Consider the following 72,089-nt stretch of genomic DNA (forward strand, 5'->3'; position numbering starts at 1 on the left):
CTCAACTCTGTGATGTGTACAGTTGACTAAAGTGCTGAGTGCTGATAGAATAAAAGACTATGTTTTGTATAATAATGTAATTGTGTTTATCTCATATAAGGTGGTGCTCCAGAGTGGCCTTGGTTGCGGTGGCTAAAACAAACTAATAAACATATGAATAAATCTATCTCAGACTCTGCACACTTCTAACACAAAGGCGATATTGAGTACTTTTTGTTTTTGTATCACAAAATAAGCAAAAACTTTAAGTTGAATTTTTCACTGAAGAATCCCAGTTCTGTTTTTCAATGAATTTCTTTGGTATGCCTGTTCATTAAGATACGTTAAAGCAACTATAATTTGTTCATTGTGAAGACTAACTGCAATACTACGCTATGCTTTGATAAGTTTGTGGGCTATTACAGGCAGGAAATATTTTTCCATTTCAATGTCTTAGTTTACTAAAACATACACTGTCATTGAATCTAAAGGTTATAGAATGTCACTTACTTCACTAATCTCACTCTTTGTATTTCATATTTTTTTTCTTCTGGCAACATGGTTTTTCCAGTGAATATCGGTTTTCTTTGTGTGTGTATAGTGTGAGGTAGGGAATTCAGCTTTCATAGCAACACTTCTGTATATATTCCAGTAGCTAGTTATTTACCAGATATGGATTTCCTTTTCTTGATTATAATCTTCTCATTTCAGAATCTATTTTTCATCAGCATGCCTTTGTGGGGTTTAAATTTTTATTTAAAGTTTTGCTTTTAAAAAGATATTGTCTATCAAGTTACACACATGCACGTGTGTGTGTGTGTGTGTGTGTGTGTGTGTGTTATATCATGGAAGCTTATTGATAAGTTTTGTTGAAGGAAGATTCAATGATGAATATAATAAAGACTAAAGAGAATGGTTTATACAAGAAAATAAAACCTTGTTCTTACATTTCAGGTACCAGCAGATTGAATGTCTTTGTTGAAAGTTGAATTTTTACTGGAAAAATCTATTTTCTTTTTATTATTTGAAGAATTGACTCAATATACTAAGAACTGAATTTAGACTATTCTTCAGTGTTTATTTTTGTCATTATTGAATCTTACTACTAAAAAAACTCACCAAGAAACTTAAATGAAAACAAGAATTTCAAATCTTAAGTGTCAGCTAAAACTTGATTTCTAATATTTTCCTTCTAGTAACTCATATCTATTCAGTTAAAAAGAATAATGTAGAAAAATATATTTTAAAAATTTAGATTTAAGCCTTTAAACCCTGCAAATATGAGAAATAGATGTTGAAATGATCAGCATGAAAGCAAAATTCATATTTTAATAACTCTATTACCAATGCAGAATAACTGGTGGTTACCTATGGAAAATGTCCCAGACTGTAATTAAAGGGATTAATCAAGTACACTACATGTTCTTCATCATTTAATAAAATATACATACAATTACACACATGTGTACAATTTATACATGGTTAGCTAAATGTATAATGTACATATCTACTCAGTATACAGCTAAGTGACTTGTTTGTGTTTTAACCAAACACAGAGATAGTGAAAGTAGCATAGTAGCTAATTGCCTTTGATGTGCTTGTCAAGAGGATGGACAAACAGAGAGAGTGAAGGAAACACTGCCAATTATATAAATAGATGCTACAGATGGCAGCAGACAAAAATTAAAGCTACTCATAGCAAAAAGAGTTATGTATCAGTGCAAGATTAAGATATACAGAGAAAGGGAAACAGAAACTTCTTAATTCTACACACTCAGTCACAAATACTTCTGTTATACTTAATATCATCTTCTACAAAGAAATATATGGATAACTTTCATGTCTTAAACTTTTATGAAAAAATGAAACCTTTTTATAAATTCTAAGAACTAAAATTCAGATTTTTTTTTTGTTTCCTTTCATTTTTTTAAAAAAGCCCAGTGGAAATATTTTATTAATGAAACAAAAGAAAGCATTTTAAATTTGTTTTTCAGAAAAGGATAATTTTTTTAAAAGACCTACCAATTTATCATTGAATTTCAGTCCATACCAGTGAAATCTAGTTATATACTGTTCTCTTTCTTGAATTTATGTCTATATTTGCGTAAAACATAGATAGGCACCTCAAGAGTATTGTACTGCAATAATGTTAGCAGTTTTGTTGCCTGTTAAGAAAATGATATACTTAATAGAGATTTGCAAAGAAAAGTTCAAAGTTCATTGAATTTTATTAGTCTTCTGAAAGAAAGCAATAGGAATTATATATTAATTGCGTCCTATTTGGAAATAGACACATGCCTCTTTAACTGAAAACCCCTATGCAAAGCTATGTTTTTATTTGAGTTTTGGCCTAAATTTGCAATATTATTTATATATATATATATATATATATATATATATATAAAGAAATATACTGCAAGGAAATAATATGTGAGAATTCAAGTGTAAATGGGTGAATGTAAAGTCTATTTTGATCTTTTTTTTTTTAAATTAACAAATGAAAGTTCATAATTGACTTATTTCTTTTGATATTTTTTGTTCATATAATTAATTAAAAGAAATATTTTTCAGAGAAATTGTCTTTAAAAATATTTTCAAAATAGAATTTTTTAAAATTTTTTTTTTTTTAAATTCTTACTCAAAGGAATTAATCTCCTTGGGAATCTTTTTTGCTATTAAGCAAAATGTATAATATTGCTTTTGTAAGCATATGATAAAAGTTAATATTATTCCATCATAAAAACCTGACATTAACATTGAAAACTTTTCCTTTTTTTTTCTTTTTTTTTTTTTTTTTGTTACATTTGAAATAATTACCAGATAAATGGAATTTTTATCATTTTTATTCTTAGCAATTTCCAATATACTATATACCTTTCTGATAAAATAAAGCCAATGGATGAAAAGTCTAGACAAATTTTTTTTATTATTTTAGCTGTTGTATTTATTTATTTTTATTTATTCATTTCTCTGTTTTGAACTATTTAATAAGATTCTTGAACTTTCAAATGGTATTCTAGAAAGTTTGTGTCTGAAAACTTCTTGTATTTTCTAAGTGTATGTTAATTAGAATTTCAATCTAAAACAAGGAGGAGATAATTATATCCTTTTTATTATCTAAATTTGAAGAAAACTCTAATTTTAAATTGAGTTTATATGGCCCTACCCACAGTGGTCTTAACCTACAGGCAGATTCTCTCTCTCTCTCTCATTTTTTTTCACCTCTTATGATACTGAAATCTAGCAAGATATCAACTCCTTCCATATCTGTTACGTTAATTCCAAAACCATGAAAAGACAGCTTTCCACATTTCTCTTGGTAACAAAGCTTTCCTTTTCTTAATTTCTCTTTGTTTCTGGCAGTGTTTTATCTTGGTGCCAAGTAGTGACAAACACATGAAAATACAATTTTACAATACATATTCTTAAATACTGAGGATGATCTGTAATGGAAGTAAATTATGGTCAGTTATAAAGGTGTCTTGTTTGTTTCATACTATTATGTGATGTAAATGTGTTTTTTTTTTGTTTTTTTTTTTGTTTAAACTCTGGAGTGGCGGAACCATATTGCTCAATAGTCTTAAATTGAAGTTATGCTATATCAGTATCTTTTAAGGGGCAGATATAACCAGTTTGAATCCAATCTTTATGACATTAGTTACTTTGGACCCCATGGCATCTAAATTGTGAAAGAAATTAAAATACAAATAGAGGAATGTTTAATGTGTACCCTTCCCATTCTATTACATAATCAAAAGTAATATTTATCCCAGTATTAATGAAGTTTTATTTCTGCATCATCATGTTACCCTGTTGGGTCTTGAAGTATCACTGAAGAACTGGTTATCATACAGTAATTCTAAAGGTGACGTCGGAGTGTTTTCTCATTGCCTTTTCCAAACTCACAGCAAGCTTTCAATTTTACAGTTATTAATGGACTAAACCATTTGGAAATTAAATGCCCTGGTCACAGACTGTGAAGCTGATGACAGGATACAAACTGCTAACCTCTTGATATATATATATATATATATATATATATATATATATATATATATATATATATATATATATATATATATTTTGCTACCTTATCCACAATAGTTGTTAATAATCTTCATTTAATGTCCACTTTTCCATGCTTGAATGAGTTGAACAGAATTTATTGAGGTGGATTTTCTGCAACCAGATGCTCTTCCTGTCACCAACTCTCACATATTTCCAATGTTTCCAAGTAAGGACATTACCTGCATTGTTAAGGCAAGGAGACAGCAGCAGCATGTGCAAACACACACACAAATATATATGATGAGCTTCTTTCAGTTTCCATCTACAGATTCCACTCACAAGGCTTTGTTTAGCTCAGAGCTATAGTAAGAGACTTGCCCAAGGTGTCACGCAGTGGAATTGAACCCGAGATGTTGGGAAATAAATTTCTTAACACACAGGCATACTTGCACCTATATTTTATGGAAATTGTGTTATGTGACTTTGTATGAAAACATTTTTATTATATTTTTGTGATTTGGTTTTTTTTTCTTCTATCTAACCCATAGTTCACCCAGCATGTAACATGTTAAACAGTTCTGGGTTATATATGAAAAAACTCCACCTTTCCATGCTTGCATAGATCAGATGAAATTCATTGAAGCAAATTTTGTATGGCCAGATGTTCTTTCTGTTTCCAAGCAAGTTAATATTTTCCAAGTCGAATACTTTTATGGAAAATTGCAAACACACTGACTATAATGTTTGTTTACAATTAGTACATGATGTCAAGATGCACATGCATGACATTATACAAGCAGTGTCCTTTATTTCCAATCTTCTGTGAAAACATGTCTAACCATGGGGAATTATTACCTTGCTTGGAAGAGGAAAGCTTTGAACTGTAGAAAATCTGCTTTGGCAAATTCTGTTTGACCCCTGCAAGCAGAGAAAAGTGGGCATGAAAAGAAGAATGTCTATCATGATGGTGATACATACACACATCTTTCAATTTCTATCTATCAAATTCACTCAGAAAGCTTTGGTTGGCCTGAGAAGGCACTTATCCAAGACTGGTAGAATTTAGTTAAAAGAAAAATCATAGAATTCTCTTTATTGTGTATCAGTATTGCCATCATTTTAATGTTCACTTTTTTGTGCTTGCATGGATCGGATGAAATTTGTTGAGGCAGATTTTCTATGGCTGGATGCCCTTCCTGTCACCAATCTGCACGTGTTTCCAAATGAGATAATATTTCCCATGACTGGACATGTTTTCATGAAAGATTGGAAATGAATGATGGCACTTGTATGACTGCAACATTTACAATTATCACACAATGCAAAAATAAGCATAATGCACACAAACAAGCATATATGGCAAATGTTTTAGCTTCCATCTACCAAATCCACTCACAAGACTCAGAGCTTTAGTAAAAGATTCTTGTCCAAGGTACCACACAGTGGAACTGAAGCCAAAGCCATGCGATTGGGAAGTGAACTTCTTGACTACACACACAGATATACCTGTGCCTATTGTCTTATTAGTATAGATTATAGCAGATTATCTGCATGTGTGCAACACTACCTGATGTTATGGGTTTAAAATGATTTGGGACTGAAAATCAGGTGTATTATATATGGACCTTTATAGTATCTTGCTAAAAAAAAATTTTGATGTTTATTCGGTTTAAATTTACTAAAGAAAAAATCTAAAATTCTTAGTTTCTGACATAGCAAATATGGACAATGGAAAAAAACAAGCAAGAAAACAGGAGAGAAAAATAGTGAAAACGTTTTTAGCAGTTTTATATATATATATTGTGTATTATTGAATCGGAAGAATGAAGTTGTGGATGCATGTAATTATTATTGCTTAGTATTGTGGAATTCCAGATTAATCTAATAGCTTCTGCTTAATTTGATTAAATTTAATAACCTGCTAATTTATTAATTAAATAGCTGCTAGGCTCATGTTATCTCCACTTGGGCATTTCCAGCACATTTCTCTCTCCTCCTCTCATTACCCATCTGGCTCCACAGTAATCACTGCAACCAGTCTCTCTTTTTTAGAACATCAGCCCTCTGGTGTTTTGTCCCTGTTCATGTCTTTTCTGTAGGTGTTGATTTGGAAAGGTTAATTAGAAACATTCACTGGCATCAGTCTCACTGATCTAAGGGAAGGGGCTTGCAAAGGCCTTTGTCACTGGCCTTTTCCCCCTAACCCAGCAAATATATAAAAAAAACAAAAAAAAACCCCCCTGATCTAGTATTTCTGTGATGTAAAGTATTTCATCCTGTCATATTTGTGTATATTTGCCACATTATCCATAATAAAAAAAATAATAAATTATTGCATGTATATTTTAGTAAGAAGTTTTTACAGATGTATTGTATGGGATCTGTTTCAGGATCTATTTTAGTATACAACAGAAGGACTTACAGAATTTATCTAAGTTACTGCCACTTATTTAATAAATTCCCCAAAGAGATGAAGAATTGAGGATACAAGTCAGCATAAGTCCCTTGAAACTATGTCAGATGGAGGTGTTATACAATAAGCTAACTTTGAGGAACAAAGGCAGATGGAAGAAACATGGCTAGAGGTTGGAGTGGGTTGGTGAATAAGTGCTTGCCATTGGTGCAGTCTGACAGGACTCTCTCATGGCTGGCAACATAACTATGAGGTTCTCATGTTGAATATAGTCCCCATACATGCAACAAAGCTATGGAAGGCGGTGTAATGTGGTTGCTCAGTTTGCTAGAAATAGTAGCCAAATTTCACATAACCTCTTTTCCTAAAAATGGACATGTCGGATAATGTGTACCTGAGTTTCTTGCACATAGGGAAAAGATAAGATAGTCACGACTGGAATTCCTTTAATAATAGGTGTATAATCTACAACATAGCTATGAGGTTCTTATGTTATATACAAAAATTTTGTTGCAGGTAACCATAAAAACATTTGTTGAAGTTCTCGATGATTAAACACTGATGAATTACATACACAAACAGATCTCCAGTTGTTCTGAGTCTACAGAAATATAGATGGTTGCTGAGAAACAGAGGAAAAAAACTAAGTGGTAAAGAAAATAGAGGTTGTTACTGATTGTCTCTATTAGTTTTCAGATACCTTTTACCATTTTAACTTTTATTGGAATGTGGCCATGATTGAGCACTACATTGATGAGTTTAGTAGACCAACACTCCTAGTACTTTTAAATCTAGGATTTATTCTATTGGTCTCTTTTGCCAAACTGTTCTGTTATAAGGACATAAACAAACCAACACTGGTTGTCATATAGTGTGTGGGAGATAAACAGAAACATACGTGCACACACTTATATCCACACATAAATGATGGGCTTCCAAGGCAGCGAGCTGGCAGAATTGTTAGCATGCTGGACGAAATGCTTAGTGGTATTTCACCTGTTGCTACATTCTGAGTTCAAATTCTGCTGAGGTCGACTTTGCTTTTCATCCTTTCAGGATCGATAAATTAAGTACCAGTGAAACACTAGGGTTGATGTAATCGATTATCCTCCTCCCCCAAATTTCAACCTTTGTGCTTATAGTAGAAAGGATACATAATGGGCTTCCACATAGTTTGTCTAATTCAGTCACAAGAATTGGTTGACCTGGGACACTTGCACAAGGAGCCATGCAGTAGGACTGAACCTGAAACCATATGGCTGCAAAGTAAGCTTCTTAACCACACACCTCCAATAAATTGTAGAAATCAGGCCAACAGGTAAGTTAAGTAGATGGCAAGGTTAGGAAGATTATCTTTGGGAATAGGACTCAATGTTATGTTTTCACAGAAAGTAGGGTGATTCCTTCTGAGAGGAGATTGAAGAGTTTAACTCTTTAACATTTAAACAGGTTATATCAGACTTGCATATTCTACTTGTCTTATGTTCAAACTGGCCAGATACAGGCTCTCACACCTACCTTACTATGTCATTTTAAAATTAAACAATCACATCTTCGAAATTTCAAAGCTACAAGATAATACAGGATTAAACTTTAAAAATATGAATAAGTAAGCATTATATTTGACAAAGAAATCTGAATGCTAAAGGGTTAATGCAGATAGGATCTAGCTTGGGATAATACTGAGGGAAGGATCAATGCTGGGACCTATCACCTTCATGTACTGAAGTTACCAAAGAAGCTTGTCTTAAATATGTGTTTGTGGTGGCAATACATGGCTTGTTAATTTTGCTCATACCTCGAGCTGTCATGTTCTTGTTTTGAAAACCACATTTAATTTTGCTAAGTAGCTTGAGAGATCATGTTTTGTTTTGAAAACTAGCATGGTCTTTATTTCTAGCAGTTATCTTCTTCCTCTCGGTCTTATATATATATATATATATATATATATATATATATATATATAGGCCCTCTTAACCATGTGCTTCTTCACTAAGGATCTTACCCATCTATTCATTTGCATCATCTAGGTCATGCTAGGGCGGATTTCATTGATTGAAAAGAAATGGAAATCAATGTTGATCTCAGCTGAATTTTTATCTCAATCACAGAAAGACAAATAAAAATATTCAAAATATATTCAATGCTTTTCTTTTTTGCTTCTTCATAAACTACTTAATGATGATATGGAGGAGTGGGGTGAAGTATAGCAGTGGATGATGATGATAATGATCTTTCCTTTATTTGTCACAAGGGCAGTAGAAAAGAAGAACAAGACAAGGAAATGGTGGGAGGAGAGGAGGAGGTTAAGTAGAACCGAAAGAAAAACAAAAGGCAATTACATTACACACTTTAACAGGAGGAGAACAACATAGGGGTGGGGAAGATGAAGGAACCTCACAGGTGTTCTGGGGAACCCTTATTATCAAAAGGCAAGTACCCGCTCCCAGCTGTGTTCTTCAACCTATGAGAGTTTCAGGGAGGGTAATCCTATTCATTCAGACCATACTCACCCGTCTTTCAGAAAATTTATTGGACGGGAGCACCTCCCCCATCCATCCAAATGAAATTAAAGGTGTTGATGAGGATTTAGCTGAAAACTAAAATGTCTACACAATATTTTCAGTGTTATCCATCATACAACTTGTTTCATTAAAACTACCAAACAGAAAAAAAAACAAAAAAAGAACCACCTTTCCTTTCCAGCTGAAGGAATATAGCAAGACAATCCTCAAGATGGACTTCTCAAACAGGAGACTGGGTTCAGAACGCTTGCAACAGAATGAACTCTGTTAAAGTCCACTCAAGGGTCAAGTGGTTGTGTAAAACAATATGATGTATTAATTCACCCACATAAAAACAAGAATAGTGCTTTCAACAATTTCCATCCACACAGTTTCCATTAACCAAATTTCACTACCAATGCTTGGACCAACTTGAGGTTATGATGGAAGAAACTTGCTCAATAGGGTCAATCCTCTGATTCAATTACAGAATGTCAATTGTGTGTAAGAATAAGCATTTTATTTATTTAAATACTGGTGCCATGGCATTGCTAGTGCCATGGCATTGCTGGTGTGATAGCATTGCTGGTGCTACGCCGTGTACTTGTGCCATGTAAAAAGCATCCAGTTCATACTGTAATGTGGTTGGCGTTTGGAAGGGCATCCAGCTGTAAAAAACATGCCAAAACTGACCTCACCTGTGCTAGTGCTACATAAAAAGCATCCAGTCCACACTGTGAAGTGGTTGGTGTTAGAAAGGGCATTCAGCCATAAAAACCATGCCAAAGCAGACACTGAAACCTAGTGTAGTCTTCTGGTTAGCCAGCTCCTGTTAAATCGTCCAACCCATGCTAGCATGGAAAATGGACGTTAAATGATGATGATGATGATGATGATGACTACACCCCCACTCCATTTCAATATATTATTGGTACCCACTTCATCCATTACCCCCATTCTGGTGAGCAACAAAATACCTAATTGACTAAGCCTCACAAAACTTGAGGTCTTGAAATTTGACTTTTGTAAGTTCTATTTGAATGACAGACACCAGCCAAACATCACAGGCTCAAGTGTAATTCACTCTATTGTTTACTGCCATTGTATCATTCTTACATTCAATCAGGCCCCTATTCATTCTTGAGTTCTAATGTTGATTCTATTGTTTTACATCTGTATATAAGTTTCCTAAATGATACAGTGTCGAAGGCTTTAGTAAAAGCTATGATTTTTATATCTACACTAATCATTTTGTCCCAATTTTCTTTCCAATTCTTGAAATTCACGGGCAGATTACGCTCTAAAACTGTGCTAACATGTATTTTGTTGGTATCCAGTTGGCTCTAAATATTGGTTACGACTATATACTTGACTCTTTTAAATATTAGAAGTATTAGAAAGTAAATTAACTCCGGTGTGATATGGAGTTAAAACCACAAGGCATCAAATTGAATAATTCCAAGCACCAATTTCTCACGTTTTTAACACAAGATAAAGTGTTTTAGAGTTACGTCCCTTGAAATATTTTTTCAATGTCAAAATGGCGATGCCATCACTCATGCTTTCGAGGTCGTGTCGATCTTGCTCTAGATTCTCCTCTTTTTTCCACCCAAATAATCGTTATGCTAGTAGTGTTGTATCAGTAAATACTTTAGAGGAAATTTCCGACGAAGGAATTCAATATCCACCAATCAAACCGAGATGGCCGCCAGGATCATGGGGTAACATGAGCGAAAAGAGATCTTGGTCAATCTGGGAACAATCAAGCAAGTTAAAAGACCCGCAGTTGAAGCTAAAAGATCGTTTCGAAATGTTATCACCATCTCCAGAAGTTACTTGGAAATGTCCCTCAGTTCAGCATTATCCCAGGTCTTTTGAATATCAACAATACGTGACCAAAACTCACATGGCTCCTGGAATGCCTGAAGTTTATGAACAAATGGAAGAAGAGGCGATGGCTTATTTACAGCGTATAAAACCGTTAATTGAAAGGGTTATTTTATTTGAAAATTTCCTTATTGACAGAAACTTAAAATATACAAGATACAATAAAATGGATCCTAGTAACGTAACATTTCTCCAAACTGAACAAATTATCAATTGTTTGCTCTCGGTTCTAGCTCCTGATTACCCTTATCTATTGACTAGCCAGTTTGCAGAAAATGTTCGAGTCCGGGCATTCTGGGACCGTTATGGTTTTCCTATGAAGCCCTACGTATTAAGGATGAATAGGGAAGATCAGTTTTTACATAAAATGTACAGCCGTTTTAACACAGAATTCATCTGTTCTCAAATCCGCACCGAAAAGCCTCTTATGCCGGTATGTATAAAGAATACATATATACTTTTATTTCCTACACGCAAACACATATACTGTTTGTGTATTCTTGTTTTACATGCTATCCTTCTCTTTCTTTCGATGACCTCTGTGTAGACATAACTACATTTAAATAACTTACTTTAAAAAATATTCTGCACCCCATTTTCCCTCGCCTTTATACGCATATCAGTAAGAATGCAAGAAATAACAGCCATATTTCACTTCGAATTACACCCTACCATCTTTAAAAAGGAAGGACACACGATAAAATAGTCCTAGATACACTACTATATCTGAATAGTAGAACTGAATGTCACGGCTGGAATGCTTTTAATCGTATGTTTGCTTAGCGGTGCTTGATCAGACATGCAATCATGTTTGCTGACCGAAAGGCCTCATTATACTACCGGTACTTATATTTGTCATTCCTCCACCCCTTTAAAATTTAATCACAAACTACAAGAGAAGGATACAAAGAAATAATTCTGAATCTGGCATTTTCTACTGTCTGCAGAACGATGTGATATGGGACGTTGTGTTCATATTTTACAGACTTAGAGGCCAGTGCCATCATAAAGCAGGGTATACTCAGAAGTTACCCGGGGACTTCATGGGTCTGGATGCCAAATGCTAATCTGTAATGGTTGTATATATAGGGGCTACAATACGTTGTTTTGCTCGGAAACTTAAAATAATGTTACGGTGACCCCGTCATGGATCACCAACTTTTTGCAGTAGCCCACTAATTTTTTTTTTGTTTTCTTATATTAACTCATGGCCCACATGTATATATCTTACATATAAAAAACAAACAAAAAAACCAAAAAAAAACACTATAAACATTGTCTGAGAAAAATGCTTATGCGTGTAAATGTTATTTTGCTGTATATTATTATTTTACCTTCATCTTCACTGTTGAGAAGCAATGCTTCTACAATTAAGCGTCATTCAGACCTGTCTTTAATAGTTGCCTGCATTGTCCCATATAAAATACTTTGATATCAGTTCACGTTCACCTGTTCTAAGTCAGGTATTCTTCAACCGACCAAGCTTTCACTTTCCAGCTTGTGTTCATTTTAATCCTACCTTTGGTATCTTCCCCTCGGTTAATATTGAATGCATAGCCAAGCCATCTTTGCTGTTGATCTCAATATTTCAAAGACCACATTATTGTAACCAGTTTTGCGGCTCAGCTCCTTCTTCGACACTTCGTTGGGCCAGAAGATGGGCAGATTTTTTTTTCAGTCACTCATTGAGTTGTTGGCACTCCGTCGCTTACGACGACGAGGGTTCCAGTTGATCCGATCAACGGAACAGCCTGCTCGTGAAATTAACGTGCAGGTGGCTGAGCACTCCACAGACACGTGTACCCTTAACGTAGTTATCGGGGATATTCAGCGTGACACAGTGTGACAAGGCTGGCCCTTTGAATTGCAGGTACAACAGAAACAGGAAGTAAGAGCGAGAGAAAGTTGTGGTGGAAGAGTACAGCAGGGTTCGCCACCATCCCCTGCCGGAGCCTCGTGGAGCTTTAGGTGTTTTCGCTCAATAAACACTTACAACGCCCGGTCTGGGAATCGAAACCGCGATCCTATGACCGCGAGTTCGCTGCCCTAACCACTGGGCCATTGCGCCTCCACACTCATTGAGTAAACCTGTGATTAAAGGTGTTCCAGATGTGACCTTCTTTTTGTATATCTAGGACTATATTATTTAATGTTTTAAAACTCTTTTTTTAACCCTTATCCTATGATACAAATTTAAAGTGATATGACTTAAAACCTGCTCCGTAAATTTCATGTTAATTTATGTTCCAGACATCAGATTACTAATGATAAAGTTATTTTACTAAATATTTTATAATTTTCAAAACTAATGGAAACGAAAGCAGATGGTAGTGTGTCATTTAAAGGAATTTGTCTTCTATTTCCAGCATGTCAAGCAATCAGATGGTGGTTTATTTGTTATCTCATAACTTTGTTTTGCATTGAAATATTGTTCACTGACAAGCAAAGCACAATGATGTTCAAATTTAAATGTCAGACAGAGTAAGATTAATGCTACTGGACAGCTGAACATACGGTCCTGTTTCAGTTTCTAGAAATAACCATTTTAGTCATGTCATTAATACTCCTGAAATCTCTATGCAGGTGTTTTACCTGCTAGAAACAGCAGATGACTGCTCCTCAGATCAAACCCTGAAACATTGTTCTAAGGGATGGTTAAGGTTGAAACACTTTTCATCAGAGGTCTGCTTGATCAAAATTGGGACTAAACAGTGACTACAGACTTTCTGTTTTTAGAAATAAAGACAATAACAATAGTTTAGTGTTCCTCATAACTTTGTTAAATAATGCATATTTTTAATGAAATTTTGCAGATTATGGTTATGTAGTTCAATAACTAGCTTATGATCATTGCATAACATAAAAAGAATCTATTGCATTGTCTTGATTGATATTGCTTATTATCAACATGAAATTGGAGGGCATTATGAAAGCATTTCTAAGTTTACCACTACAATTCAAATTAGAAATATATTGTAATAGCATTAATGAAAGTATTCTGTATGATATCCTGCAAAGCACCTTCTTTCTCTTATGTCACACCATCATGTTGTGCAATGATCATGAACAAATAATTAAATGGTTTAACAAGTATAGTCTTTCTGCATTAAAAAAAAAAGAAATGTTATGAGGAAACACAATGGGTGGGTGCTGTAAACTCTAGTTACACTGAAATAAATACTAAATACTATTTTCTTTTACACCATTGTATTTCACAGAAGGGAGGAGTATCTTATTACATACACTACAGAAAATAAAAGCAAAAATTTCAAAGATTTAACAATATACCCAACATCCCTTCCTTCATAAAAATGTTAATGTACATTCTTCAAAACAAACTCTGAAGAGTTTTAAGAGTCATTACTTGACTCTTGTTTCATGGCATGAATTAGATAAATTCTGCCTTGTATCTCACTGTATCATAACAAATTCTGCCTTGTATATCACTGCATCATAGCATAAATTCTGCCTTGTATATCACTGCATCATAACATTCCTAGATGATCTGATATTTATTATCAATAGCTTAGGTTCAATGAGGTAATGTAGAATAAAGTGTTTTACTCAGAAACACAATGATATGCAATGCTATTGTCAGGATTTGAACCACTTACCTCTCACTTAGTTGTCCACTCAGTGATTGATACTCTTATAACTAATGTGTATTTTAACATAATATTCCTTGTTCTGAATTAATGTAATTCTCTGATGGTTTGTTTAAATTGATTTTCGCTTTGTAGTTTGTTCCCCGGGACAGCCCTTTGTGTACTGAGAGTGAATATTCACAGTTCTGCTACTGGCCAAGTGATTTATCTCAACAAAATGAAAAGGTGAAGAATACTTGTATACCAGGTAATGTATCAAATTTAGATTTGTACAATCACCATCATCATAGTTATAATTGTCAACGTTGTTACATGCGACAACATGTAAAAGTGCCTGTGCGGCATCGTGTAAAAGCGCCCGTGCGACATTGTGTAAAAACACCCATGTACCACATAAAATACCTGTTTGGTGCCATATAAAAGCACCTGTGCAGTTCCACATAAAAGTGCCTATGCGGTGCCACATAAAAGCATCCAGCACACTCTGTTAAGTGGTTGGTGTTAGGAAGGGCATCCAGTTGTAGAAACCTTGCCAAATCAGACTGGAGACTGGTGCAGCCGCCCAACTTGCCAGGTCTGGTCACACCATTCAACCCATGTCAGCATGGACAACTGACATTAAATGATGATGATTGTTACTGTGTTGTTGTTGTCATCATCATCATCGTCAGTGACAGGGACATGACTGTCTTAATGTATATTTATATCTCTTGCTAGCCTGGTTTGAACTTGTCTGCAATACATGATATGATATGGTCTTTCCTAATTTTATCTAGGACATCCAACATCCTGAGATCTAATCACACCATTTCTTCTCACATCATCTTTCACAGAGATCCTTTACCAGCAGTAAATAATACTTTTCTTCATTTCATTATTCTCTTAGATGTTCATACTTGCACAGTTGTCTTGCCTACATATATTGGCTGATACTTCTTTTGTTTAGTTTGCCTGATTTCTCTCCACCCTTTGCAAATCTTTGGCATTCACTGCTAATGTCTCACTGTGTGGTTATCAATTATATGGTTTTGGGTTCAGTCCCACTGCGTGATTCCTTAGGCAGGTGTCTTTTACTATACCTCCAAGCCAACCAATGCCTTGTGAGGGAATTTGGTAGACAGATTTTTAAAAAATTCATAAGTGTATGTGTGTTTGAAATGTATTCAAAGCTATACTGAGCTGTTGCTACAGATAGGGAGTTAACCATTTGAGTTACAAACAGTGACATCACCTTTTGTGATTGTGAAAAAGGAGTTGGAGGGGAGGGAATGATCTTAAATCACTCCCTTTTCACCCTTTAAAAACCGTTTGGTGCCTAACTCAGTCACACAACCTTGGCACACTGCTAAGACCAGATGGCTTTGACAGACTGCCAAGACCAGATAGCCTTAGGCGTTTGCATAGATCACCTGCATACTCAAGGAAGGCAAACCACTAAGGCCAGACCACATTGGGCACTCAGACTGACCATCTCGAGCAAGAAACAACTTTGGACACTCTCTCTCTATTTACCACAGTTTGCCTTCTACAAGACAACACAGTTCTCTCCTCCCAGTTGATGATTATATTATCAGCATCTCTCTTTTTTCTAAACAGCCAACGTAGTAAATCATGTCCAGCAATAAATATGTTAAAAGTTTGCTTCAGTTATTTAGCATATTTAAAAAATTAAATAACTGAGATGCCATCTGTAGGAAAACGATCAAAAATTAAATGTATTTTCGTTTCACATCAATGTTTTCATGCTTGCATGGATGAGAAGGTTTGTTTGTTGGAAAATTAGTTTTACAGCTTATTACTCTTCCTACCTTTAAACACTACTTAATTGCAAAGTAGGAGCAGAAATTATTTTGTTGTCAATTAAGCATTTTAGCACTGAGTTATGTGCCCTGATATGGATAACGCACAGTTTATGGTCATATGATTTGAACTTATGGTTGTTTCGGTCAGATGGAATTGCAAATATATTTTTAGCTTTATAGGACCTCCTCCACCTAAGCACATCTGATTCGCTCTCTCTCCACCTTTTGTCAGCCTTATTGAGTCCAACCCTAAGTGTTGACCTGTAACAGTGTAAATTGAACTTTAATGGCATCAAGCTCACCAGTCTAGGAGGGCCTGCAAAGGTTATGGGTGTTACCTCTTTCTCCAGACTCAGCCAGTAAAAAAAATACATTTCTAATAAATGCTTTACTTTTATATGATATTTAATGATATATAGTCATGCATAAAATTAAAGAAATGTTAACATAGTTTTTAATATATCAAAGTGTATTTATGTGTTTGAACATATATAATCTTATAACAAAATAAATCTTTGATTGTGGTAGTATATACTTGCTTTTCAACAGTTCAGGGCTGGTTTAATTTTACAGTAAGATTATACATCATCATCATCATACGCCCATTTTCCATATTGACATGGGTTGGATGGTTTGACAGGAGTTGGCCAAACTCCAATTGTCTGTTGTGGCATGGTTTTTGTGGCTGGATGCCCTTCCTAATGCCAGCCACTTCACAGAGTGTGCTAGGTGCTCTTTACATGCCACTGGTATGGGTGCATTTATGCAGCACCAGCACATTTTATGTGGCACTGGTACCTGTAAAGGACAAGCTTGTATGTATGAATGACAACAATTTTACTAAGCTTGATGTGTCTTCTCAAGTACAGCAAATTCCCATAACTCTTGGTCCCTTTTCATTATCTCAGTGAGACCCAGTATCCAAAGATCCTTTCTCACTCTTTGTCCCACGTCTTCTTGGGTCTCCCCCTTTACAGGTTCCCCTCAACAATTACAGCTTGACACTTCTTTATGCAACTGTCCTCATCCACAAGCATCACATGACCATACCAGTGCAGTCTTCTCTCTTGCAGACAACATCTGATACCTCTTATACCCAGTTTTCCTCTTAAATCATTTACACTCTGTTGTGTGGGCACACTGACATTACCCATCCAGTGGAGCATGCTAGCTTCATTTCTTTCAAGCCTTTGCAAGTCCTCTGTAGTCACAGCCCATGTTTCACTGCCATGTAGCATAGCTGTATGTACACAGGCATCATACAGTTTGCCTTTCATTCTAAGAGAGAGCCCTTTGTTGCCAACAAAGGTAGAAGCTCTCTGAACTTTGCCCAGCCTGTTATTCTAGCAACTACACTTTCAGAACTTCCTCTTCCATTGCTAACTTGGTCGCCTAGGTAACAAAAGCTATCTACTACTTCTAATGATCCCCCTGAGCATTTGAGGGAGTCTATTGTCTGCACATTTTTAGTGATTATTATACATGTACATTTGCCAAAAATAAACTTTGCTGTTTTGGGACTTTTAAGTATTCAAACTGTATCGGTGAATTAGTAAACTTTGTTGTATTCTTTCTTTGAAACAGGATTCTTTTATGGTGATCCATGTGAATTTGGCCTGGTATCATTTCATTGTTCATCTCAGATGCAAAGAAAAATAAAACAGTTTGGTCCTGAGATCACTTATGAGTTCCAGAAAGGTCTTGGTCTAATGACATCCTTTGCTTGGACAGTAGCCCAAGCATATTTCCAAGGTAAATTTTGTTTCATCACCTTTTTTTAACTAAAAGAAAACAAAGATACAGTTTCCTTCCTTAATTTTATTTAATGATTTCACACCTAGTTTTCTAAATGATCATATGCAGTGCACTTCTTCCAACATGGCTATAAAAAATACTTTAAAATGCTAAGATTCATGGTGATGAACTAGGGAAATTCAATCATTTTATTCTCATTTAACCATGCCAATATATCATAGATGGAATTTGAGTCACAGCTTGCAGTTACCAAAGTACCTTTTTGGCAACTCTGTTCTGCGTTGCTGCTACAACTGTTATACAAGGTGCATTCCAGAAGTTTTGAGACTTTTTCAAAAGAGACAATTATTAATTTCAGAGAAGCATAAAAGTCTAATCTCCTTCAAAGTAGGATCCACTGACTTCAATGCACTTGTTGTAGCACTCCAGCCACTTCATGAAGGCTCCGTGGAAGTCCTCCAAAGTAAAGGTGTTCAGGACCCCTGTCATAGACTCTTTTATCTTTTCCTTCAGCTTGGGGGAAACCAAAAATCACAGAAGGTGAAGGACAGTTTCAATACTCATCTCTGTCAAGGAGTTAGTTATCAGGATGGAATTGTGGACTGGTGCAGGTACTCTGGCCTTTTGTGACAAAATTTTTTTTCTCGAACTCCCTTAAAACCTCCACAAAGTACTCGTTGACCATCTTGCCAGAAGGAACCCAGTAGATGTAGATGATGCTTTTGCTGTCAAAAAAGGGTATCATTATGAGCTTCTTGGTGGACTTGCTCTGCCTGACCTTTTGTGGCAGCAGAAAACTGATGCTCGGCTCATACAAGTTAATCCAAAAGTAGTCTTGAGAATTTCCTAAGTTTCTGTTGCATTTTTCCTCAGTTTAACACAAAACTTGTATGGTGTGAACTCATAATCCTTTAATTGGTAATATGATACATTACCCACTACCTACTGTATACTAACATTTGAAGTGGGTGTTAAAAAATGTACAATTAATGCAAAGAGTAGACATACTCTCAATTTATTCATTGAAATGGGTTGGAAAAAACCTCCTCGAAAATTCATACTTCTTATGAATTGGAATATGATGTTTATATTTCATGCTTGCCTTGAATAAAATTGATTATATATACTTTTTCTGACTTTGATAAATTATGTAGTTATTTTATATATCCATCTGACTTTAACAGAGATCTGCTAATATGTCACATCCAGTTTTAATAGAAATTTGTTTAAGTCAGCACCTTTAGCTTTTGTTTAAATATCTCCTACAATACTTCAGGATATATCCAGTGGCATGTTTACCACAGTATTAAGTAACATTTTACTTTAGAATAAAATATGTGAGAGATATTGTTTAATGTCAATTAAAAAGGAAAAGAATTTGTTTAGACCCTAGTCAACCTCAAGTGAGCAGACCAAACATCATAGGTATGCAATAATGAAAATAGCAAAATAAATGAAAATTTATTAAAGAATTTTATTACTCTACTAAAAGTAAGATAAAAATACATGAACCAGAAATTCAATCGACTTCAATTCACTTCAAATACATTTGACTCTTTAAAATTTATTGTTTCTAAAGATTAATTGCTGACCGAATACTGTAATTTTAACTAATTATGATAATGGAAGTTTCCATAATTCCTTTATTTGTTGCCAGTCAAATAAGCTTCTACTTTTATGCCACATTTCTTCTTTTTATTTTACTAGAAACCAGGAAAAATGATGCAGTTAACTAAAATTAATTTTATTTGCATATTCATGTTACCAGTCAAGTTTACATGGGTTTGATGTTAAATAGTTTGATTTTTTGAAGAGTTATGAATTAATTGAATAATTCAATTATCTTGTAATTGCATATGAAGCAAATTTGACTCTGTGTGTGTGCATGTATATATATATATATATATATATATATATATATATATATATGAAATCGAAATCGAGTTAAATTGGACACTAAACTTCACTTGCGAAGACCTGTTGAGGCAAGTGAAATCGAAATTGAGTTAAATTTGACGACTGGCACCCATGCCAACGTTGTCTCCCTCATTGGACACGAAACTCAGCTTGCGAAGACTTATTGGGGCAAGCGAAAGCGAAATTGTGATGGCACCTGTGCCCAGCGTCGCCTTTCTGGCACTTGTGCCCATGGCATGTGTAAGGACTTTCGAGCGAGATCGTTGCTAGTGCCCCTGGACTGGCTCTTGTGCGGGTGGCACATAAAATACACCATTTTGAGCGTGGCCGTTGCCAGTACCGCCTGACTGGCCTTCATGCCGGTGGCACGTAAAAGCACCCACTACACTCTCTGAGTGGTTGGCGTTAGGAAGGGCATCCAGCTGTAGAAACACTGCCAAATCAGATTGGAGCCTGGTGTAGCCATCTGGTTTCACCAGTCCTCAGTCAAATTGTCCAACCCATGCTAGCATGGAAAGCGGACGTTAAACAATGATGATGATATATACACCACACAGAGAGAAAGATTGAAAACAGGCAGATTAGACGCATTAAACAATACTTTGTAATATTTGGTTATGTTTAAACATAGGCTAACTTCTTTACTCTTTGTACATTATAAGATTGATAAAATAAGTTCTACACCTGACAATGTAGTAGGATCGATATAATTGACTAAAAACCTTTGAAGTCATCAGTGCCCCTGAATGGCTGTAATCTAGTGACAGAAATCAAAATAAAATAATCTTAAGTGCATTGTGAATGTTCTAACACTATATTTTTTCCTGTTTCTTACAGGTTTTAGCTCATTTGTAGAGCTAACTTATCCACTTACCACCCAGACAGTGATCACTGATGGACAGAAGTTCTCATTTTTTGCTTACCAACTTAACACACTGGAGATGTGGAAGGATGATGATGGTAACAACCTGAAGAACATCTGTTGGCACACTGAAGAAGAAAATCTTTATGAGATCAAAGATGGTCAGATCCAGAATTTCAATGACAATGTTTTAAAGCAACTGATTAAGTTCTTTATTAATCAACCAAAGGAACCAAATTATCCTTTGCGACCATATCTGCAGCATGATCCCTCTGAAATTAAAGTGTATCTTGAAGACAAAAAAAAGAAACTATCTAAACGTAAAGAAACTAAATGATTGCATATTGAATTTCAATCTTGTGTTTTCTATCAGGAAATTGTCTGTACACACACACACATATATATATATAGCAGAACTTGGGCGAAAATTTCGTGACGTGCATATAGGATCTCTTATGCTGTTATTTGGCTACCACATGATATCCTACTGTGTGGTGTATTTCAAGGCTACATACACATGTGGAACTCTACTTTGCATAAGATTAATACAAGGATAATATAACATGAGGATGGAGGATAACAGTCTTTAATAGTAGATTACTACATTTGTTTCTGTACTGCCCCTCATGAGCAGCATTCAACTGTATAATTATTATAAAGAATGTTCTTCTATAATAGTCTTTGAATATAAACTCAGCAACTTAAGGTTGGTGTCCAGTGCAGAAACAAATGTTGGATCTCCTATTAAAGCCTGTTATCCTTCATCCCTGTGCTATATTATCCTTAAATATATATATATATATATATATATATATATATATATATATATGATAATAACATTAGGGATAAAATGATATGTGACTGTGGATTTTCATCGATGTGTTCATGAACCTTGTTTCTTTTCTCTAAAACTATATATATATATATATTTATATATATATGTATGTATGTATGATTGTATTAAAGAAATTATTTTTATATCTGATTCTTTCACTTATATTTTAAATTTAGTCTTTAAATGAGTAGGTGGTGTTGCATCTGTGACCAATTTCATGTTACCTCAGACTAGTGATGGCAATGCAATTGATGTTCAACTTGAACTTTTGTCTGAAGGAATAATATAGACATCAGAGTGGAGTTCTGAAGAATTACAGAAAAGGAAAAGGAATTATTCATTAAAGTGTTTAGTGCAGTGGTTCTCAGCCAGGGTCCATATGACCCGTAGGGGTCCGTATGACCCCTAGGGGTCCGTATAAGATTTTATGGGGTTTGCACAAGCAAAATAGTAGATTGGGGGATCCATAATAGTATTTTGAATGTCCATGTAAAGTTTTGATTTAAATGTATCTATTGCAAGAAACAGCTAGGTTTCTTTCTCTAACATTTTACATAGTTCAACCTATGCAAGTTAATGAATGAATAACAAAATAGGAATTTTGAAAGAAAATAAAACTAGTTTTTAAACATTGAATGGCTGTGAGGGTCCACCAGAATAAAATAGTAATCAAAGGGGTCCGTAGGTAAAAAATGGTTGAGAATCACTGGTCTAGTGTATGCTTTAAGAAAGTGAGATGAGGACAATTAGGTGTATTGTGTACAGTTTGATGAGGGTGGTTCATAGCTTGATAGTTCATAGAAGCGGGAACCAGTGTAGTATTAATAGAAGAAATAGAGAAGACATAATGATTAGTGTGTTAGTTTGTTGTAATTTGCTACTGAGTATTTGCCATTTAGATGGTTGACTTTTTGTTTTCAGTTTAGGCTGTTTGTATGTGTAGTATCACCACCTTTTCAGATACATGAATAATACTCTGATGTGGAGAGAAATTATTATGTTTTGTAGCTCAGCAACCGAAGAAGGAGTTAAGCTTTTGAGATGCAGTTTTAGGAATGATGCATGTGTTGAATTGCTCTGAATATCTAGATATCATCATTGTCATCATTTAATGCCCACTTTTCCATGATTGCATGGGTCAGATGGACTTTGTTCAGATAAATTTTCAGGGCATCCTGGCATTAGGAAGGGCATCCAGCTGTAGAAACTCTGCCAAATCAGATTGGAGCCTGGTGTAGCCATCTGGTTCACCAGTCCTCAGTCCAATCGTCCAACCCATGCTAGCATGGAAAGCGGACGTTAAACGATGATGATGATGATGATGATGAATCAGATCTCTTGCTGTCATTAACCCCACCTGCTTTCAGGCAAGGTAATATTTCACTTTCTATAGTCAGACATGTTTTCCTAAGAAGACTGGAAATGAATATCACTTGTATGTTAGTGATGCCTGCTTATAGTCATCATGTGATACTAAGAAAAAGATGTACACAAATACACGCACATGTATATATACTATAAATTTCTTTTAGTTTCTGTGTATCAAATCCACTCACAAGGTTTTGGTCACCCCCAGGGCTATAGTAAAATTTGCCAAAGGTGCATTGCAGTGGGACTGAAAATGAAACTATGTAGCTAGGAATTAAAAGAAAAATATAAACAAAAGCAAAAAAATTATCAATATTTTGCATTTTCTAAAAACCAGAAGGGTGGGTAGAGCAGTATTGTAAGAAATATAATCAATACCACAAGAAGAAGAAGAACATTTTTTTTTTCTCTGCTGACATGGGTCTATAATGTAGTAGCTATATCTCCTAGATTCTGTTTCATTTCATTGGTAGGACCTAGTGTTCGCAGATGATATTTACTTATTTCTTCTCAAACCTCATCTGGTTATAATTTTGTCACAAAAAGGAACTTTGTGGACCTTCACCTATGAGAAATAAAACTAAATCTTTATATCACATCCTGTCATTTAAAAAAAAAAGGAAGTACATTGAATAATGTAGTCTTGGAGTACACAATGATAGGATGGTCATGAATCAGATATTTTTTGATCTCTAGTTTGCTTTAACTGTCCTAGTGCTAATCAATAAGAACGTGCTTTTCCGCCATCACAATTCATCATCCTTTCACAAAGTAGTCAGTTCTATTTATAAAATAAATGCTTTCACAATTTTGCTTTCTCAACTCGTTTTCAGTCTTTACTCTAACTTAACACTACACATCTACTGGACCAAACACATCTCCAGTTACTCTAAAAAAATAGGAATAAGCTTTGTTTTATGTCTATTTTTCAATGCCAACATGGGCTAGAGAAATATATTATCAAGACATTGTTTTTACAACCTGATGCTCTTCTTGTTGCTGTCTCTTACCTGTCTTTCAAGTCAGGGACTACTTATTCTGCATGTCTTTAAAGGTATGAAATCAGCAGGTATATGTTGACAGGAGAAAATGACCACAACATTTCTACTTGTCGTTCATTGGTTTTCGGAAAAGTGCAAATGTAAACAAACATACTGATATGCACACACGCGCACACACACACGCAACAGGCTTATTTCAGTCTCCATCTATCATATCCACTCATTGGGCAGCTCAGAGCTATTGTAGAAGACACTTGTTGAAGGTGCTGCACTGTGGGACTGAACTCAAAATCACATGATTGGGAAGTGCTTGTGAATTAATATTATGAGGCAATAGAAACTTCTTTCTGAGGACATACGTTATTCTTCAGAAAAACAAACAAAAAACAAATTGTAGCAAATATCTGATATTAGTATATTTGTGGTGTACTAGTGATGTGAATGGTAAATTCACATTCTTTTCTCAACAGCTGAATATACTTCCAGAGCAATTGGCACCAGTCAGTGGTGCACCTACTCCACAATAGCAGTAGTAGCTGTTTCCATGGAAATAACTAGTAGTTTGCATCTCTTTTTTTTTACCTTATAGATCAATCAACTGGTGTACCATGTTGTTCATTTGCTCAGATGCCAAAACAATCCTACATCATTAACCCTTTAGCATCCAGATTACTCTGTCAAATTTAATATTAATTATTCACATTGTTTTGAATTAATTATGTGTTATCTCATAGCTTTGAAATTTTGATGATGTGATTGTTTATTTTTAGAATGACATTGTAGGGAAGGTGTGAGAGGCCAGATCTGGCCAGTTTAAACATAAAATAGGTAGAATATTTGGGCCACATTAAATGCTAAAGGGTTAATCTTTTCAAACCAATTTATGAATCTAGCAAATGTCAATTTAACAAGCATCGCCAGCCAGTTGCTGTTGGCAGACTTTACCAACTGACGTTTTCGGTGGTAGTAGTTGCTGGACGTGCAACTCAGTTGTTACCAGTTCTCTTCATGAAGCCAGTTGATGTAGTGCAGAATGGCTGTGTTACCAGCTGTCTCACTGGTGCTATTGTAGCAAACTAGGTATGAACTGTCGACCTGGATACCATCTCTACTAACAGACTGGATACCATGTTCATCCGTATATATCTTAACATTCACTCTTTTTGAGTATTATTGTAGCATTCATCCTTTTGTGGGTATATCTATAACATTAATTTGTTTGGAGTATATTGGTTGTACTCTTTTTACTCTTTACTTGTTTCAGTCTTTTGACTGCGACCATGCTGGAGCACCACCTTTAGTCGAGCAAATCGACGCCAGGACTTATTCTTTAGAAGCCTAGTACTTATTCTATCGGTCTCTTTTGCTGAACCACTAAGTTACGGGGACATAAACACACCAGCATCGGTTGTCAAGCGATGTTGGGGGGACAAACAGACACACAAACACATACATATATACGACGGGCTTCTTTCAGTTTCTGTCTACCAAATCCACTCACAAGGTTTTGGTCGGCCCGAGGCTATAGTAGAAGACACTTGCCCAAGATGCCATGCAGTGGGACTGAACCCGAGACCATGTGGTTGGTAAGCAAGCTACTTACCACACATTTTCCATATATTTTCTTCGTGTTTAAAACAAAATCTCATATCATATGCAGATATGTAGAGATAGAAAAAAGTGAGGTGGTTATGGACGGAACACCTTTGATCATAAGTCTACTCAACTAAGGATGACTTAAGGTTAAACAAATCTTATAGTGAGATGGGGAACAATTTTTTCTATGCCAGCATGGAAGATGGACAATAATGATGATAATGACGATGATTTGTTTTTAAAGCTGATTAACAATGGAAAAAGAAGCTGAAGACTTTTTATTCAAATAATAATTTTATTTCCTTATATATATATGTATATATATATAATGTATGTTTTTATTTTTTTTCCTCAGTCACAAATTCTTACAACAATGCAGCAACAAGAAAATGTTGAAAATATGATTTAATTGGTGTGTATATATATATATATATATATATATATACACACACATATATATATTCTTTAATACCTTGAATAACAAAGCATGCATGTATGTTTGATGTGTGTTTGTATTTTGTACTCTCTAGTTACCATATAAATGGATGACATTGTACTGTATGTGTATGTTGCATATGCATATATACATAAGTGAAGAAGCACATACATTATATATATGTTTCTTCAAATATGTATATACATACATGTGTGTGCATTTATAATATGCATGTTACATGTGTGAGTATGTGAATATGTTTTATATAAGCAAATATATATGGTTTTATTTCTTTATCTTTCGGTTTTTATATGTTATACTCATGCATGTACATATATTGCAAGAGTATCTCTCAAGATATTTTGGTGCGCCATTGTTGGATGTTAGCACTATAAAGTAGTTAAAGCATTTATTAAAGAATAAATATAGCCATTTTAGGTATTTGATTTCAAAAAGCAGTTCATCTAGATTGGTAGATTATTAAGTAAATGTTCAATTTCCTTTGGGATCAATGTCAGTTGGTCTAGTAGTCTTCAGTTCATTTGATTTACAAGTCAGCACATCTTTTAGAAGATGGATGGCATAATCGAAGTTAATTGTCTGTTGAGTGGTTTGTTGATGTTTTTGTTGCTTCTCATTCCTATTAGTGCCAACATACTGATCAAAATGGTTCTAGGCATTTCCTTGCGCCATTTGAAACTGTTTGAATAAAATAAATGAATAAATGACAAAGCAATGGATTTTTAAAATTCACATTTAAATCATATTGGGAGAAGAGTATTGTTGGTTTAACTATCCCATGTATATGACTAGTAAGGTGATAAAGTGTTCTGTTGTGGAAGGATGAAAGGTGAAGTTGATTTATTTCCTTATATTTTTATCCCACTTTGCCACCTGGCATCTTCTTACTGTATATTACTCTGTCTCTTCTCCCATACCTGTGCTTGTAGGTCACCAAACAACATCTGGTGACTTCCTTGACAAGTCCTATGTATTTGCCATGAGATTTTCATGGGAGAATACAATGGTTTTTTTTTCTCTCATGCATGTCTTCGAGAGTCTTTAAAAAACACACCATCTTGTCAGTTAGACATAGACAAGTTCCCTTCACCTGCTTAAGTACTCAAAATGTAAAGAGATTACTTACTCTCTTTACATTTTGAGTACTTTGATCATAAGTCTGCTCAACTAGGGATGACTTGAGGCTAAATGAGTATTCCACAAACACATGTATTCTTATTGTAATCCTCAGTCAGAGTCATTGTGAAAGAGATGTGTGACAAAGCATAGGCTTCTACACAGTTTCCATTCACTCAATATCCCTCTCAAGGCTTGGGTCAACTTATGGCTACAGTAAAAGACACTTGCCCAAGATGCCATACAGTAGGATTGAACCCAGTATCTCTTTATTAAGAAGCAAACTTCTGAACTATTCAGTTATACTGTGTCCACATCTGCTACTATAGTATTTGGTTATATGTTTAAAATGGTTGACATACCTGTTTGTTATATTTACCAAGATGTCTGAGAAATACTTTCTGAAAGTTTGATCATTTGAAGATTCTTCAGCAGCTTTAGGAGATATTTGAGTCTGATTTAAGAGAAGAAGAAATAGAATTTTAATGGTATAACTTCACTGAAGTTAATAATAATAATAATAATAATAATTTAATACCTGCTTTCCATGCTGGCATGGGTTGGACATATTTGTAATTAAACTTGAATCGATCTATTTTCCATCTTTACACAACCATACACAGAAACATGCATTTCTATATAAGATTATGCCCTTCTATCACCAACCACTTTACAACATGGACTGGATGCATTTTATTGTGTTATTAGCACTAGAGAGGCTCTCTATGACAGGAATAGAGTCTCCTCTATTCTGTCCTTCAGAGTTACTGCTCTCCTAGACATTCTTTCTTTTACATTAATTCTATATAAATGATGAAATGATCATAACTGAAACATCTTTGTTCATAGGTGTGCTGGATCAGAGCTGACCTAAAGTTAAAGAATAATTGCACAAGAACAGCAACTCACTTTTTGTGTATTGAATGTAAACATGATGCATAATGACGGTAAATTTAAGTTGCTGGATTATTGACCAAAAGGTTATGAATTCATATTGGACTATTAACATTATGTTGTGCCATTTAGCCAGGCACCTAACTTTGCTTGCTATTGTGTGCATAAGTGAAATCAAAAATAGATTCCATTCTTATTTCAAAGTTGAATGATTACCAGTAAGAGGAACATCCAGCTGTTAAATCAATTACTTCAACAAAAATATTATCCACCTCATTCAAATATGGAGTCATCAAGTTCCTTTAACTGGTGCAGCCAGTCATTGGGATGCCACTCTAAATGTTTTTTCAGTCAGCTGTTACCACTAACCTCTGTTCTATCATGCATAGCAGAGTTGCAGTGATATGTCCTGTCCAATCCTTGATGTTGTCAGACCAGGAATTTTTCTGTCTATCTCTCTTTCACCCTCCCTCAACTGTGCTCTGAAGGATGGTTTTGGACAGGGAGTTGTGCCAGGATACAGATATATGTATGTGAAACAGTATATAAAAATATCAATATTTCATGAGGTAGCTGAGACAATACAGTACCAATCCAAATCCATTATATTTAGTTTCACCTTTCTAGTTTCAAATTCAGATCTCACCAGGGCAACTTCATTATTTATACAGCTAATTAATAAAATAATAAACAACAGTAATATATGGATGTTAATACAGTTGACTGTCCAATTTCTAGAAAATTGGCTCTTTTGTCTTAGTAAGAAACTAACAGTACTTACCTGTAGAGTTGAGATACTGGGTATATCAAATAGGTTGGTATCAGCTTCAGATTTTGAAAGGATTTCACTGAAAATAAAACATAATTAATTTTTAATATGATTTGAAGTCTTAGATATAACATAAATTTTTAATGTCATGCTTAGAAATACTAATTATAATCTCTGTGATGGGATACTAATGTTCAACCTAAAATAAGAGCATATTTTATATATTCAACTAATCTTTATATAGTAGTTGCCAAACTTTTGCGAATAACAGACACATAGATATAATATTGTTAACCTTGCAAATTGACAAAAATAAAATGGTTGTTTTAATTTTTATTTCTTGAAGCATTGGAGGAAATTCTACATAAAGGAAATGGAGGGGGGACTGTAATAGACATAGAGGATTCACGACAAATACTGTACTAAGACACACTGTTTGGGAATTCCAGATGTATACTATAACTAGTCACAAAAACAATGATGAAAGACTGTTAAAATATTTTTTGGAATAGTTTTAAAAAAAATGCATTTCTAATTTTCTTCTTATTTGTATATTGTTATAGTGTATAGTATTATTCTTGTTATTCTGTTACTATTGCATAAAGTGACAATCTTGGGGAAAAAGAACTTCCAGAACTGGTAAATATGAAGCCACCTTAAGTGTTTATATAGAAGATTTAAATTTTCTATCACTTTGTAGAAGCAAAGTACTGAAAGTATGGATCAGAATGTGCAATGCTTACTTGGCTGTAAAGTAAGGCAAGCTGGTTAAAAACTACTCCATTTCCTTACTGTATATAGTTAGTGATATCCTTGTAAAGCTCTGTATAAATTGTTGAAAATATTTCCTTTTTGTCTCTTTTTCTCAGTGTTGTTAACTTTCAAGTCAGTGTCTATCAAATCTACCATCAAAGAACTTCTTTTAACTCTTGATTCTTCTTTTTGAGATCTATTTTTAAGGACATAATGAAGACTACATTATCTAATGTGTCATCTCATTGCTTTTTGGAAAGAAAAACAGTTTGATTTCAGAAGATTAGACTGCTATTTCTAGCACATCGAACAACTATGAGGAGGCTCCTTTGTTGACTACCGTTTTTATTTGGTTTTTCTGCCATGGTGAAAATGAAACAACACTTTACATTATTAATGTGATGCTATTTCTGAGTGGAGTTAACTTGATAAAATAGTAAATAATAATATAACCAAGTTGGTTTTTATAAATTTAAGGAGTTCAAATAGTGAGAAGATTTTTTTTCCCTACGTTTGGAGCAAAATTTCGGTCTGAAAGACAGGTGAAGTGGCTATAGATAGCTATTTCATCTCTCTCCGATGAAGGGTTCTGCATTAAACTTATCGTCTTCACTCACAACATTCATTCCTCTGAACTTAGTTGCATTACTATTAAAAAAAAAAAAAAAAAATTATAGTCATGAGGAAAGGAATGTTCATGATCCTTTACAGCGCCTCCGAGACTGACTGGAAGGAGAACGGAATGAAAATATGGTTAGACCGGAGACCTGGCTCGAATGTTTTGAACAATGTACTTAATCCACAATACCCAAGGTGCTATGGTGGCATTAAACAGGGCGACGGAGCCAACACAAACCATTACCATTTAATATCTTTTTATATTGTATTATATTGTTTTTATATCGAGGGTTTCATTTTATATGAAGGCTCATAAGGTAATCTTCGTCTAAAACGTTTAAACCTATCATTAACGAGATTGTTTATTGGAGTGCTATAGTTTCTGACAATGCTTCGTATCATATCAGTAGTCACTACAGCCAAATGAATGATCAGCCACATATCCTTGTTAAAATATATCTTATATAATTACATATTAAAAACATAATTGTTTTATTTCTTTAGAAAAGTTAACGATATTCTGTTTATATTGAATTCTGTTACTCTGGTTCCTGTTTGCATTTCCTTGTGAGTTTACAATAAAAGATTGTTTAAATTTCACTCAAAAACTAGGTTCTTTAAAAATCGCATGTCTCAAATTCATGTTTTTATATTAAAAGAAGAATAAAAAGGAAAGAAACGAAATAAAAATTATGTTAACAACAGCAAAAAGCGATGAAGTGGCAAGATATATAGTTAGCATAAGTAATATAAAACAACAAAGTGAACTAGAGTTAGGTTAATGTTGACATATTTAATGCAAGGATCTAGGTAGAAATAATTATGACCTGAGAGAAAAACAATATCGCTCAGTGAGTGATATTACTTTCATTTACTGGTAAATATTTCAAATAAAGACGGCAATGTATTTGAAGTTGTCAGGTCGATTTTGCCTTTCATCCTTTCGAGGTCGATAAAATAAGTACTAGTTGAACGTTGGAGGTCGATCTAATCGACGTGGCCGTTTCCCCGAAATTTCTGGCCTTGTACCAAAATTCGAAACCAATTTATTTGAAGTTGTCTCCCGTACATCCTGCAACAATGAAAGTAATCCTTTCTGTTGCTAAAAGGTGAAAATCTCTTTCTTCCTCACAGCTAACTTTTTTGAGCTTGATGCTGATGGCGTCTCTGAATAATTTATTCTCTAAACAATTCTTTTTTCTTATATCAATCTTTTCCATGTTTCATTCATTTGACTGTGCAGTCTGGGCATCGGCTTGAAAATTTGTCTTTTTAGTCGAATGAATCGACCGATTATTTTTTTAAAGTCTTGTACTTATTCGATCAATCTTTTTTTGCCGAACTGCTAAGTTATTGGGGGACATAAACAAACTAACACCTATTGTCAAGAGGTGGTGGAGGACAAACACATACACATACGACAGACTTCTTTTAGTTTCCGTCCACCAAATCCACTCATGGCTTTGGTCGACGCAGGTCTGTAGCTGAAGACATTTGCCGAAGGTGCCACGCAGTGGGACTGAAAACTGAACCTAGACCCATGTGGTTGAGAAGCAAACGTTTTACCTTATAGCCACGCGTCAGTAAATGTACTGAGTGATTCTTCCACCAATACTTCGGCAAGAATATTTCGTTGATGGGATCAGAATGATATAGAAATATAACCGGAGTTGTCTTACACATTTGCTGAAAACACGAAAGCAGTATTAGTCATTAACTAATATGGTTTATTCTTCATCGCATTTCTTGTTAGCTTTTTAACGCTCCCTGCATTAAATATATTAAAACTAACTCGACTAATATTTTTCATGCAGATAGCGTATTTAAATAATTTATTCAGTAATAAGCGAAATAAGATTCAAGTTTACAAACCTTGTACTTGTTTCCAGTTTAGATTGCTTTACATTGTTTTTCATTAATAAAGTTGAATCCTCATTAATGCCATTATTTCCTATATATTTCTGTGTTGTTCTGTCACTAGACAGGACGAAAGATGATGGCAACGTCAGCCGAGAATATTCGTTATCTGTCATTTGCAGGCCAACTGGGACTCCAAGTGATATCGCAGTGCTCCATTCAGCCTTTTGGTTCGGTGGTGTTAATGAAGGCAACAAGTTAGATAGAGAATTGTTTGAAGATTGTGTTACAAATGATGGTTTGTTTTCTAGATTTATAACAACAATAGCTCCAAAGTTTCTTGACAGGAAGAAAGATATATCAAACTGTAAGTTTTGATAGGAAGAAACTAAAAATTGTTTCGAGTTTCCAAATATTTTAACTTCCTGGTTGCTAACAGTTCTTGCAATTCTGAAACTGTTAAAATCACTCAATCTTGATCGCTGGAAGTGAGGAGCACTTCTAGCATTTTGACGAATATTATGAATTTGATGACGTGTGTCTGATATTTTCTCGCGAATTTGTTGACGTGTCCTGTACATAGCTCTTTGGTTCCTATAAGCTTTTGGGAGGTCATAAGACAAATTATCTCGAATGGTACGTCGCATCTCACGCATGGTATTGCCAGTATCTTCACGAACGTCTCGTATCCGTCTTGTGTGATGTAACATGACGTTAGAATCAACGGATCTAGATGTCTGTCTTCTATAAACATCACGAGATTCATAAACCGCACTGTTTCGACGTGTGTTGTCTATTTGACGTCTATTAGATATTTCTGTACGAACTTGCCTTCTGTTAGATTCAGTAGACCTGGATTTTCCACCTACCACGGAAGGTTGATGCATGTCATCTACCCGTCGTCTGGTATTTGATTTAACGTATCGAACCTCAAACTTTATCCTTTCTTGCCATGATTTTCTGTTGAAATCAACAGATCTGGACTTTTTGTTTCTAGAAACATCTCCAGATTCACGAAGTAAGACGTTTCGACGGCCACTGTCTATGTGTCGCCTTGTATTGCTCATTTCCTCACGAACATTTCCAGGTACTCTTGCTTGACTTAATCTTTTGTGGGAATTAATTGGAATGGATCTCCAGTTTTCATTATCGTTTCGAGATTCTCGAGTGTGCACATTCCGGCGATTACTGTGTCTCATTCTTTCAGAATCACTTAAACGAGACATATATTCTTTTTTATCACGAACAGCCGAGTTTCGTTGTGTGGAATCTATTACACGCCTAGTATTGGAAGATCCATCGCGCGTTTCTGATATTGCGGATCTGAACTTCCTAACGCTGCGAACGAGCGAAGTGTCATCTGAAAGAGAATCCCTACGTGTGTTATCTACATCTCGCCTTGTACTTGCCATCACTCTGCGAGTTTCCTGTATTCTTCGGCTGGAATCAACAGATCTGGACCTTTGAACTCTAGCAACTACTGAAGTATCTTGTCTTACAGCAAGTCTTCTACTGTTGTCTATTTGTCGTCTCGTATTTGATATCCCAGTGCGAATATTTTGAACCAAGCTGGAATCAAGAGATCGGGATCTTCGAGATCTAGAAACGTCTGAGTTGTCACGTGTAAGAGTGTTTCTGCGAATATTGTCTGTCTGTCGTCTTGTTCTTGTCATTTCATTAACGATTTCCCTCGATCTTCTGTTAGAATCAACAGATCTGGACCTTTCAGTTCTAGAAACTAATGGAGCGCCACGACTAAGTGAATTTCGTCTAGTTTCGTCTACTTGTCGTCTTGTATTTAATATTTCTTGACTAATTTCTCGTCTTCTTCTGCTAACTTCAGTATCCCTAGATGTTCGTTTTCTGGAATCTACCGAAGGATCACGCATCAGTGAATTTCGTCGCCTGTTGTCTGTTTGTCGTCTTGTGTTCGATATTTCATTGCGAATGTCTTGTGTTGTCCGACTGGAATCAGTACTTCTAGCTCTTCGAGTTCTAGAGACTACTAAGGGCTCACGTGTTAATGAATTCCGGCGAGTGTCATATGTTTGTCGTCTTGTGTTCGAAAGTTCTTTACTTAATTCCCGCGTTCTTCTGACAGAATCAACCGACCTTGACCTTTGAGTTCTAGAATCAACTAAAGAATGATGAACTAGTGAGTTTCTGCGTGAATTATCTCCTTGTTGTTTTGCGTCTGTGTCTTTGCGAACATCTTGAATTCTCCGACTGGACACAACCGATCTTGACCTTCGTGTTCTGAAAACAGCTGAAGTGTCGCGGGTCTGGGAAACTCGGTAAACGTCGTTTGCTTGTCGTCTGGTATTTGGTATCTCTTTACGAATATCTTGTGTCCTCCTGCTGGAACCAAGAGATCTGGACCTTTGATTTCTAAAAGCGTCTGGAGTATCACGAGTAAGAATGTTTCGGCGAGTGCTATCCATTTCCTGCCTTGTTTTTGATACTTCTCTCTTAACGTCGCGCATTCTTCTTGTAGCGTCAACAGATCTGGAGCGTTCAGTTCTAGAAACTACCGAAGAGTCACGCCTGAGAGTGTTTCTACGCGTGTTATCGGTTTGCCGTCTTGCATTCGATACTTCTTTACGAATTTCCTGTGTTCTCATTCTGGTAGTATCAACAGATCTTGATCTTTGAATTCGAGAATCCCTTGAAGATTCGCGTGTAAGAGAATCCCTGCGCGTGTTATCAGGCTTTCGTATTATATCTGAGTTCTCTTTGCCAGTATCCTGTACTCTCCTTCTAGCGTCAACAGATCTGGATCTTTGTCTTCTCGAACTTACTGTCAGTGAATTTCGGCGAGTGTCATCTGCATGTCGTCTCGTATCTGATACCACATTACGAACTTCTCGTATTTTCTGGCTGCTATCAACATCTCTAGATCTTCGTGTACTGGGAACTACAGAACGGTCACGTGTCAGTGAATTTCGGCGAGTGTTATCTGCTTGTTGTCTTGTATTTGAGATTTCTTTGCGGATTTCTTGAGTTCTACTGATGTTGTCAACAGCTCTTGATCTTCGTGTTCTAGAAACATCGCGTGTTAGTGAGTTTCGGCGGGTGTTATATGTTTGTTGTCTTGTGTTTTCTTGCAATGACCTGCTAGAATCAATACTCCTTCTTGATGACAGTTTCTGCACATTTTCAGCTGCGGAACGTCGTGTTTCTAAAGTTGCCCCGGAGTTTTGTCTTCGGTTACTTATTCTGTTGTTTCTAATATTTTCTCGGCTGAATGTTCTAGACGTTGAAGTGCGCATTGTGTTTCTCCCATTGTTGTCGGTACGTCTGGTAGATAACTCATGACGCGATCTTTGGGCAACAACACAGCTATTTGCAGTTCTTTTGATAACTCTACGTTTTTCATGTGAAGCCTCAAAACTAGACCGCTGCATGTTGTTCCTTTTCATAATTCTATGGCCGTTGTTTGCGAGATCATTTGAATCTAGATTGGGACATTTAGTTGTACTGGACGGAGTAGCACTCGGTGAAGTCGTTTGGACAATGTTATCTGTCTTAGCAGCTGTCTTCCCTGGTGAATAATCATGTTCAGTTCCACCTGGTAGCTCACGTGCATTCCTACTAAGAACATGTTCACTGTGGCATCCATGTAGAAACAGGAAATAGCAGCAGATCGAAGAAAATATTGGTATAGAGGCCCTCATCCTCTACAAGGTCTGAAGTGAAAAAAAAAAAAGAAAAAAAAAATGAAACACAGGAGATGATAATATACACTCTGTCCTCATATAATTAAAATAAATATTTTCAACATTCAAAACTACAAATTTGTAAGACAGTATGCATCGTCCCTAGAATCATACCGCACTGATTATAAAAAAGGAATACACTAGAAAACAAAGGAAAAGACAGGTTAATTAATGTCGGATCACTTTTGATATTTATGCTTCATCAGGGCTGCTCTTGGTCTAAATACCAAAAACAAAGTTTTATCTAAAATAAAAAGCTGAACTTCGCGAATTCTTGACATCTGACCTTAGCATTCTATACAACTATTGACAAATTGCATGAAATGCTCAACGAACTCAAGCAAATCGGTGGAACTCCACATGAGCATGAGAAAATCCAAGTAATGGTAAACAGAAAGAGCTACATAAAGAATCCGATGTAAAAGTTGAAAAATGAGACCATCCGGCATGTTGATGATTATATCTACTCGGATTAATATATATTAGCAATTCCTTGCAAGAAATAGGAAATCATACACTGAATCATACAGAGGATGGCAGTCTTTTGGTCGAGCTAGTTCCATCTTCAATTCTAATATGATTATGGTTCTGAAAAGATAAATATATAACGAATGCATACTACCAAATTTGACATACGGTTCTGAGACATAAAATAAAATAAAAATGCCGCAAACTAGGAACAATGCAACAAGTTTACGAAAGAATTATGCTCGTCATTCAAATACAGAGATAGGAGAACAGTTCAATTGATGCAGACAGATATCCATGGCATTGTCAGAAATATAAATTAAAATGAATCCGAGCAGGTCACTTGACGAGAATGACAAATTATTGGTGAACATCGAGGTTAACTAGCTGGGCTCCAGAAGCTACAAACGAAGCTGTGGTCATCTACGGATCCGATGCCGAGACGATTTTGACAAATTCTGATCAAGAAGGTGGAACAAATGACAACAATCGGGCAAGACTCATGTCCAACAAAGGACAAGGGACGATGTTTCGAATAGTGGATGTAGCAAAGAAGATTCTCGAAACGTAACTAAACATTTGTAAGTCAATTAATCTGACACTGTGGTCTTTACTCCGTTGTCTCTAATAATAATAATAATAATAATAATAATAATAATAATAATAATTTCAAAACACAAGGCCAGCAATTTCAGGGGAGGGTGTAAATCTATTACATCGACCACTGGTACTTATTTTATCAATCTCAAAAGGATGAAAGGCAAAGTAGACCTCGGCGGAATTTTACTCAAGACGGACGAAATGTCGTTAAGCATTTTGCCCGGCGTGTTAACGGTTTTGCCAGCTCACCACAACAACAACACTAATAATAATAATAATGATAATGATAATAATAATAATAATAATAATAATAATAATAATAATAATAATAATACAGGCCGGACATAATCATCAAAGATGGGAAGAATAAGAAATGCTTAATGATAGATCTGACAGTACCACCAGAGAGAAATGCGTCCATTAAAGAAGTTGAAAAGTTATTTATGTACAAAGACCTAGAAATAGAAGTGACCAAGATGTGGGGAATGAAAAGCATCACAGCACCAGTGGTGCATTGGAGCGTTAGGGCTAATTAAAAAGGGCCTTGATAAGCAACTCAACAAACTCCCTTGTAGTGTTAACGTGGGAGAATTTCAGAAAATAGTGTTGCTAGGTTCCGGACACATTTTACGCCGTGTACTCTCCATGAGATGAGGACCTGCTGTGACCCTAGGGTCAAGGGATGACCCCGGTTCAGCAGAAGACAACGGACCATATTTTATTTTAAAATAATAATAATAATAATAATAATAATAATAATGGCTTCAAATTTTGCCATAAGGGCAGCCATTTTAGAGGAGGGGTGAGTGGATTACATCGACACCAGTGTTTCATTGCTACTTAATTTATCGACCCCGAAAGGATGAAAGGCAAAGTCAACCACGGCGGGATTTGAACTCAGAACTTGAAGACGGACGAAATACCGCCAATCATTTCGTCCGGTATGCTAACGATTCTGTCAGCTCGCCTTATAATGATAGTAATAGTAGTAGTAGTAGTAATAACAATAATAATAATAATAATAATAATAATAATAATAATAATAATAATAATAAAAAATTCTTACACAGGCAAACGGCCTAAATTTTGGAGGAGAGGGTTAGTCGATTGAATCGTTCCAGTATTTGAGTGGAACTATATTTTTAATAACATCAAACTATAATTATTTTAATTATTGCACAAAGCCAGCAATTTTGAGGGGAGGGGGAAGTCGATTACATCGATTCCAGTACTCAACTGGTACTTATTTTATTGACTCTGAAAAGATGAAAGGCGTAGTCCACCTCGGCAGAATTTGAACTCAGAACGTTAAAGATGGACTAAATGTCATTAAGCATTTTATCTGGTGTGCTAAAAGTTCTGCCGAGTCTTGCTTTAAACAACAATAATAATAACAAACCAAAATATCGTATTTGATTAAAAAGAAATAAAAATTGGTGGAAAAGAAAGTGAAAGTTGATATTCCCCACTGCCTTAACCGTTATTACTCAATAGAAACACGAATAAAATATTTTAAGACCGCAAATCACGAGAACTTACAACAATTGACCATGTTTAACTTTGAAAAGATAGTTTTGATATATAGCAACGGCACAAGTCCACAAATTTAATGAAGTTATAGTTGATTAGATCGGCTCCAGTTCTTGATGGTACTTTGTTTTGTCATGACCAGAATGATGAAAAGCAAAATTAATCACGGCCGGATTTGTATTCAGAACAGAAAAAACTGACTGAATATTCATAGACCTTTTGTCTAACGACTTTGTAATATTAAAAGGAAATTTAAGATTATAAATATTTTCAAACCACCTATTACTTTTGACCAGGCGTACGGTTATTTGAAAGAAGAAATGAAATGTAGCTGTATCTTTTCCAAAAAATAATTATTAGTAAAAATGAAGTAAAAACAACTTCAACCAAGAATCGGAATGACCGATAGAAACTATACTTCAATCGTTAATACGTTTAAAGCTGGGAAACCGAAATATTTTCCTTATACTCTTATACTTATGTATATTATTATATATTATAGATATTCCGAATTGGAAGAAGGATAAAACTTTAACATCTTTAAGAACAAATTCAGTTAAAATAAAAGAAAACCAATCAGGTTAAAATTTTTTTATCTATTAAATAGTTTATTTTTATGCCAAACCTAAAGAAATGGAAATTTTAAATTAAAAGATCGTAACTTCTTTCAAAGTAACTGACGATTAAAAATTCTTTATCAACCAAATTTAGTGTTCTAGCTTATACTGGCAAATACCAAATGCATCTTGTTCATCTTTCGTGTAGTTTCTTTCTGAAGAGAACAAACTGGAAGCGCAACTCAAAATTTTTCTAAAATTTAATTAATGTATTTTAAACTTCGAATATTTGCTTACAAAATTTGAAATTCAATCTGACGCGTACAAACATATTTAATGCACAATTTTAAAATTAAAATAACAAGTGAGAAATTAAAAAAATACGTATGTAGAGAAAAAGAATAACTTACTAGCAGCTCTGTTCAGAGTTGCGGATGCTTGTTTTATCACAGTTGGTGGCAACTTAAAATTGTGTGCGCCAAGTTTGGTGTTAAATTCTTTTGAACCGATGGGAATATTTTTTGAAATTGCAGTTTATGCTGATATTTCGTTTGCTGCCCTGTGAATCATTGACACAAACAGTTTCCTTTTATACATATCTAATACTTCGTGAACACGCCCTGACATCACATGGGCAATGCTTAATTTTGTGGGACGGACCAAAGTAAGGTGGTGCCAGACTGAAAACATTGTTTAGCTATTTGATTATAGAGCCTCAAGTTTTCAAGTAGGTGAGTATACTTCTTGATTATATGGATGCATTTCGAAGAGCGCAATATTAGATCACCGTGTGCTTGTATGTAACATTCATGTTTTTAAGTGCGTATGAATAAATTTGTATATGTATATTGGCATGCATTTATGAAAGTGTGTATGTATGTATGTATGTATGTATGTATGTATGTATGTATGTGTGTGTGTGTTTGTGTGTGTGTGTGTGTTTGTGTGTGTGTGTGTGTGTGTGTGTATGTGTATGCATATATGCATATTTGTATGTTTGTTACAAACGTATAGACGTAGTCTGTGAATGAATAGTTTACAAATATGGATGTATTGTTCCTGTCAGTCACCACCTACAACCACCCTCTTCTTCCATCTCCTTATAATCCGCATCGTCGTTGTCGTTTACAATTGTAATTAAGATGACCAGACGATATAGACGTATCGATACTGAATTGTAAACGTTAAAAGCAATGTCTTTTCTCCTCCCGCCTCATTCTCTTTTTCACACTTCTATTGTTTTTCTTCATTGCTTCCAATCTATTCACACCTCACTCTATCCATTCGTATTTCTACATCGTCCCATCTTTTGTATTTCTGCTCCTCCCCGCTTTTTTTTCTTTGCATCTCTGCGCGTCATTCGGTTTTTTTTTCGTTTATCTCTACCCCACCTTCTCCTCCTCCTCCTTCTTCTTCTTCTTCTTCTTCTTCTTCTTCTTCTTCTTCTTCTTCTTCTTCTTCTTCTTCTTCTTCTTCTTCTACCTTTCCACATCTTCCTTCTTCCATCCCTTTCTCTCATCTTTTTGCTTCTATGCTTCTTCTTCATCTCACTTTTTCACATCTCTACCATTGCCTCTCTTTTTAAACATTTTCATTTAATTATTTATTTGCTTCTCCACGTCTTTTTCTCTCCATTTCCATCTCTTCTTCTTTAGCATCACCTCTCCTCATTGTACACATTTTTGCTCTTCGCCCTTTTCTTACACATCTCTGATCTCTCGTCATTTCATTTCTTTCTCCTCTCTTATGCATCTAAACACGTCCCTCTTTTCATATGCACCTCTGTTTTCCTCTTCTCTCTTTTCAATTCATTTCTTTCTCTTCTTTCACAACTTAACGTTGCCACTTGCCCTTCTCTTGTATCATTGCTTTTCGTCCGCTCTTTTCCGTCATATTTCATTTAACTCTCTTTCCATAATTACTCTATGTTCCAATTCACAACTGATATCTGTATCAATAGAAATTCCAAGACAGCTGGCTGGCAGAATCTTTTACACACCGGATAAAATGCTTCCAGCTTTATGTTCCAATTTCAAATACCACCGAAGTCGGCTTAGCATTTTATTTGTTCCAGGTCAATAAAATAAGTACCAGATGAGCATTGAGGTCGATGTAATAGATTAGTTACCTCCTCCCAAAATTTAAGCCTTGTGCATGTAGTAGAAAGAACTTGAACTCATAGCCAAAGAAATGTGTTGCCCATCTTATAAAATCAAGCTGAACAAAATCTACAAAGTGAAGCATGCCAGAAGATCTCATGCAAAGCGCAGGTTTCAATGCAACAAGAGAACTTGTAAAGAGAAAGTGAAGAACCAAATACCACTTCATAAAGGAACTTGGTTTGGACATAGCAATTTGTCTCTTCGAAAGAGTTTGCTATTGGTTAACTGTTTTATTCATAAGTTGCTGTATAAGCAAACTGGGCACGAAACAAGCATTTCATCAGCGGTCAGTGGTCAGTGGAGACAAAACTGCACACGGACTAACCCATTGGAGGCCCTGGACTTATAGTTGAAATCGACGAATCGAAATTTAACAAAACAAAGTACAATCACAGGAAATTTGTGGAAGGACAGTTGGTGTTTAGAGGAATATACCGTGAAACTTGGGAAACTTTTCTTGTTGCATTGCCAAATAACAAGTGGGATAGGCCCACACTGGAACCAATTATACGATAGTCTTGAAGCTTCTCATTTCCAGCATCTCACTGTCAACAACAGCTATAACTTTGTGGATTCTCTCACCGGAGCTCACATGAACAACATTGAGAATCTATGGTGGCAGATCAATCGCGAAATGAGTGAGACGCACATGCAAACCTCACCAGCCATCTGTGTGAATATATGTGGAGGTATACGTACAAGGATCTGTTTGAAGCATTCATACAGAATACAGGTGAACTTTACAAGCTGTACAGATAGATAAGAATATTAATTTTATACTTGTGCAATATTCCACCCTGAAACCTTTACCCTAATCCTAAACCCTAATTACATATCGCAATTTGCCTAACCTTGGGACATGACTATGCATAATACAGAAATGGAGTTTTTTAATAGAAATTCTTAATTTTTATGACCTTCTCATCATTATTATTAAAAGACATGGTAGAAAATCAATTTTCCACCATGTCTAATATTAAAAAAAAAAAAATTTATGGGTCCATGTGGTTGAGAAACGAACTTCTTGTATGAATATGTATGTGTGTGTGTATATTTATGTATGTATAGTATCTCCAGCGTTTGACGATGAGGCTTCATTTATTCACGTAACTGAATTACCTGCTCTTGCATTAAAGTGTAAGTGGCTGAGTATTTCACAAACATATTCACTTAACATTATTCTCAGGCAGAATCAGCGTGGTGCAGTGTGTTATAAGGCTATACCTTTTAGAATTCAGGCACAACCCACCATGGGCTTCAATATTCATACAAACATACATAAAATTATACGCTATTACAGACTTTTAGTGGAAAGTGGGTTATACATCTTTATATGTATACCTGACTTTCCTACATAAAATTAAGAAATATAACGGAACGCTGAACTCCAGACTATCAACTTAAACAACATTTATTTAGGTGGTAAATATATACATCTTTAGCTTTTGTTTGTTGTTACAGCTTCTGTGTGTGTGAGCATTGTTGCTGGGACGTTATTATGTAGATGTAAGCGAGCTGTCGAGCGTAAGTCCGAAAGATGGAGAGTGACAGCTAAACACGTCCATGCTCAATCGCTGGCCAGCAAGAAAAGAAAAAGAATTAAGCGGGAAAGCTTGCTTGTTGAATTCCACGCATGCGTGAGACTACGCATGCGCACGGCGTTACTACAGACTCATAATAGCTGATTTATGCTAATGAATGGTTTCATGCTGATAACCTTGCAGAATTGGATAAGTCAATTAGCAGTCAACGGACATGGCTGAAAAACTGACTGAACAAGTATAAATAATCTTAGAAAAGTAAAAAGTTGAACCCAGAAAAATATTTTGTCGTATGTATCTACATTTAACTCGCGAAATACTGAAATATTCAACCACATTCAAACAACTTACCTGTTTTACTTGAAGATCAAAAAAGCAACCTAAGATATTGAAAAATATACTAACTGGGGTAAGGGTCTCCAAGCAATTTCCCCACCCCATGGTTACTGAATGTGAAATACTAAACTGTGGTACTTAGCTATATTCTACCGAAGGCTGGGAGTTCAGATTTAAGGATGAATAAGTCTTTAAAATAAATAACTTCACTTGTTACTCCTAAAATTTGATGTAGGTCAGAATGTGCTGTGGATGTTTGGAAAACTACATTTGGATGGACTAGATTATCACTATGCAAGAGAATGACTGTGCATAAACCACAGACAAATATGAAAATGTCAAGAAAACTCCTACTAGTGGACGTATGGTAATATGTGCCAGATTGGAACTGCTGAATTTTAAAACATTTTCATTTTACAAATGTTCAAACTCATACATACATAATACATACATAATACATACATAATACATACATACATACATACATACATACATACATACATACATGCTGGCTGCCCCCTCGTTATCGAGTATGGCCATTGCACGAAGATTAACTTAACGGTGCTGTGATCAAATGTGACTTTTTAGCCCGGCCAAAGATCTACAATGTCTTGCACAGAGTTGGCATCCAAAACCTTTACTAGCAATAGCTGGCTGTTGTTGTAATTGGGCTCCATGTACCTTTGCGTGTCGTTTAAGTCCTCCTGCTGAATCACACTCCCTTCCACATGCCCGACATACATACATACATACATACATATGTACATACATATGCATGTATGCGTGATGGATTCAGCTCAATTTCTAATCATGCCATCTCTTTATTGTTCTCTGAAACATGAGCAGCACAAACACGGTTTTTAGTCCCGCTAGAGACTTACACTCTTTTGTACCGATGGGGCAATTTTGAGTGCCCCTTGCTGTGGATATTACAATAATGTTTTGGTGAACCTCTTCATATGACGTTTCGGTCCACTTCCAAACACATTTTTTCCATACTATCTGCAAGTGAAAACGCTGTATAATACATAGTCAACAACTTCCCTGATGACTTCTGCTTTATTTAGACACGCTCACACTCGTTAAATTGGACTGGGCGTCAACATACTCAAACAAATTCACATCAAGATTCTGTAGCAAGAATATTTGGCAGTTTTAAACACTAAATCACTGCCTAGGAATCGAACTTGGATCACTGTGTGCAAACAGGTAGAACTTTGTTAGAGATTGCTGACATCAGTAGACAAATGGCCTATTGAATCTCTGGTAGAAATCACTATATCAACGCAAATGCTGATCACTCAATTATCGATGACGACAACAAGGGGTTGACAACTCATTAACAGTTTCATCTTTTGGTGCTTTTTTCTTTGAAAGACAGCTATATATATATATATATGTATGTATATATATATATATATATATATATATATATATATATATATATATATATATATATATATATATATATATATAATTTGCCACTTAAATGTGGCTAACCACTAAGTGTGAATGCTACTGTAGCTTGTAGCCCCAGGAGAACACCTTCTCCAGCTGGCTATTGACACACTTTCTGTGCCCTATCAGTATTTGCAAAAGGAAGTCATCCTTCCCATCATCGACCTGACGTGATACACACGGACCCAAGTTTCTGGGTATTTACCCTTTGTCACGATGAAAATGACGAGAGTAATGGCCATAGCAGTCAAGGCCAATGAATGCAGATGACAAAGGCAATGACTGTCATTACCAACCACAGCATCTCAGACAAACTGTTGAATTATTTGAACTATTTGACTTGGTGTAAGCAATTTCTATCTATCGTTGGTTGTAACGACAATAGATTGTTTTTTTTTTAATGATTAATAATATTTTTGTTGACTGTATAAGAATTTATAAACTTCCAAGAGAATATGAAATAATTCTTTTTCTTTTTTGGAACTGTAGATCTCGAAGCACATAAATCTATAAATGACAGCATGTAAACACTGGGTTGAAAAACCCTTTTGGATGGAAAAAGTTGAAAGCTGCCTTATACTTTTTCTTTCCAAAAGGGCTTTTCAACCTAATATTTATATGCTATTATTTATGTGCTTCGAGATCCACTGTTCCAAAAACGAAATACTTTTGCATTTAGAATTTCACACGGACTTTCTGCTCTTGCATCCCTCTCTCAACTGGACCAAACCGTTACATTGCTAAAAACTATATTGAAATAGGATGGGAACAGGTAAATGGGTAAGTGGGGAAAAATGAGTAATTTCTTATTTCTTGTCACATTTTCTTTATTTGTTTGAAACTATTACTATTGCAAATATTGCATCATCTTTGAGAGTAAAAATTGGTCAGCATAGTTGTTGAAGTTCAGAGGTTTCAAATTGAAGAAACAAATTTACCTTCCTTCATCTTACTCCTTCGCCCAACCTAAATGTCTTTTGTATACTCAAAGAGAATGAAGATAATTTTCTGGAATAGTGTTCTGAATAAATTATTGTGTTTTTAATGCATTCAGGGAAGGTAATTTGCTTAGCTGATATAGTTTTCGTAAGTGTATTTGTGAAACATATTTTTCCTATAAGTTAAAAATATAATACATATTACTCATTGTGCCCCACCCCACCTTATGTATTTACATTACAGCCCTTACAAACATCTCTCTTGAGCTGTTCCTGTTTGATACAATTTTGTTCAAATTTCATCCTTCCATCATACACTGTTTTCTTCCATGAAGAACAATCTAGGGCCAGGTTTCCCATACATTTTCCAAGACTTTGACCTTCTTCAGCATATTCTTGATGCAGCTCTTATAACTTAATTTCAGTTTGTGCATTGATTTTTTTTTTTTTACCTTGGACTAAGGATCCAGTCATCGTCCATCTTGACCACTCCATTTTAACTGGTGCTGAAGTAATAAGATACTCTACTGTTAGACTGACTGCATTTGGGGACAGCAACATCACTTACATACATTGCATTTGCCATCAGTGGAGATACTGTGGTTGAAATCACTTCAACTTTTTCATGTCTGGCAAGTAACTTGGGTCTCAAATGCAGTTCAAATTTGTCTCAATTGAAATACCATGCTGAGAATAAAAACGTTTGTCCAGTTTTCTGGGATTATGCTGTTAATGGCTCAGAACTGTTCTTAATGAAGGCATTTTCTGTACAACAAAATACTTTTATCTTTCTCTTGAAAAATTACCTTCCATGTCTTTTAATTGTTTCAGTCATTTGACTGTGGCCATGCTGGAGCACCGCCTTTAGTTGAGCAAATCGACCTTAGGACTTATTCTTTGTAAGCCTAGTACTTATTCTATCGGTCTTTTTTGCTGAACCACTAAGTTATGGGGACGTAAACACACCAGCATCAGTTGTCAAGTGTTGTTGGGGGGACAAACACAGACACACAAATATATACACACACATATATATATATGTGAGAATTTACGAAAAAAAACAACAGACGAAGACAGGTGGTGTAAACAACAAATGGATGTATTAGTTTAACGCTCGGGAATAGAGAAAGTCTTTGACGTTTCGAGCTACTCTCTTCAACTGAAAGGAACACAGAAAGAAATAAAGAGAGAAACAAGGAAAATATAAATGTAGTGGTCAGCGATCTATCATGTCGTATATATATACATATATACGACGGGCTTCTTTCAGTTTCCGTCTACCAAATCCACTCACAAGGATTTGGTGGGCCCGAGGCTATAGTAGAAGACACTTGCCCAAGGTGCCACGCAGTGGGACTGAACCCGGAACCATGTGGTTGGTAAGCAAGCTACTTACCACACAGCCACTCCCACACCTGTATAAAGTAAATTTTTTTCCATTATGTCTATAGCAGTTTGGTCTCCAATGAATGTTGATATGGATTACAATTGAACATTAGTTATAAAATTTATTAATTTGTATAAATGATATATAGCTAATTCAAGCATAAATAAGATCAAGTGAAAGTGAAAATATTTTTTATTCAATTTGAAACTATTAATGAATATAATATTTGATTTCAACTAGTGAGGTACAACAAGACCAGTCAGATCTGAGGACCAGAGGCCATTATAGTAGCAAAAGAAAATACAGAGAGAGAGAGAGAGAGGACGATATGCTTGTGGGCCTGAAGCTGGAGTGTGTCTGTTGGTGACTGAATGCCAATCAGTCAAGTGGCCTTTCTCTGAATGCAGTCCAGGATCTCTATGTGCAACAGCAGCACCATCCCAGATGTGGGAGCAATACCCTATATTTGATATCTTCCTTCTTCATTTAATACTGCACATTTTTATAGTATTGAAAGAAAGAGTAAAATCGCCACCACTTCCTTCTCCTCCTCTCCTCTCCCTCCCACTTCATTTGAAAGCTGCATTGCTAGTCATCTCACACAGTAGTTTCACTCCCTCTTTTCTTTAAACACACTTTAAAAAAAAATACCTTAAGCAGCTTCACACCCGGTTTTCTTGGTTTGCTATTTGTTTTTTTTCCCTATGTTCTTTCTCAGTCTATTTACTACTACTACTACTACTACTACTACTACTACTACTACTACTACTACTACTGCTACTGCTGCTGCTGCTGCTGCTATTACTACTACCACCACCACCGCCTTCCTAGTTTCTTCCTTCTAGTTCAATTGATATATATGTATGTGTGTGTATTGATATATATATATATATATATATATATATATATATATATATATATATATATATATATATACTATATATAAAACAGAGATGTGTGTGTAATCGCTTTTCACGTGAAATCGACTTCACCAAATGCTTCCATGCTTGTAATGCATGAATAATTTGACCTCGGATAAATCTTAGGCTCTTCATTTGATTTTTTAAATTAAAAATAAATAATATTGCTTTATATTTAAGATTCACTTCTTTAAAAAGGTTCCTCAATGTCAACTTCCGGTATTGACGTAACAACCGCAAAAAGCTTCACTTTCTATTTTGTGTGTTCGTGTGTATGAGAGAGAGAGAGAGAGAGTAAATACTACATACACACCGCTCTCTCACTCTGTCTCACACACACACACACCTTGACTCACTCACACTCTGTCTCTTACAAACACACACATACATAAATGTATACAAACATATTCACAAAGACACACGTGTGTATGCGCGCGCGTGCGTGTTTGTAAGATACATAGTGTGAGTGAGTCAAGGGCTGTGTTGTCATATGCATACATCCAAAGATGTATGTATATTTATGCATGCACGTATACATGACAACAAACCTCTCTCTCTCACTCACACTCTGTCTCTTACAAACACACACATACATAAATGTATACAAACATATTTACAAAGTCACACTTGTGTATGCGTGCGTGGGGGGGGGGACTCCACAATCGCCATTTATTTCAATTACTCTTCTGAGGATATTCACGTAAATCATTTTTTTTCATTTAATCATCATCATCATCATCATCGTTTAACGTCCGCTTTCCATGCTAGCATGGGTTGGACGATTTGACTGAGGACTGGTGAAACCGGATGGCAACACCAGGCTCCAATCTAATTTGGCAGAGTTTCTACAGCTGGATGCCCCTCCTAACGCCAACCACTCAGAGAGTGTAGTGGGTGCTTTTACGTGTCACCCGCACGAAGGCCAGTCAGGCGGTACTGGCAACGGCCACGCTCGAAATGGTGTATTTTATGTGGCACCCGCACAAGAGCCAGTCCAGGGGCACTGGCAACGATCCCCATTTTAATTTTCGTAAAAGTTTCCAAGTACCAATGAGGCTTTTTGGCACATCTTCAATTTTCCCCATTCATGAGAGGCGCCCAGCCATCATTCATCTGAGAGTCCATCTACAGAATGTCCTCAAATTTCTATGCAGCATAATTTGCCTTTTTTTCTTCAAGTATATAAGCAACAATTTCATTCCCGAGCAACGCCGGGTGCCTCTGCTAATATACATATATATATATATATATATATATATATATATATATATATATATATGCATAGACTCATATATTGTTTGTATCACGACAGAACGCACGCGTTACCTTTATACAGTAAGTTTTTAACTATTTTTCTAACGCGACTCTCTCTATTTCTATCTCCCCCTCTCATTCTTCCCTCTACTGTTCTTCGCCTCTACCTGTCACTACTTCTCTCTCTCTCTCTACCTCTCGTTGCTCACTTTTATTCTACTTCCTCCCCTCCTTTTCCCTCTGCTACTCTTTCTCTTCATACAGCCTTGGTCACGTGTGTGCGGCTGCTATTTCTTTTCGTTCTTGGAATCACCAAGCTCGCACGTACTTCTTTGCCCCTCCTGTATGTGCTTCACAGCGTTCGAGACATACATACTTCACGTCTGGCTGTACAGCCTTTTGTTTGTTTATTTCACCGTTTCGTTTTCCTGTCTTGTTTTCCGTCCGCCACTACCCTCCACGAAAACAATTTAATTTGTGTTCGTGGGAAGAACCATTTTAACGATGCGTACTGCCTTAATTCTTCGAAACGCCGGAGTTTTAATGGTGGCAGCTGATGAAGGGGATGTTTCTATGTGGCCTGCTTGTTTGTTGCACCTTGTTCACCATTTTTGTCCTTGTTCTTTTGCCACGTCGTGTACCCAGTTATGTATCTATATGTACATGTGGATGAACGTATATACATACATGTACATATATATGCATAGATTCATATATTGTTTGTATCACGACAGAACGCACGCGTTACCTTTATACAGTAAGTTTATATATATATATATATATATATATATATATATATATATATATATATATGTGTGTATATATATATATATATATATATATATATATATATATATATATATACATACATACACACACACACACACACACACACACACATATACATGCATACATACTCACATACACACACACATGTATACATATATATCAACTCCCAGTACCAGCACCACCATTACCACTGTCAGATATACATGCTACACTAACGGATGACTTTTTCCTATTTGCCAACCTTCCATTCAGTTCTTTTTTCTCCATCGTCTGCTTCAAAAAGTGGTCCAACCTCTTTCTTTGCAATTTATACATTTATAAATTTGTTGTGCAGCAAATAAAACTCAGAGAGCTGATGGTGACAGCTCTGACAGCATAGGAAGTGTATATTTGTAATTTATTTCTCAAGTTATCATCCAATCTATATGGATATTGGAGAACCGCCTTCTTCCTAGATGCTGTGAAAGGATGGCATTACCTGAAATAGTGTCTTTCTTCTCTCTTACCATCTACTCTTTGTTCATTTCTTTATTTTTATTATTCATTTTCCTCACCTATCTATCTATCTATCTATCTATCTATCTATCTATCTATCTATCTATCTATCTACCTACCTACCTACCTACCTACCTACCTACCTACCTATCTACCTAATTATCTATCTATCTATCCATTGACATTTTTTCCACAGATTTCAATCCATTTTTCTGCATTTACCTCTCTTTCTTCTCTTTCTCCATTCATATATTTCATTATTTAACTAACTTTTCTTTCACCTTCACCTGTTTTTTGTTTCTTTTTCTTGTTTCTTAATATCTTTATTGACGCTGTTCTTTATGTTTCTTGGAGTGAATATCCTCATTATTCTAGATGGTTTATAATTATTCATTATGCCAGGGCGACTCAGTCGTGAATTAGGTTCCACTTCACCTTTGTGTTTTCATAATTTTATCACCTTACAATCTCTTGACAAGCATGAAAGGAACATTTGTCCTTTTGGGGATACTCATTGTAGTATCATTCAACTAGATTTTTATGAAGTTCATGTGTCTACTTGCCTACCTTCCTGTCTACTTAACCTGCCTGCATGCCTGCTTTCCTTCCTTCCTTCCTTCCTTCCTCCCTTCCTCCCTTCCTCCCTCCCTCCCTTCCATCCTTCCTCCCCCTCCCTTCCTCCCTCCCTCCCTCCCTTCCTTCCTTCCTTCCTTCCATCCTTCCTTCCATCCTTCCTTCCTTCCTTCCTTCTTTCCTTCCTTCCATCCATCCTCCCTCCCTCCCTCCCTCCCTCTCCCCCTCCCCCTCCCTTCCTTCCTTCCTGCCTGTCTGCCTGCCTGTCTGCCTGTCTGCCTGCCTGCCTACCTACCTACCTACCTACCTACCTACCTACCTACCTACCTACCTACCTAACCACCTACCTACCTTCATTTTTCAGAATATTCTCAATTCTCTCATGGGATATGCTAATAGCATTGGCTATTTGTCAGTCACCTCTGATCCATCATCATGGTGACCACAATTTCAAGGCACCCATACCTTGGATCATCTCCAAGACTCTCCCTTCCCCTCCTAAATTCAGCAGCCCACATTTGCACTGTTGATAAAGCTGGAGTGTCATCCCATAATGTAGTAACCATGTCAGTATGAATATCCTTGGGGGTTTAAGCCTTTTTCTGTAGGTACCTGATAGCACCACAATGCCAAATTTTGTCCATTTTCAAGAGAAGTCATTACTAGTTACTTTTGAAGTTTTCTTTGAACAGTCAGATTAAGGAGATGTACTTGCATAGTAAGTGACCTGATCTGAGATTGTGTACTGGAACGAAAACAACTGCAGCGTGGAAGGTGTTTATAAGCCATTTAAAATAACACACAAAAACCGTTAGATTCACTTGTCAGTGAACAGGTCGTAGTCTCAAAGCAACGAAAATATTTTGACAAATTAAATTCAGTCAGATTAAGTTTACCTGGAAAGAAACAATGCAGTTATTAATAAGATGAGTTGAAATTAATGCATGCAATATTTCACAGCTCTAGCATCACTCCTTCAAAATCAGCCAAAAAACCTTTCAGCCTACCCTTGTGAACTCCCTCTTGAGTTGTTTAAAATCTAAACCCACAATAAAAGGTAGCTAAGGGAGATAACTCCAATATGATTAAGTCATGTTTCTGTCTTTTTAGACCTACTCAGTGAAGCAGGTGGTACTCACTTGCATGTGATCATTGTATGTGTGTGTATATGTGCAAGTATACCTATATAAGTACGTACGTACATACCTACCTACCTATTTACCTACCTACCTTCCCCTCCCTCCTTCCCTACTACCTAATTGCCTACCTACCTACCTACCTACCTACCTACCTACCTACCTACCTACCTATCATCTCTCTCCCTTCTGCCCCACCTCTCTACGTTTTTATCTATAATATTAAATCAGCTAAAAGTTGCAAAAGTATCTCAAAAGCTGAGAGTTTTGTGAGTGGAACTTAAAAATATGAATAAAAGCTAAAAATGTATTGTGTCATCCCATAAACAATCTAGTTTTTTCAATTACATGAACTAAAAGTCGGAGGGGGATGGGATAACATCAACTACCTGCATCAACTTGCTATTAAAGCAGGTAGTAATTTTGGAGAGTGCAGTTCGATTTTAACAGTTACTTTTTTCAAAGCTATAATGGAAGTGACAAAGGAGCATATTCGGCATATTTTACTTTATGAGTTCAATAAAGGCAGCAATGCAATGGAAAGTGTGAGGAATATTAATGCAGTATATGGGGATTGGACAAAAAGCGTAAGCCAGTGTCAACTGTGGTTCCAGAAATTCTGAGCTGGAAATTACAGCCTAGAAGATGAGTCTCATCCTGGAAGATCTGTAGAGCTTGACGAGGACATCCTGCAAACCCTGGTGGAATAAAATCCCATCATAACTGTTGAGGAACTAGCAGAGAAATTTGGATTTGGTCATTCAACCATTCATCAACACCTGCGTGCCATTGGAAAAGTCAGCAAATTAGGTCAATGGGTTTCTCAAACTTACCAAGTCTAATCACGCGCAGGGAGTGAATGTGTGTTCTTCTTTGCTGCCGCGTATCACAAATTAACCTTTTTTGGATCGAATAGTGACTGGTGATGAGAAATAAGTTCTCTGTAAAAATGTCAAGTGCCGAAGACAGTGGGTTGGGTAAGGAGATACACCAGCATCCCAGGCTAAAGAAGGTCTTCACCCACGTAAGGTGTTGTTATCTGTTTGGTGGGATATGAAAGGTTTAGTCCATTTTGAACTTTTAAACCCAAACTAAGCAATAACAAAGGAGATCTACTCTGAGCAACTTGAGTGGCTTAAGTCAGCTCTGGATGAAAAATGACCATATTTGGTTTCAAGACGAAAGGTGTTCTTCCATCAGGATAATGCTTGACCACATACAGCAAGGATGACATTCCAAAGGCTAGAGCAGTTTGAATGGGAAATGATGCCCCACCCACCATATTCGCCGGACATTGCCCCATCTGATTATCATTTATTCTGCAGTTTTCAAAATCATTTGGGTGCAAAAAATATGAATTCTGTAGACAAGGTAATATCTATTTAGATTTGAATATGCTGGTGAAATAACATGGAAAAAAAAAAAAAAAAGAACTCACGAACCAAAACTCTGTTGATGGGAAACTCCATTTGAACTAATGTAGATCACAAGCTGTACCAGAAACATGTATGTAGATTACATACTACACCGGCACCCAATAATGTCAACACTGCAACGATAGCACATGTTTTAAGCATTTAATATGCGAAAAATGACAAAAAGAAAGAAAAAAATGAGTAAACAACACATATTTTGTAGTTTTGAGCATTTGATATGCAGTTAATGTAAAAAAAAAAAAGTACACAACACATTTTGTAGTTTTAAGAGCAGAACAAAACTAACTGTAGTCCAATTTGAAAAAAAAGAGTAAACAGTATATTTTGTTTTCCGTAAAAAACACATTGTTTATACAGGAGAATGTCAACGTTTGGCTTGTTACTATAGAAACTGACACTGTGGCTTTCAATTGGCTAAAATTACCCAAAATTTGCAAATTTTAAAAGCTATTAACTGTTTATGTATTAATTTATAGTGAAAATGAATTTCATGTCAATAGTAAACATACAAAATTACATCAATAAACTAAATCTGAAGTCAATCGGAAAAAGATTGAAAAGAAATTGAAAAGTGGAAGCCAAACAGAAAAGATCCAGAAGAAATGCTTCTAAGCATTTTGTCCAGCATGCTAATGACTCTGCCAGCTTGTCACCTTCAAGATATTAAAGATATTAACGAGCAATTCGTTACGCAAACATAATATACTACAAAATATATTAAACGTTTTTATAAAATAATACTGTGTTCTACTGTGGTACCAGTGCTATTACATCACTTGTTAAGGTTACCTCTACAGATTATAATCAGCCCTAGTTTTGTTACGACGTTTTGTATTCGAGATGCTTGATGTAAACAACAATGAGATCGAAGATGAAAAATTGGTAGTGGGCGTATATGTCATATTTCAGGAGATTTTGCTCCCTCATCAGTACCCATCCAACCTATTAATCATCCACAAACACATTGCTTTAGTAGCCACTAAATATAGCAGTGTAACGTTATTGGATATACCAATTTTACATAGTAAACACATTCCTGGAAGCTTGTATGTAAATATTAAAGACCTGTAGGGACACTGTATTTCGTTATGCAATCGTTATATACTACAAAGTATACTAAACATTTTTATAAGTCAATACTACAGTGTTATCAGTGCTTTTACATCATTTGTTAAGGTTTTCTTTACAGTTTTTCTACAGAAATTACAGCCAACACTATATACTGGAAGAGCTTTATGAGAAAGAAGAGCCATTTAATTATACACAAACCTGATAAATTCACTTTGAAATTAATTTTATTTCTTGAAACGTCAATATTTTTGTTCTCCAACTACTGCTTTGTCACTGAGACACTGTTCCAGAGAAATTTTGTTATAGGCCAGTTCTTATAGGCCTTCGTTTTTGATTTCCAATGTTCAACTGGTACTTATTTTATTGACCCCGAAAGGATGAAAGGCAAAGTTGACCTCGGTGGAATTTGAATTCAGAACATAAAGACAGATGAAATGCCGCTAAGCATTTTTCCTGGCGTGCTAACGCTTCTGCCAGCTCCCTGCCTTCAAGACTGCTCAAATATTGGTTTCAAGTTTTGGCACAAAGCCAGCAGTTTTGGGTGAAAGGATAAGTCAATTAGATCGACTCCAAGATTCAACTGGTACTTATTTTATCGATCTTAAAAGGATGAATGGCAAAGTTGACCTCAGCAGAAATTGAACCTAGAATGGAAAGATGGACAGAATGCCGCTAAGCATTTTCCCCAGCGCAGTAATGACTCTACCAGCTCACTGTCCTAGACCGTTCAAATATTAACAAGCAATTCAGTGAATACTGGAATATGTATACGAGAAATGAAAGCTACTTTTACTTTCTGCCAGCATGCATTGGATAAGACTCAAAGTAGATATACTTACATCCTCCAATGATGCAACACTTAGACAGGTTACTGAATCGGTCTCCATACATGAATGCAGACCTAGTCTCAATCAGAAATCTGAATGGAGAAACAACAATGCACCTCACAGTAAAATACTAATTTACAGACATACATTTTAACGACATCAGCGGTATTTTCATTTCAGTATATTGTTGATTTATTATAAACTGTATCTTACTTGAACACACCGAGCTGAACTCCTGAACACTTACTTAATTCTCTTAATTTTTTTCGCTTAGTTATGTTACAAGAATGTTGCTATTATTTTGTATGAATTGACATTTTTATATTATAATTCCTGTTTTCGGAGGAGTATAAAATCTGTTTTGAAGCACATATTTCATTTTTTACTTTTATCTAACAGAAGTTAGTGACATTTTTTTTTTTATTACACTGGCATTATCATATTTTTTTTTTTTTGTGTGACAACTGCTCGAAAATATCAGATTCAGTCGTGATCAAATCTGATGCTATTGGAGACATTCTGAAATCAACGTGTAGCAATTCCTGTTCTTGTAAAATATAAAATATATCACAAATACGAAGTTTCTCAACTATAGCTAACTTGGAACTAGTTCTTGCAAGATACACACAGAAATAATAATTCTACCGGTGTTTTATCTTCGGTAAGGGTCATTTTATTGCCAAAACATGAAGACGTTGTGAGAGATGCCAAACATCTTAACCGATTGACAACAGATAGTGCAAATTGCGATGTGTGTGTGTGTGTGTGCGCATGCGTGCGCGTGCATGCGCGGGCGCGAGCATACACTTGCATATCTGTGTGTGTGTGTGTACACATGCATATCTATGTGCGCGCGTGTGTGTGTGTGCGTGTGTGAGTGTGTGTGTGTGTGTGAGTGTGCGTGTGTGAGTATGTGTATGTGTGCGTGTGTGTGTGTGTGTATGTGATCAAATATACTTGACAACAGTAATTACTGTTAGTTATTTTATTAAAAAAATAGTGTTAGAGAAAAAGAGATGGAAGAAATTTAAGATTCGATCTTTTCTCAAGATATATATTTATAACTGCCTTACTTTGGATCGGAACACATTTATAGCTACTGCCGCTATTAATGTTGATTATGTGTGTGTGTGTGTGTAAATGTATACCAAGGAGGAAAAAGATGAGCGTATATTATTGATATCCTTGAATCTCTCTTTGTACGATATCTATCCAATATAGCCTTCCTCTTTACTCAGTCTCAGCACATCATTAAGATGCATCCATGCGTGTAAAATGAAAAGCTATAACGCTATCACTTCGAAATGTAGGAGGTTCCATGACGCCGATTTCACCAAATAGGTGGATTATATTGTTTCGCACACACTTGTACATACATACATATGCATGTACATTTGCGCACGCGCACACACACATATATACATGCACATACATACAAACATGAATACACACACATATATATGCGTATATAACGTATATATGCGTATAAATGCATATATGTGTATGTATATATATATATATATATATATATATATATATATATATATATATATATATATATATGTATACATGTGTGATTTAACACCACAACATGCATATATATGTATATATATCATATATATACATTTATACCATGCATATATGCATACACACATACACACACGTATACATATACTTACATACACACATACGTACGTAAATATGTATGATGTATGTATGGTGATGTGTGTATATGAGTGTACGTTTGTATGTGTGTAAACAGACATACGTAGATACAAAGAAATCTACACAGTTGAACGATTGCGCAAGCAGAGTTAATGAAAACGCATGTCTCCGTGAAATCTCCTTCTAATTATTTAACGTACTCATGTTTCCAGGATCCTATAGTCAGCCACAAATACCATTTTCTGACCAAACTACAATAATACAATAATCATCCCTTTGTGTTTTCTCTTTTTGTTTGTTTTCTTGTTTGTTTAACGTTTTTGCCCAACTAGAATCAAAGCAAGTAGATAATGAAATAGAAGGAAATTATGAAGCTAGTGTACCTTCTAATAACAATATTTAAAACTATTTAATAAGCCACATGTATTAAATTGAAAATGTTTCCATTCTGTTAGTATTGCTTGATAAATATCACTGAAAAAAAATGTACTTGCTTTCGTTTGCTATTAAGAAGTGGCATCTCAGTGAGCGAGGCTTCTAACAAGATTTCGTTTCTAAGCTAATGCGTTTCATTTCACTTATTGTACTTATCTGTGCAAAAGGCAAGAAATTTAATATAAAAGAATATCAAGGCCACATTACGTTCACTCATCTCACAAGCCCTCCATGAATCACACCACTTTGAGTTATTTCCATTGACGCACTTATAGTTATCATCATCATCATTATTATTGGTAAGGAAACTAGTGCGCGCATCAATAGCCATATTTTCCCTTTAATCACTCTGATGTAGGTTTGATCTTGAAACTTCAATTGCGTTCCCCTCGTTTTTCCTGCGGTCGTCAACTTTCAAATGATTAAGAGCAATGTTAACCGTGTCAGCCTTACCGATCTTGTGTGCCACCGTTCCATCAAAGCTGTGCACATACGTTTCGTAACTAATACCTAATGTGCTCACTAGGTTAATTTCCAAAATTAATGTAGTAATTAATAATTATACTTATTGCACATTTTGCACGTTCCTACTTTTGTCTCGGGAGATAAAATTGCACAAAATAAGATTTTTTGTGCACACGAATTTATAAAAAAATAAAGAGGTACAACTTGCAAGGGTCACGGACACAGCTCTTAATTGGACAATATAGTCCCTAATACATTGAAAGACGAACTAGTCAGAACTGTAATACTTCCAATCAAGGTGAACCGAGAAACCCCACCGTCGCCGTCGCCACCGCAGTCTCCTCCTCCTCTGCCTCCACTGCCGTCTCCTCTTCTGCCGCTGCAACCGCCACCCACCACCACCACAACCACAACAACAACAACAGCAACAACATACATCGATACTGATCCAGAAGAATGCCTTACATTTTTGGCAGTTTTCCTTCCCATACAAATTTCCAATCTGTTAGCTTAACAATCTATATGATAATCTGCCTGTTCGTTCACCCGTTATAGTTTAGTTAGTAAGAGAGGTGGAGTGTGTGAGAGTAAAAGTGAGAGAGAAGGGGAGAAGTGTGAGTGGAGAAGAAAGTGAGAAAGAAGTAGAGAAAGATGTATAATAAGGCCAAATGCCTTACGTGGTTAGTTGAAGTGAGAGGCGAAGAGCGAGAGAAAAGAGGGAGAGAGAAGGAAGTGTTAAAGATGTGCAGTAGGGTGGGGGAAAGAAAGGTAAAGAGAAAGAGATATGTTCAGAATACAATATCTAACAGAGGGTGATGTTTTGGTGGTCAGGTTAAAGGAAGGCAGTTAGAGAGAGATGGACAGGGAAGGCAGTTACATTAAGATAGATAGATAGATAGATAGATAGATGGGAAGGCAGATAGTAATTGTATTGTCAGAGTAGAGATACATCGACAGCAAGGAAATTAAATGAGCTTTGTTACTGAAAACTATAGTGATGATAATAATGGTGGTGGTGTATTGATAGTGAACATTTTTTAAAACTAAATCTACATAATATTATTCTTCTGTCTGTTCGTTCATACTTTACGCTTTAGTTTGTTAGAGAGGAAGAGATGGAGTGAGAGAGAGGAAGAGGAAATGCGAGAGTAAGTGAGAAAGCAAGTAGCCATCCGATGATTTATGCTATCACTCATGTGGTTAGAGGAAGTGAGAGGTGAAGTGAAAGGGAGAAATGTTAAAGACATGAAAAGTAATGTTAACTGTGTCAGCCTTACCGGTCGTGTGTAACACAGTTCCATCAAAGCTGTGCACACACGTTTCGCAACTAATACCTAATGTATTGAAGAGGCAGAGAGAAAAAGAGAAAGTGCTTAACTGAGAGAAATTCTAATATCATATAGTATATTATTATGACCAGAAGTGAAATAACTTAGGAAAATAAAAATAAAAATGCAAATCATCCTTTCTTTCTTAAATATCTTCTCTAAATCTTTTTCGTTCTGTAGAATTTCCACGGGGCTCACTAGTATCTTGATATTCTATCAGGAGGGCACACACACACACACACACACACACACACATATATATATATATATACATACATATATATATATACATACACATATATGTGTATGTATGCTCTTTTTATCATGTAAGGTGTCCTGTTAGGGTCACCTCTTTTGTATATAAATGTACACTAATTTTATATGAAAAATATGTCTGTTGACTATTTTATGCATGCTAGCCACTGGTAGAACATTTCTCTAATTTTTCTACCCTATATATATCTTCTTAATATGATTTTCGTAATTTTGAAGAAAGTCAGCACATATATTTTTATTTGCTGCCGACTATAACTGCGCTTGCGCGGTGGATTTGAAAAATTATAATGCATCAAAAATTATAATGTCTATTTGTCCCATAATTATACGTTAATCGTAGCGCCCGTACTGAAGAGAACACGGATAGCACATTATTTTATTTGTTCATTGATGTTAGAAATCTAGATACATGTGGTAACTATTGAAAACGTTTTTATTTTTCATCCCCTTCGAATATTTAGGAACTTTTGTCTTTGTCTTCATATATATATATATACACATAATTTGCCAGCATGTTTGAATGTGGATGAAGAAGTCTGTTTCTTCTCCTTCTCTGACTTTTTTCAATATACTGAACACCTTGGGTTACGAATTGATGCGGATAAATGAAGGTAAATATATTTTATAGTTATTTATATTTTTTCTTAAAATATGGTATATACAACTGAAGATCAGAAAACGTAATCCTAAATTAAATTCATTTTTAAAAGATTGATTTATTTAGTTTGTTCATTAATCGTGAAACTAGTTTTGTATTGACCACAGTAACTAATAAACTTCATTTATTTCGCCCTGAACTCAGGACGGACGAAATACCGCTGAGCATTTCGTTGAGTCGTAGTCCTCCAGAATTATTTTCGAGAACTATATATTACACACACACACACGGTGGATGTCAACACGTAAAAGAATATGACCATCACCGACAAATTGGCTAGATATTAAAAACTGGCTGTCAGCAAAGCCCCATGTTGAAATTTAAAGTCGTTAACAGCTTGCACAACATCGCTAAGACTCTCAGATCTCCGGCTTCGCAATGAGGCGGGTGTTATTTCTTTGTTCTAATCTAAACAAACATTAGGAGTTTCTCACTCCAAACTGTTGGATAGCGGTTGATTCGACTGAGTTCATCCATCCCTTGATGGTTTTGTCTTTCATCCTGCAGGATGTCCAACGAAAACCACCTTCCTTATCAAGCAGGCTTGGTAAGGTTGCCCATTTAGTTGCCAACAGTCCGACCATGCGACAGGTTGTACTGGGTTATATATTACTGGTAGCACTAAATGATCTAACATAAACACACACTCCTGCATGCACGTGGAGGCCCACCACACACACACACACACACACAAGGGGATGGACCAAAATTAGTACCCGCGGTAAAATTAGTAATTTCTGATTTCTCATTATTTTCTCCCTATCTGTTTAGAATAATTACATTGCAAGTATTGCATCATCACTGTGTACGGTTGTATCAGCTTTAGGAGTAAAAATTGGCATAGTTGTTGACGTTGAGAGAGTTTGGAACATAGCCAGGTGTCAGGTACTTTTTCTTCAAGAAATTTTTCCTCATCTTTGACCCGATTGTAATTGAGGTTGATAATAAAATATCTGTATAATTTTTGGTGTTTAACAATCAATATTCTTTTTTTCTGTTGGATTCCAAGTCAATTTTTTCTCATATTAATGTCTAATTTGATAATTTTCAATTTTAAATAAATGATGTCTAAAATGGGGTAAATTGAGTCATGACTAATTTCAATAATTTCTTCTCTTTAACTGCATGATGCGTAAATATATAGGGAAGACAGCCACTCCAGCATATCGTGAAGAAGCTATAGAGAATATTTTATGTTTAGATTTAGATTCGTTTAGATTTAATCGGATTTTGTTAATTTCATATCATTTGCCATTTTTTCATAATCCTCCTTCATTTGACTTAGATATTTTAAATTTTTGTTGCATTTCTGATCTTTCTGACGTTTAAGGATGGATATTGATGTGTATGAGTCTTTTTTCAGACGTAATTGTGGAGAACTGAAGTGACAAATTTACCTTATCTTGTGTTACACGTTTTGCATTAGCTAAATTTGTCTTTTATATGCTCAAAGAGAAAGGTAATAATTTTCTGAAATAGGGTTATGAATATGTTATAGTACTTTAAATGTATATAGAGGTCACTTGCTTTGCTAATATAGGTTTTGTTAAGTAGTGACCATTTGTAAAAGATATATTTTCTCTCAAAATAAAAAATGCAGTAAAAACTCGTCATATATATATGGTGGACATTGAGTTTAGACACTGAGGGAAAATGGCTGTAACTTTTTTTTTAATTTTGGCGATTTTCGCTTTCGATAATGTGTTCTACATATCACGGCCATGCGATTCCCCCTAAAAAAATTTTGACCAAAACCCAGGGGGGGGGGGGATTTTCATTTTTGACATTGTGTTCTACATGTCCAGGTCGTACGAATAGCCCCCTCGCAACTTAGGCTATAGTAGAAGACACTTGCCCAAGGTGCCACACAGTGGACAGAACCAAGAACCACATGGTTGGGAAGCAAGCTTCTTACCACAATGTCCACCATATATATATATATATATATATATCAGGCCAAGTGAGACCATAACCTGTGGCCTATGCCGGTGGTGTAACAAGCCCATTTAGGCGTACCTTTCTTCATTGGACACTAAACTATGCTTGTGAAGACCTGTTGAGGCAAGTGAAATCGGAATCGAATTCGATGACAGCATCGCATGACTGGCATCCGTGTTAATGGAGCGCTAAGAGCACCATCCGAGCGTGATCGTGGCCAGGGACGCTACGTAGCCCCCGTACTGGCGGCAAGTAAAAAGTACCATTCGAGCGTGATCGTTACCAGCGTCGCCTTACTGGCACTTGTGCCGGTGGTACGTGGAAAACACCATTTGAGCATGGCCTTCGTGCCAGTGGCACGTAAAAGCATCCACTACACTCTCGGAGTGGTTGGTGTTAGGAAGGGCATCCAGCTGTAGAAACTCTGCCAGATCAGATTGGAGCCTGGTGCAGCCATATGGCTCACTAGTCCCCAGTCAAACCGTCCAGCCATGCTAGCATGGAAAGCGGACGTTAAACGATGATGATGAAGATGATATATATATATATATATATATATCAACTCTCACCTTTCGTTAAACGATGATGATGATATATATATATATATATATATATATATATATATATATATATATATCAACTCTCTCCTTTCACTTAGCGTCAAATACACTTCTTGTGCACGTTCTCACGTTCGTTATTTTTCTTTTTTTTCGTTTTTTAATCGTTCAATTGAATCGACTACACACACACACATCCAAAGGGCTTCTACATACATAATTTTGACAAAATTTTACTCTGTTCGGCGTGTAACTGTCACGCTAACTTATTTGACATCAGACGTTGTGTGCCCAGAAACTTTGGCACCAAGAATTTTTTTGTTTTCTTTCTCTCGTTGACATTTGACTTGTAATCTCACTTACTAAACATCATTTAGCTTTCTGATTTACTATATGGCTAGCAAAATATTGAACATGGAAATGAAAAATTTTCTCATTAGATTTCTGTACATTTTTTACGAAGTAGAATTTAAAGCTTGGCGCTGTAAGTAGAAAAAATACCAGAGAGAGAGAGAGAGAGAGAGAGCAGTTTTAAATTTTGGCTCAAGGACATCACTTTCAGGGGCGGGGGCTGGTCGATTACATTAAAAAAGAGTAATGAATATTAAGATGTATTAAAGCGGAGAGCTGGAAGAATCGTTAGTATGTCGGGGAAAATGCTTTGCTGTACTTCGTCTGGGATCTTTTCTGTTTGGTTGCCAGCGTCAATTTTCTGTTCGAATTGATTTCATATTCAGTGTAATGATACACTTTCATAAGCTAATTAATGACGTGTAAGTAATTTTCGCTATAAATCAATAAATAAAGAGTTATTAGTAATCAAAGTTGGAAAATTTTGGTAATTTTAGCCAATCGTAAGCCACAGGCACATTCATGGCTGTCTCGATTGTAAGAAGCGGAACATGAGAATCCTTTTGTCTCTCAACGTGCCTTTTGCCATAGTAACAAGCGAATCCGAGCAGTCTTTCAAAAGTCTTTTATCTGCGAGGAAGTAGGTGTTGACAAATTTGACGCTGTGTTCTGTGTGATTATGGTAGCAAGCTCCAGTAACTTCGTTTCTATTATGGAAACATTGAAAACAGAGGATGTTTAAAAAATTAAGACTGAAAGTTAAATGCTATTTTCAGGATATTGACGACAAAATGTGCAATCACGTACAAAATGACAGCTTCCAAATCCTGTTTCCTGATTGGGTGAAAATGATCAAACTTTATACCTCTATAACTTTTTAAAAACATTTTTCAAGAAAAAAAAAATGAAATAACTCCAGCCATTCAGTTTGGGCAAGTGTATTAATATTGTACCAAATTTTAAATAGAAAAGATCCTTCGTCTGCCTTTACGTTCTGAGTTCAAATTCCGCTGAGGTCGACTTTGCTTTTTTTTATCCAATCGGGGTTCGATGAAATAAGTAATGGACTAGCCCCCGAAATTGCTGGCCTAGTGCCAAAATTTGAGATCAGTACTAAGATGTATTAAGGCAGCGAGCTGTGTTCATGTGCATGAACAATTTGTCTTTATGTATGTGAAGAGAGGGAAAGTATTTATGTAAGTCGTGTTTAATAAATAAATTGTAATTCTCTCTCTCCCTCATGCCTCCCCCCTCTCTCTCTCCTGTATCTGCATGTGTATATTTCTACGCGCGCGTTTGCCTCCAGTGACAAAAAGTACAGCGGAGGTAAAGAATACGTACACTACCGATTTTCGGCGTAACAATAACCTTAATTCTAAAACTAACCCTAAAACTAACCCTAAACCCTAACCCTAAACCTAACTCTAAACCCTAACCCTAACTCTAAACCCTAATCCTAATCCTAACTATAACCACCGGGTGTATGTATTCTTTACTTTCGCCAAAAAGTACCATCACAAAAAAAAAAAAAACATTGCTCAAACAGGTTTAATGTCCAATCAGCGTCCAAACAGCGACGCCTAATCGTCTCATTTAGTGATAGAAGGTATCGTGAAGTCGAGTGGACTTCTTAAACAAACAGCGATGCTACAACCAATCATTATTTAAAAAGAATCTAAAAATATATAATCATCGTTTTTAGATAACGATTATATTACGTTTTAGTCTTCTGTTGCTTAAAAGTCATGAATTTGTCTTGCCTTCAAATAGTGCAATCAGTAACGCACACAGAGATGCCAGAGGAACAACAGAATTATTGATAAGGATAAAACAAGAGTGTTTAAAGAGAGATGAAAGGGAACATTGATGGAGAAAAACTCAGTTAAATTTTGAAAATTTATTGTGTTTGTTATTCTTTAGATGTAAAAGAGAGAACGTCGAAATCGTTAACATTCGGAGACAAATTTGATTGAGTCGGTTTCTTGCAAGCTAAATGTGAAAAGCACGCGAGTATAAAAAGGATAGACAGCAAGATGATAGAGAAATACATAGAATTACACACACGCACACAGAAACACACACACACACACACACACACAGGGAGAAAGAAGAAAAAGAATGACACTAAAATGTATACACAATATTAATTTATGGACAAATCACTCAATTCTCCTTGAGGAGACATGAAATTATCTTTTACTGGGCAACTCTTTTGATAACAGGTCTCTACCTAAAGAATGATTTGAAATACTTTATCACATAAACTGCAAATAACTATTAAAACAAAAATAAAAGTCTGTGGGCGTGTATCTATGTATGCATGTGTGTGACTGTGTGCTTGCATACCTCATGCAAATGAAACGTTGTCAATTACCAACCGATCAATTTTAACTTGCCCCCGTGCCTTTGAAATAGATTACGCGCTGATATATTTACTTTATTTATCGTTAAGGAATAGCCATTGCCGCTCACCAGCTATTTTGTTTGGAAGGGCACGCATGTGTGAAACGAGAATAGCTAATGGGATTTAAGAAAATACAAATAATACAATAACAATGTTAAACTTTCACTCCATGGTCGATGAGTTCAATTAACGGATCTTGATTATGAAGAAAACTTCCAGGATAAGATCTGATACACAATTGAATTTCTGTTTTAAAATCTGTCTGTTTGTCTGTCTGTCTGTCGTCTCTTTCTCTCCTCCACTCTCTCTCTCTCAAAATATTCACCATTCTTAGTCGTTTAGTTAAAATAATAGAATAAAGAGAAGTATTTTGGTAAATCGGAGAGTGCATCGCAATTTTTTAAAAAGAGTATTTAATAAAACAATCACTTGAAGCAATGATGGGGAATTAAATAGAATAAATAAAAATATTTGTATTAAGTTCCATGAATGCACTTGAGTTTGAATTACGTATAGGAGGAAACGGGCTAGTTGATAGGTTTGAGTGTGTTTATTTGTATATATTTGTTTGTAATCGAATGTTTATATCTTAATTTGTATCCAAGTCTTCCTATTATGTAATATGAAAGCATGATTTATTCAATAATGAATTCTTTGATTAAGCACAAGACCAAAGTAATGTAGCGTAGGAGCTTAATTTAAATTCCACCCACATATACTCGTTAGTTTTAACTCGTAGTTTTCAACTATTTATTGCCTATGGACCTGTAGCAGAAGCGGTTACCAGAGGTGTGTGTGCTATGTTGAAGCTTCAGTTGTTTAATATTAAATGTCTTTAATTATCTAATATATAAAATAGAGATGTGTGCGTATTCACTCTTCATGCGAAAACGGTTTCACCAATTACTTCCATACTCGTGATGCATGAATAATTTTAGCTTGAACATATAATAGGGTTTTCATATTTTTTTTTTTTTTTTAATTGTTAAAAATTAAAATTATTACTTTTTATATTACATTCACGTATTCGAAAGTTTTTAAAAGATCTACTTCCGGTTTTCTAGCGTCCGTCACGTCACATATCTCTTTATGTATATCTCGCTATCCATATCTCTCTATCTATATCTCTTGTTTTCACTTTCAATTTTCGTACGTCATTGTTTAACTTCACAGTCTAAGTTTCGAGTGGCTGTTTACAAACAAACAACGACAAGTTACTGACAGAAAGAAGCTCACAATTATTGATGTAAGTAACTTCATAATTTACTGACAGAAGTATCTTCATAAATTTCAATTCAATCCGTACAGTTTTGTGTTTTTCTGTTGTTGACGGTTTCCTTCTCGTTCCTTCGATACTGGCTCTTTGGTTCACTGAGTGACAAATTTCGCTTCAATCCGTACAATACTTTATTTTCCGTTAAAATTTCTTATTTACTTTCTGTCTGTCATATTAAGAAACATAATTTCTGTTAACAAGTTATTTTCATTGCTTACATCTTCTGCACTCGTATATTTCTGTGTACATATATAACCATGCATAGAAGGAAAGGTTTGTTCTTTATTACACAAATATCACGCTAAAATTTTTCAATTTAATATGGGATGTCCAAAAAATATGGGCATTATTTTGCTGGAACTCGCACATTTCGTTAATTTACGTAAAATTTTTTAAATTTATTTTCTTTTTCACGCCGTGTTCATCACCATGTATTTGTAACCAGTCACAAACGTACACGTGTTTTTATATGTATGTTTGTATACATTTTTCGATGGTGTGTGTGTGTGAAGAGGTATGTTGTCATGTATTCGTACATACATAAATACATATGCATACATTTTTTGGGTGTGTGTGTGTGTGTGTGTGTGTGTGTGTGTGAGAGAGAGAGAGAGAGAGAGAGAGAGAGAGAGAGAGAGAGAGACAGACACACACACAGTGATGTCTAAGTGGCACTCTCTCTTTCTCACACACGCACACATACATACATACAAGAAAGATGTATGCCTATTTATTTATGTACGAACATATACATGACAACACACCCCTTCACTCACTCTCTATCTCTCTCTCACACACACACGTCCAATTCATCTGATGTTTGATAAGATATGTATATGTATCTCTGTGTGTGTGTGTGTGTGTGCATGCGGCGTTCCACAATTGTCAGAAAAAAGTAGAGGAATTTTCTTTCTTGATCCTGGTGACACAGGTAAAACATTTGTAACATTGCTTCTCTCCAAAGTAAGGCAACAAAAAAAAAAAAAATTGCAGTTGCTGTACCATTGTCTGGCTTTGCTGCCAACATTCTCCCAGGAGGATGAACAGCTCATTTTGCTTTTAAATTACCACTAAACCTGGTCACAAGTGATTCCAATATGTAACATAAGCAAAGATTCAGGTTCAGTAGAAGTGTTGTGCCAATGCCACCTTATCATTTGGGATTAATGCATCTTGTCACATAGAGGTGCAATGGAAGCTCTTGATAAGACTTTAACGACATAAGAGGCAACAATAAATCTCTGGAAGGAGTTACATTATATATATATAGCAAAAAGAAAATGGAGGGGATTTTTACCTGCACCTATTTATTGCACTTGGTAATGCAATGAAAAAACACTGGTGTAATAATAATTGGGTATTCTTCCAGCAGTATATTGGATAGATATTATCCCTTAGTGGGTTGGATTCACAAACCCTAACTTTCTTGGATATATATAATAATAATATAGATTTAATCACAATATTAAATGTGGTACTTAAAATGTTTGAGGCACCAGAATTTGGTAGGGTAAAAACCAAAAACAAAATCAAGAGATTTAGTGAATAAAATTTGAAGATAAGCAACAAAAATTCAATAGGTTATAGCAGTACGTACGTTTCGTACAACCTCCATTTATTCATGTAGTGAGAACACCACAGAATGTAAAATGAAAATGTACTCCTCAGCTGCATAATGGAATTTCATTTTAGAAAGACATTTTGAAGATGTTTGCAAAAAACAAGAGTAAGAGAAGAAAACATACCATCTCGACTATGTTGCTGTTCAATCTGTTGAACAGCAGCATAGTCGAGATGGTATGTTTTCTTCTCTTACTCTTGTTTTTTGCAAACATCTTCAAAATGTCTTTCTAAAATGAAATTCCATTATGCAGCTGAGGAGTACATTTTCATTTTACATTCTGTGGTGTTCTCACTACATGAATAAATGGAGCTTGTACGAAACGTACGTACTGCTATAACCTATTGAATTTTTGTTGCTTATCTTCAAATATATATATATATATATATATATATATATATGGATGGATGGGACAAAATGAGTAATTTCTGATTTCTTGTTATTTCCTTCCTGCTTGTTTGAAATTATTACATTGCAAGTATTCATCATCTTTGGGAGTAGAAATTGGTCAGCATAGTTGTTGAAGTTGAGAGCTTGAAACATAGTCAGATAACAGTTATTTTTCCAAGAAATTTTTCCTCAATTTTGATCTGATTATAATTGAGGTTGTTAATAAAATAGCTGGATAATTTTGGGTGTCTAACAATCAATATTCTTTTCTCTGTTGGATTCCAAGTCAGTTTTTTTCCCCACAATAATGTCTAATTTTGGAGATGTACTTGCATAGCAAGTGACCTGATCTGAGATTGCTGAAACAAAAACAATTGCAGTGTGGAACGTGTTTATAAGCCATTTAAAGAAATACACAAAAACCATTAGATTCACTTCAACATTTAAATTTAATCTGTCAAAATATTTTTGTCACTTTCAGACTGCAACCTGTTCACTAACAAAATTGCATGTCTAATTTGATAATTTCCAAATTTCAAAAAATGTCTAAACTGGAGTAAGATGAGTAGTGATTAATTTCAATAATTTCCTTTTTTTAACTGCATGGTGCATAAATATATCAGGGAGAGCGCCACTCCAGCAGATTTTGAAGAAGCTATAGAGAATGTTTTATGTTGAGTTTTTAGATTTAATCCAAGTTTTGTTAATTTCATATCATTTGCCATTTTTCCATAATCCTCTTTCATTCAACCTAGACATTTTAAATTTTTGTTGCATTTTTGATCTTTCTGATGTAGACATACTGATGTGTATGAGTCTGTCTTCTGGAGAATTGAAGTGGCAAATTCACCTTATCTTGTGTTACTCATTTTACCCCAGCTAAATTTGTCTTTTATATGCTAAAAAAAAAATAGTGATAATCTTCTGAAATAATGTTCTGAATATGTTAGCGTTTTTAATGCATTTAGAGAAAGTCATTTGCTTGGCTGTTATAGTTTTCGTAAGGTAGTGAACATTTGCAAAAGATATATCTTTATCCCCAAAGTCAAAAGTACAGCAAATCTTACTCATTCTGCCCACCCCATATATATATATATATAATGCAAATGGAATATTTTTATACAGAAGTGAATAGAGGAATGACTCTAGGGTTAAGTTATAGAGTTTATTAAGTCATTCATTGGAGGTGAAATTCTGAACATGAATACTTTATTGTTTTTCTCTTTTTTAATTTTTATTTTTAATGCATTTGTATGTGTGTGTTAAATGGTTTAAGGGTGTTAAATGGTTTGTTGATATTTTTAAATTAAAGAAAAATTATAATGAACTGCTTCATGTAATTTCGTTATTTCAACACTAGTGATGAAAATAAGATATAAAAAAAAAGATAATTTGTAAATGAGTGACAAAAAGAAAAATGGGTAGAATAATTTGTAAATGAGTGACTAAAAGAAAAATGGGTAGAATAATTTCATCGAACTTTACCACATTTTGCTATCACCCTTCTTTTGCGTACTAGCTAAAGTGAAAGACTTATAGATTATTCAACTTGCACATGCAGTAGACAGCACATGTAGAAGCAGTGATAATTTATTATTTAAAAATGCAGTTATATTTGTTCCATGTACAGGCATACCTCGGCTTAAATCATTTCGATTTAAGTTGTTCTTGATTATATGTTGGTTTTCAAAAATAATATATGGAAAAATAAAAATCAAGTTGAGTCATTTTACTCGACTTTACGTCTGTCTGCCACAAATATTGGAATTGTAAAATCACTAGAAAACTGTTAAAAGCACATTAAATCATGTTACTGTACAATACATAAGAATAAAAGCATATAAAATCATATTAAAATACATAGAGTAAATGTTAAGACACACACCATAAAGTAGTATAGATTAGTGAATCAATTCAAGAAATCAGCTGTGTTGTCTTATTTTATGAGTCTTTCAGAGCTCATATTGCACTGTAGTTCCAATGTTTACTGTTAGGCGTCATTGTCACTTGTGATTCCCGCGATTGTTTTGAATTCAGATTTGCTTATGTCTGTTTATCGGTTACTGTCTTATTCTCATTCATTTGTGACTTTATTTTTTGCCTCCATGGCTCCTAAGAAAATTCATTGTGAAAGTGCTAAGTGTCATGCTATAACACTGGAAGATAAACTGGCCATGAAAAAGGTGAAAAAGTGGTAGCAATTGCACAATCTTTTGGGATGAGTTGGACAACTGTATTGACAATTGTACATAATAAGGACAAGATTTTAGCACATATCAAACTATGTATTATTGAAAATGCATTCATAAATAAAGTACAGAACTGGGAATGGTTATTATCAGTTTAGCCTAGAGACAAGTAAATTTGGCCTAACCTAGCCTAGAGACAAGTTAATTCGACTTAAGTCATGTCTCCTGGAACCAATTAACAATGTAGAGTGAGGTATGCTTGTATATTAAATTAGCAGCCCACATTTTGATATAAGCCAAAAGACAGGTTAGCTGCATTACACTGTGGAATATGAGGGCAACCATTCGGTACCTGAAAGAAGCCTGACTGGCTATTCATCTATGTCTGTATAACTTATCACAAAGTGAGCATGCATTTTAATAGCAAGAATTTTGGATATTATCCTCAATTTCAAAGACAGTAGGTAAAAAACTAAGCACTCTCTCGTTGGTGCCTGAAGTACCTTAAAAGTATTCATTATTATAATCTTCATTAACATTCTTTGAAATGTAGCAGTTGTTATTTCACCAAACTCATTGTCCAGGCAATGGACTCAGTGGCAGAGCATTAAGTGGATTGCACATCTCACTGGGTAGCTACTTTATATACATGTTTGTTGTAGTCAAAGGTATGTTACATTTAAGAAAGGGAGTGGCCAATTTTACTATGTATACCTTTATTTTTTCCACTATGTCTACCTCTATTTCAACAGGCCTTTTTCTTAAATAGAACGTTCCTCTTCCCTTTCACTTCACAATTGCACCTTCACATTCTCCTCCCCTCCACACCTCCCTCTCACACACAATTACACTTCCACACATTCCTCCCACACTATCTCTCGCCACTATACTTCCATGCTTGCATTCCTCCACATACCTAATCCTCCCCACAAAAACCCCACATGCATTTCATTCCACCACCACACACACCTGCCCCAGGCACAGGTACCCTCCTACACCTGCCCACTCCACCCTGCCTTCTCCCTTTCTAACTCCCCTCATAGAACCACATTCCCACTTGGCTCCTAACTTTTTTCTCCAATCACCTTTTCTCATTCTTAAAACCTAGAGTCAAAAGATCTCAAAGTTTACATAGAAAAAACCACAGTTTTAGTAAGTAGGTAAACAGACAGGACTCTATGCCCTTCAGGAAAATAACCTTACTTGGTATGTACAAAACAAGTGTGTAGACATTCCATATAGTGTACCCAGTGCAATCTAAGGACACATAAGAAATGCAGTAGAATCACAGGCAGGCTAACAGAAAGTAGACTTTGTATATGGCAGATACACATGAGCAATAAACT

At 35.5% G+C, this 72,089-nt stretch overlaps 2 protein-coding genes across 2 annotated transcripts; one reads left to right on the forward strand and one right to left on the reverse strand.

Moving 5' to 3' along the window:
• Positions 1–10,408: 10,408 nt before the first annotated feature.
• LOC106870261 (large ribosomal subunit protein mL65) lies at positions 10,409–21,710 on the forward strand. Its single transcript, XM_014916278.3, has 4 exons — positions 10,409–11,224; positions 14,532–14,643; positions 17,783–17,950; positions 20,708–21,710. Exons 1-4 carry the CDS (start codon positions 10,445–10,447, stop codon positions 21,067–21,069), a joined length of 1,422 nt encoding a protein of 473 aa, XP_014771764.1. The 5' UTR covers positions 10,409–10,444; the 3' UTR covers positions 21,070–21,710.
• A 4,157-nt stretch (positions 21,711–25,867) lies between these two features.
• Positions 25,868–39,430, reverse strand: LOC106870262 (uncharacterized). The gene is made up of 5 exons (XM_014916279.3): positions 39,278–39,430; positions 32,012–35,682; positions 28,781–28,847; positions 27,468–27,559; positions 25,868–26,667 (listed from the first exon to the last, which is right to left on the reverse strand). Exons 2-5 carry the CDS (start codon positions 35,668–35,670, stop codon positions 26,535–26,537), a joined length of 3,951 nt encoding a protein of 1,316 aa, XP_014771765.1. The 5' UTR covers positions 35,671–35,682; positions 39,278–39,430; the 3' UTR covers positions 25,868–26,534.
• Positions 39,431–72,089: the final 32,659 nt, after the last annotated feature.

Source organism: Octopus bimaculoides, chromosome 3 (genome assembly GCF_046866305.1).
Source record: "Octopus bimaculoides isolate indiv1 chromosome 3, ASM4686630v1, whole genome shotgun sequence".
Lineage (NCBI taxonomy): Eukaryota > Metazoa > Mollusca > Cephalopoda > Octopoda > Octopodidae > Octopus > Octopus bimaculoides.

Bases quoted from the DNA above. Each gene is read 5' to 3' on its own strand.
- LOC106870261 (XM_014916278.3), top strand. From the start codon at position 10,445: ATGGCGATGCCATCACTCATGCTTTCGAGGTCGTGTCGATCTTGCTCT. The intron at 11,225-14,531 runs GTATGTATAAAG...TTCGCTTTGTAG, and splicing joins CCGAAAAGCCTCTTATGCCG to TTTGTTCCCCGGGACAGCCC. The intron at 17,951-20,707 runs GTAAATTTTGTT...TGTTTCTTACAG, and splicing joins AGCCCAAGCATATTTCCAAG to GTTTTAGCTCATTTGTAGAG.
- LOC106870262 (XM_014916279.3), bottom strand. From the start codon at position 35,670: ATGAGGGCCTCTATACCAATATTTTCTTCGATCTGCTGCTATTTCCTG. The intron at 27,560-28,780 runs GTAAGTACTGTT...CTCTTAAATCAG, and splicing joins CCAGTATCTCAACTCTACAG to ACTCAAATATCTCCTAAAGC. The intron at 26,668-27,467 runs GTATGTCAACCA...TTATTCAAACAG, and splicing joins TTGGTAAATATAACAAACAG to TTTCAAATGGCGCAAGGAAA.